General features: G+C 42.6%; 3 protein-coding genes and 1 non-coding gene across 4 annotated transcripts in view; 1 reads left to right on the top strand and 3 right to left on the bottom strand.

Moving 5' to 3' along the window:
* The window catches only part of Aldh9a1 (aldehyde dehydrogenase 9 family member A1), a 28,879-nt gene extending 9,770 nt beyond the window's left edge, over positions 1–19,109 (bottom strand). Inside the window, exons 1-6 of the mRNA XM_042677325.1 lie at positions 18,908–19,109; positions 14,504–14,649; positions 8,867–8,996; positions 7,803–7,937; positions 6,076–6,272; positions 4,279–4,419 (exon numbers count right to left, since the gene is read on the bottom strand). Of these exons, the coding sequence (XP_042533259.1) occupies positions 4,279–4,419; positions 6,076–6,272; positions 7,803–7,937; positions 8,867–8,996; positions 14,504–14,649; positions 18,908–19,079 (921 nt within the window). The 5' untranslated portion in view covers positions 19,080–19,109. The remainder of the gene's footprint in view (positions 1–4,278; positions 4,420–6,075; positions 6,273–7,802; positions 7,938–8,866; positions 8,997–14,503; positions 14,650–18,907) is intronic.
* On the top strand, positions 2,499–2,579 carry Trnaa-ugc. The gene has a single exon. It is a non-coding gene; the product is annotated as a tRNA-Ala (tRNA).
* A 20,229-nt stretch (positions 19,110–39,338) lies between the features above and the next one.
* Tmco1 (transmembrane and coiled-coil domains 1) lies at positions 39,339–70,571 on the bottom strand. Its single transcript, XM_042677372.1, has 7 exons — positions 70,385–70,571; positions 69,935–70,012; positions 62,607–62,666; positions 61,291–61,337; positions 58,255–58,322; positions 53,964–54,108; positions 39,339–39,909 (listed from the first exon to the last, which is right to left on the bottom strand). The coding sequence occupies exons 1-7, from the start codon at positions 70,452–70,454 to the stop codon at positions 39,811–39,813; spliced, it is 567 nt and encodes a 188-aa protein (XP_042533306.1). The 5' UTR covers positions 70,455–70,571; the 3' UTR covers positions 39,339–39,810.
* Positions 69,070–69,264, bottom strand: LOC122106095 (cytochrome c oxidase subunit 7C, mitochondrial-like). Its single transcript, XM_042677373.1, has one exon. It carries the CDS (start codon positions 69,262–69,264, stop codon positions 69,070–69,072), a length of 195 nt encoding a protein of 64 aa, XP_042533307.1.
* Positions 70,572–71,289: the final 718 nt, after the last annotated feature.

The raw sequence follows: 71,289 nt of genomic DNA, 5'->3' as shown, positions 1-71,289 counted from the left end.
ACGGACAGAAAGAAAAAAAAAAAACAGTTAAGTGTTTTATCCAATCAAAATAGATTTTTTAAATCTCTTTGTCAGTCATGGCACTTTAACGCAGGGCTCAGGCACTATCTCTGAGCTCTTTCACCCAAGGATAGCACTCTACCACTTTGAGCCACACCACCACCTCCAGTTTTCTGGTGGTTAATTTCAGATAAGAGTCTCTCAAAGCCAGGCACTGGTGGCTCTTGCCTATAATCCTAGCTAGTCAGGAGGCTGAGATCTGAGGAACACCTTTTGAAGCCAGCCCAGGCAGAAAAGTCCAGGAGACTCTTATCTCCAATTAACCAGAAAACCGGAAGTGGCACTGTGGCTCAAGTGGTAGAGTGCTCCTCTTGAGCAGAAGAGATGAGTGACAACTCCCAGGCCCAGAGTTAAGGCCCATAACTGACAGGTTGGCTTTGAACCATGATCCTAAGATCTCAGCCTCCTGAGCAGCCAGGATTACAGGCGTGAGCCACCAGCACCCAGCTAGAGTTTTTAATATTTAAGGATGGGAAAGATCAACTCACAATGAAACAGAAACAAAAAATAAAATCTATCATTCTAAATTAGTATCCTAACCATACTGAAGGCAAGGAAAGATGGACTGACCAAAGTAGCTTTTGTTTTTGCAGTCCTGGGGTTTTTCTTATGCTAGACATTCTCTCTACCCCTGAGCTACCTCCCCCTCCCCCAAGGAACTCTTAAACATAGTATTATGCCCATACTTAGAATTACTTTTCACGGTGGTATAGATTCATCAATTTTATACTACTGCAGTACATTCAAGGACTGAGCAATTACCTAAATATACTGTGGATAACAAGAATCAAATTTCTTACTGCCAGAAAAGGAAATTACAACAGGGAGAATTTCAAACAGGAAAACAGCCAAACTGTATCCTATGATGTGGAACTATAATTGGAATGATCTGCAATAACTTGTGGCTGTTAATAGAGGCACACACAAGCATAGGAGTGTGTATGTGTACTCATACACATTAAATGTGTATTTCTTAGCACTGGCCTCTTAAGAGAATATAGAATCCCTTATACCTTGGCTTTTATTTTGGTGTTTGTTTGGGGGGGGGGGGAGGTTGTTTGTTTTTTGGGGGGTTTTTTGACCATGGCAGGGGCAAGGGAGGTATGAGCAGGGCTGGGGAACAAACCAAGGGCCTGAACACATGCTAAACAAACACTCTTGCTACTGAGCTACCTCCCAAGCCCACCATCTTGATCTCTAAATACCTTTTGACTCAATGAAACCAGGGGTGCCTAGACGAACTGACTGTAATGTTCAGCCCAAGAAAGGAGTCTTTCCTAGAGATTAGAACACCTGGAAAATAATGAAGTACTCCAAGAAAGAAAGTATATCAAAAAAGTTGTAGAGGCTGGGAATATTAGTAGTAGACTGCTTGCCTAACATGCATGAAGCTCTGGATTTAATGCCTCAGTACCACAAAAACAGAAGAAGAAGAAAAAAAAAGCTGGAAGTGGTACTGTGGCTCAAATGGTAGAGTGCTAGCGTTGAGCAAAAGCTCAGAGACAGTGCCCAGGCCCTGAGTTGAAACCTCAAGACTGGCCAAAAAAAAAAAAGAAAGTTGTAGAAAGGGCTCCTACTAGCCAAACCTGCAGTTATCTGACTATCAAAATAAATAATGGGGCTGGGAATGTGGCTTCGCAGTAGAGTGCTTGCCTAGTATGCATGAAGCCATGGGTTCAATTCCTCAGTACCATATGAAGAGAAAAAGCCAGAATTGGAACTGTGGCTCAAGTGGTAGAATGTTAGCCTTGAGCAAAAAGAAGCTCAGGGACAGTGCCCGGGCTCTGAGTTCAAGCCTCATGACTGGTAAAAAAAAATAAATAAAAATTAAAGTAAATAAAAGTTACATAATAAATAATGATTGTAAAATAAATAATGGATTACAACCCATAAAATAAAATTAAAAATGTTAGTAAATAAAAAACAGGAGAAGGTGAAATTCCTTCTTGGAGTAGAAGATGGACTGACACACAGAGAAGGTAGAAAACCACCTCAAAAACTGTTCTTAGGCCGGGCACTAGTGGCTCATGCCTGTAATCCTAGCTACTCAGGAGGCTGAGATCTGAGGATCACGGTTCAAAGCCAACCCGGGCAGGAACATCTGTAAGACTCATCTCCAATAAACCACTAGAAAACTGGAAGTGGCACTGTGGCTCAAGTGGTAGAGCGCTCACCTTGAGCTGAAGAGCGGAGGGACAGCGCCCAATCCCAGAGTTCAAGCCCCACAAAAAAAAAAAAAAAACTGTTCTTAGCAGGAATCCTCACGAAGAAACTAAGCTATTGAGGAAAACATTTGATGAGGAAGGAAACAGTCTCAACATATCATATAGAAGATAATTCTTAATCATAAAGGAAAAAATGTAAGGTCACAAAATGGATCTTGAACAAAATCTTTGGCTAAGAAGACATGGGCCAGCTGTTAAGAAAAATCTATCAGGGCTGGGAAGGTAGCTCAGTGGTAGAGTGCATGCCTTGCAAGCATGAGGCCCTGAGTTCGATTCCTCAGTACCACATAAGCAAAAAGGAAAAAAAAAAGCCGGAAGTGGTGCTGTGGCTCAAGTGGTAGAGTGCTAGCCTTGAGCTGAAGAGCTGAGGGACAGCGCCCAGGCCCAGAGTTCAGGCCCCATGACCGGACCCAAAAAACAAAAGAAAAGAAAAATCTATCAATGTATCAATGTTAATTTATTCTTTTTTTTTTTTTTTTTTTTGGCCAACCCTGGGGCTTGAACTCAGGTCCTTGGTGCTGTCCCAGAGCTTCTTTTTGCTCAAAGCTAGTACTCTACTATTTGAGCCACAGCACCACTTCTGGCTTTTTCTGTGTATGTGGTACTGAAGAATCAACCCACGGCTTTATGCATGATAGGCAAACACTCTACCACTAAGCCACATTCCCAGTCCAACAGGATTTTGGGGGGGAATTTTGTTTTGTTTTGTTTTTTGTCAGTCCTGGGGCCTGAACTCTGGGCCTGGACACGGCTAGTGCTCTACCAGTGGAGCCACAGTGCCACTTCCAGTTTTGTGTGTGTGTGTGTGCGGTGTGTGTGTGTGTGTGGTGTGTGTGTGTGTGTGTGTGTGTGTGTGTGTGTTTTTCCTGGGGCTTGAACTCTGGGCCTGAGTGCTGTCCCTCAGCTCTTCATCTCAAGGCAAGCACTCTACCAACTGAGCTACAGCGCCATTTCTGGTGGTTTATTGGAGATAAGAGTCTCACAGACTTTCCTGCCCTGGCTGGCTTTGAACTGCGATCCTCAGATCTCAGCCTCCTGACTAGCTAGGATTACAGGCATGAGCCACTGGCGCCTGGCCAACTTCTAGCTTTTTCTGCTTATGTGGTGCTGAGGAATCCAACCCAGGGCCTCATGCATGCAAGGTAAGCACTCTACCACTGAGCCACCTTCCCAGCCCCCCAACAGGATCTTTTCTAATGGGGATTATAGTAGTTCCTAATAAAAATGCATCTTAACTCACACAAATATTTTTTCCTAAGAGAGATTTAGGATGTTACAGTTTTGACTATCATAAGTAATAGGGTGACTAATATCTTTGTACATAAATTTTAACTACTAAGCCACATTCCCAGTCCCAATTTATTTAATTTTTTTTTTTTTTTTGTCAGTCATGGGGCTTGAACTCTGGGCCTGAACGCTGTCCCTCAGCTCTTCAGCTCAAGGTTAGCGCTCTACCACTTGAGCCACTGCCACTTCCTGTTTTCTGAGTGGGTTATTGGAGATAAGAGTCTCAGGGATTTTCCTGCCCAAGCTGGGCTGGCCTTAAATGACGATCCTTAGATCTCAGCCTCCTGAGTAGCCTCCTGGTAGCATGAGCCACCATTGCCCAGCTCCAATTTATTCTTTTACTAATTGTACTGAGCCAAGTTGGGAGCTGGTTACTCACACTTACAAATCCTAGCTACTTGGGAGGCTGAGATCTGAGGATCATGATTAGAAACCAGCCCACTCATGAAAGTCTGAGTCTCTTACCTCCAATTAACTAACTACCAAAACAGCTTGCAGTGGAGCTGTGGCTCAAGTGGTAGAGTGCTAGCCTCGAGCAAAGAAGCTCAGGGACAGTGCCAGGCCCCTGAGTTCAAGGCCTAGTACTGGTATGCACTCACACACATATATACAAAGAATACTGAACTGGTACAACAGAAAGCAAGAGGACATGCTGTTAGGTCACCAGTAAACACTCCTTCTAAGCCTCTCCCATACAGGTCCATACCTGGCCTTGTGTGAGGAAGTTAGCCATCAGTGCCCCTTTCACAGCATTCTCCATGTTACAGTCAGAGAAGATGATGAGAGGAGATTTGCCTCCGAGCTCCAAGGTAACATGTTTGATTCCTTTAGCTGACATCTCCATGATCTTACAGAATAAAACAAAGTATGCAGGAGGGTGAACACCAGTTAGTCTGCATGCTAACCCACCTAAACCTAAACCCAGTCACCCTGAACTAGATTATGACCCACAGCCTTACCCATTAATACACTGTGCCCTTTGTCTACTTAAAATACTCTTTTCCAAAAATCTGAAGTACATCCACAGAACTATACTTCAAAATCTAAAGAGGAAGTCAGGTACTGGTGGCTCATGCCTGTAATCCTAACTACTCAGAAAGCTGAGTTCTGAGGATCAAGGTTTGAAGCCAGCTGAGGCAGAAAACTCTATGAAACATTTATCTCCAATTAGCCAGCAGAAAGCTGGAGGACACAGAACTAGAGGAAGTCAGAGAAAAACATACAACAGTGGGACCCATCAGCTGCACTGGCCATTGATCAAAATAAACAAAGCAACTCAATGGCAGCGATGGGAGGGAGGGAATGAGTGGGAAAGAGGGAACAACTAATTCTACGCAAAAAAAAGAAAGGAATGTGCACATCACCCGATGTGGAAGAAATAACTGTATTGTCAAAGCTCATAGAACTCATAAACTTTATAGACCACCATAGACAATTTGCCCCATGAAAGTTAGAATGTGTTTGTAAATTTAACAAAGCAACGCTATCCCACAATACTGTAAAATTTGTGAAATTATGTAATCACTTAATCACAATAAAGAATTTAAAAAGGGGGGGGGAGATGGGAAGGGATAGGAAGGGGAAACAAAGAAGGAGGCAACAATGCTTGATAAGAAATGCACTCATTATCTTGCCCATGTAATTGTAACCCCTCTGTATAGTATTTTTACAATAAAAAAAAAAGCAGGTACTCAAACAGGACACGCAGGGACCACTGTGGAAAAAAAAAAGAATTTAAAAAATAAAGCTAGAAGTAGAGGCATGGCTCAAGTTGTAGAGTGCCAGCCTTGAGTGAAAAGGCTGAGGTACAGTGCCCAGGTTCCAAGTTCAAATCCCACTGCCAGCACAAATTAATTAATTAATTATTAAAAATAAAATCTAAAGAAGGAGTTCATTTAAAACCCTGGCAAATTCCCAGGATTATCAAGCCAGGAATTCTTGTGTTACTGTGTATCAGGCTAACAGAGCTCAGAACACAAACTAAAAACAAATGAATGTGGGCTGGGAAGGTGGCTCAGTGGTAGAGTGCTTGCCTTGCATGCCTGAGGCCCTGGGTTCGATTCCTCAGCACCACATAAGCAAAAAGAAAAAAGCCAGAAGTGGCGCTGTTGCTCAAGTGGTAGAGCGCTCGCTTTAAGCTGAAGAGCTGAGGGACAGCGCTCAGGCCCAGAGTTCAGGCCCACGACTGGACCCAAAATAAAAAAAAAAACAAATGAATGTGAAATAACCTGACAAAATTGCCTCCGACACAGGCCCCCACTCTCCCCACTGTCCCCTCAGGCAGGGGAGGGACCTTCTCCACACTAGGCCCAGGCTTGTTCCCTCCCTGCCTCCCACTTCCACGTCAGGCTCTGGCCCCATATCATCTAGGTAAAATCCAAAGACATATAAAACACATCCTGGAGAAAGGAGTATGGATCCATCAACATGACAGTAGTGTAGCATATCTGGCACTACCAGATCCGGAATCATGTGAGTTCACCAAGGCTGGTTTCTTCTATACCTTCACTCCAGTAGGCACACTTCCGGTGAAGGAAACCTTGGCCACATCGCGATGCTGACAGAGAAACTGGCCTGTGGCAGCACCTCCCTGCACCACATTGAAGAGCCCAGGAGGCACACCAGCCTCGGTATAGATTTCAGCCAGGAGCAAAACAGAAACAGGCGTGAAGGGAGAAGGTTTAAAGACCATGGCATTTCCTGCATAAATGCAAGACACACACACACACTCAAAAGTGGTGATCCTTTAAGAACAAGCCCAGACACTTCCAACTGTTTCCCATCCTCCCATCAAATTCCACACCCAAAATGTTCTTAACAGACCATCTTGTCCTTCCTATCTTGCTTTCTCTCATTAAAGGCAGCTCACACCATACACTTGCTCAGTCTCAAATAGTATTTCCTTACGCATAGCAAGGCCATTGTACATAAATCACCTCATTTAAAGCTTACATTAGGAAGTGGAACTGTGGCTCAAGTGGTAGAGCACGAGCCTTGATCTGAAGAGCTGAGGGACAGCACCCAGGCCCAGTGTTCAAGCTCCACAACCAACAAGAAAAACAAACAAACAAATATAAATAAATATATATATTGGGCTGGGAAGGTGGCTCAGTGGTAGAGCACTTGCCTTGCATGCCTAAAGCCCTGGGTTCGATTCCTCAGCACCACATAAGCAAAAAGAAAAAAGCCGGAAGTGGCGCTGTGGCTCAAGTGGTAGAGCGCTAGCCTTGAGCTGAAGAGCTGAGGAACAGCGCCCAGGCCCAGCGTTCAGGCCCCATGACCGGACCCAAAAAAAAAAAAAAAAAAAGCTTACATTAGCATTTGAGGTGCAATCAGTCCCATTACATATCAGTTAAAACCAAATACCTAAAGGTCCCAAAAGCTAATGGCTTACCTCTGAACCTATTCCTCCTCTATACACTGCCCCTCAGAAAAAAAAAAAAAAGTGCAAAAACAAAACACTCAAGACAACAGGACAGAACCACATTTCAGTGTCCTAACTGCAGTGTTCCCTCAAAATCCTTTAAAGATACACTGTCTTGCTCCCAGAAGTCTCTGTTTTTCAACCAGCAGAGCTGCTCTGATGGTAGCTTTATCATTTCTCTTAGGACACCAATGAAAGTGATAGCTTATCTTCTACTTCTGGAAATTCTTGTCCAAGAAAGCCAAGTTCTAATGCAATTTAGCAGGGAAAAAAGTTACCTCCTCTCCTCATACTAAAGTAGAGAGCTGAGGCCAGGTTCAAGAGGTAGAGGACCTCCCTAGCAAGCATGGTGACCTGCCAAGTTCAATCCTCACTACTGCCCAAAACTAAATAAACAAATGGCAGACATAATATTTTTTTTCCTGCCAGTCCTGGGGCTTGAACACTGTCCCTGAGCTTCTTTTTGCTCAGGGCTAGCACTCTACCACTTGAGACACAGCTCCATTCTGGCTTTTTCTGTTTATGTGGAATCCAACCCAGGGCCTCATGCATGCTAGGCAAGCACTCTACCACTAAGCTACATTCCCAGCCCTAGGCATAATTTTTTTTAAGGAATATATAGACATGACTAGTGTGTATAACTTAAGTAATATGAGGGACAAGCTGGGCAGGAATGGACCTCCCTCCTCTGAGGTATGAATATCCCAAACAAGCCCTTTCTGCTTCCAAGTGTGTGTTTATAGAGAGGTGAAGAGCAGAGAATAGGAGAGACCAGCAGCTCACAGTGCAGAGTAATTCATTCTTACCGCAGGCCAAAGCTGGAGCTGACTTCCAACAGGCAATCTGGAAGGGGTAGTTCCATGCTCCTATCCCCACACAGACCCCCAGAGGTTCTCTTCTGGTATAACCAAAGGATCCACCTTGGAGCTGAATGTGTTCACCTAAGGGGAAAACAAAGGAGAAAGTAGGATATAGTTTGCTGAAGGATGGTAGTGCATGCCTGTAATCCCAGCACTAAGGTAGATTTGGGAGAATCTCAACTCCAAGGGGCATCCTGAGCTACCAAAAATCTTGTCTCAAAAAATAAATAAATATTTATACAACAGCAACAACAAAAAGAACAGAGATCCATGCTTCCCCAAGATTTTTACCAGCACATGTTCATCCTACTTAAATTAATATTTTTTTCCTCCAGGTACTAGGACTTGAACTCAGGGCTTGAGTAGAGTAGTGTCCCTTACTTTTTTGCTCAAGGCTGGATGTCTACCACTTGATCTATAGCTCCACTTCCAGCTTTTTGTTGGTTAATTAGAGATAAGAGTCTCAGACTTTTCTGTCAAAGTTGGCTTCAAATTGCAATCCTCAGATCTCAGCCTGTTTAGTAGCTAGGTATAAACCACTGGCACCTTGCTCAATTCCCAAAAAAAAGTTTCCAGAGCCTCTTTTGGATAACTCAAATGAAATAAAAATGAGGGGAAGACTCAGTAGCAAAGAAGTGTGGGGACTATAAAACCTTGGACTTCTGGCCCAGCTGAGTCCTACTAACCATCAAATATGAACTGCTGCAGGCTTTCTAAATTGTTAGTCTTTTGCTAAATCCATCAAACAAACACATGATGTGCTCCTGCCAGAACACGTACATGCTGGGTGATTTACATGTAGTAGCTCATTTAATCTTTAAAACAATCCAAGAGGTACAGGGCATTATCTCCAGCTTAGATAAGACAAGATAAAGTAAATCCTGTGCACTCAAATAGAAAGCAGTGACCCCAAAATTTAAACCAGGCCTGTGTTAACTCAAAGATGTTTTCTCTTCATCACTAGGCTCTGCTCCTCTAGATCTTGTGAGCAGAGAAAGGAAAAGGCTTACCAGCCATGGATCCAGCCAAGCCTGCAAAATATTCCAGGGTCTGCCAGCAATTTTCAATGTCTAAGCGGGCTTCGAAGATGGACTTCCCATTGTTGATGGTCTCCACATTGGCAATTTCATTTGTCCGCTCCTTTGAGTAAAACAGAAGACTAGATATAAGACACATTACCTTGCACACATAGAGGCTCAGGGACAGCACCCAGGCCCTGAGTTCAAGACCCAGGATGGGGAAAAAAAAATCATGCCACCTTGTCAAGCACTGGTGGCTAACATCTTCAATCCTAGCTACTCCGGAAGCTGAGACCTGAGGATCAAAGTTCAAAACCTAGCCCAAGCAATAAAGTCAGTGAGACTATCTCCAAATTAACAACCAAAAAAAAAAGCAGAAGTAGGGCCATGGATCAAGCAGTGGAGTGCTAGCCATGAACAGAAACACTGAAATAGCACTCAAGTTCAAGATCCAGGACTGGCAAAAAACAAACATGCCACCTTTCAGCAAATCTAAAATGGTCATTTTCCCATATTCACTTGACCTTGCTTAGGGGGCATCATGTGGTTCCTGGAAGCAAATTAAGGCAGCCAAAGTCTCAGCAGATCACACAACAATTTCAACACATCTGACAATCACAGAGGGCTGAGAGTTTTTCTCTATCACTTAGGCTGCATAATACATGTGGGAATTTCAAAGATTCATGAAATTGGGGGGGGGGGGTGATTCCTGGGATTTGAACTCAAAACTTTACACTTACTAGTGCTTGAGCCACATCTCCAGCCCTTTTTGTTTTTTGTTTTGTGTTTTTGGTGGGGCGTATATTGACGTTCCTGGGACTTGAACTCAGGACCTAGGTGCTGTCTCTGAGTCTTTTTGAGCTTAAGGCTAATGCTCTACCACTTGAGTCACAGCACTTCCGGCTTTTTCTGAGTAGTTTATTGGAAATAAGTCTCACAGACTTTCCTTCCCCAGCTAGCTTCAAACTGCAATCTTCAGATCTCTGCCTCCTTAGGATTACAGGAATGAACCACTGGTGCACAGCTAGCTTGTTTTTCTTTTTGTGCTAGTCCTGGGCTTTAACTCAGGGCCTGGGCACTATCCTAGAGGTTTCTGCTTTTTAGCTCAAGCCAGCGCCCTACCACTTGAACCACAGCTCACTTCCAGTTTCTTTTCTTTTCTGGTAATTAATTGGAGATGAAAGTTTCATGGATTTTCCAGCCCAAGATGGCTTTGAACTGCAATGCTCAGATCTGAACTTCCTGGTACTGAGTGGTTAGGATTACAGGTTTGAGCACTGGTGCCCAGGGGTGTGTGTGTGTGTGTGTGTGTGTGTGTGTGTGTGTGTGTGTGTGTGTGTGTGTGTGTGTGTGTGTGTGTGTGTGTGTGTGTGTGTGTGTGTGTGTGTGTGTGTGTGTGTGTGTGTGTGTGTGTGTGTGTGTGTTTGAGCACTGGTGCCCAGGGGTGTGTGTGTGTGTGTGTGTGTGTGTGTGTGTGTGTGTGTGTGTTTGAGCACTGGTGCCCAGGGTGTGTGTGTGTGTGTGTGTGTGTGTGTGTGTGTGTGTGTGTGTGTGTGTGTGTGTGGTTAGGATCACAGGTTTGAGCACTGGTGCCCAGGGTGTGTGTGTGTGTGTGTGTGTGTGTGTGTGTGTGTGTGTGTGTGTGTGTGTGTGTGTGTGTGTAACTCAAGGCCTGGATGCTCTCCCTGATGCTCTCACTGGTGCGTGCATGTGTGTGTGTGTGTGTTGCAATGCTCAGATCTGAACTTCCCAGTACTGAGTGGTTAGGATTACAGGTTTGAGCCACTGGTGCCCAGCTCTGTGTGTGTGTGTGTGTGTGTGTGTGTGTGTGTGTGTGTGTGTGATCTTAAACTCAAGGCCTGGAACCACTGGTGCTCAGGTGTGTGTGTGTGTGTGTGTGTGTGTGTGTGTGTGTGTGTAACTCAAGGCCTGGATGCTCTCCCTGAGTATTTTCACTTAAAGGTGGTATTCTACCACTTGAGCTACAGCTCTACTTTTTGCTGGTTAACTGGAGATTATGAGTATCACAGACTTTACTGCACCAGCTGGCTTCAAACTGCAATCCTTAGATCTCAGCTTCCTAAGGATTACAGACATGAGCCACCAGTACCAGGCTTTGCTGTGGTTATTTTTTAAATATGGTCTTGCTTTCTGCCCAGGCTGGCTTGAACTATGAGATAACAGGTACATACTACTGTGCCTAGTTTTCCTGTTGAGATAGGGTCTCGTGAAATTTTTGGCTACCTGTTTTCTAACTGTGACCCTTTTGATCCCAGCCTCTTGTGAGTTGGAATAACAGGCATGTATCACCATATCCAACTTGCAAACTTTGGCCCTAACCTTGAACCACAATCCTCCCAAATCTACCTCCTAAATAGGATACAATAAGCCACTGGCACTCAGATGATTGATTACAATGCTACTACTACTAATTACTATTATCATATAATTATTAATATTATTTCTACTGAACTTGGTCAAAACTGTAAATATTTACAGATTTATTTTATTATATAATAAAGCCTTTTTAATTTATCAAAAAGACTTTTTTTCCTTGGAAATTTTTTTTCTTTGTCAATCCTGGGGCTTGAACTCAGGGCCTGGGCTCTGTCCTGAGCAATTTTGCTCAAGGCTGGCACTCTACCACTTTGAGTCTCAGCTCCACTTCCAGTTTTTGAGGGGTTAATTGGCGATAAGAGTCTCATGGGGACTTTTCTGCCTGGTCTGGCTTCCAACCGTGATCCTCAGATCTCAGCCTTCTGAGTAGCTAGGATTACAGGTATGAGCCAGTGGTGCCCGGCTTGGAAATTCTTTTTTTACAGACCTTATACATTCTGGACAAACAAGCTTCATCTTTTTATTTAGCTTCAAACTCTGTGCTTGTGCCTTTATTATTTTCACAGCAATTTTCTTCTCAATAAAGGAAGCACACTTGATCCTGTAGTGGACACATCTGGTACACATATAGGCCCTACTGACATGTGTTTTTTTCATTTTAGATAATTGCGTGAGGACTTTTGGTTTTACATGAACCCCTCAAAGTCATGTGGACACGCCATATGCAGATTTTGGTGTTTTCACAACTTTCTTGGTACAAAAATAAACAATTCTATGGGCTGGGAATGTGGCTTAGTGGTAGAGTGCTTGCCTACAATACATGAAGCCCTGGGTTCAAATCTCCAGTACCACATACACAGAAAAAGCCAAAAGTGACACTGTGGCTCAAGTGGTAAAGTGCTAGTAAGGAAAAGAAGCTCAGAGACAGCACCCAGACCCTGAGTTCAAGCCCCAAGACTGACAAAAAAAAAAAGTAAACAATACTATTGCCAGGGGTTCAAAACAGCCTAGTTTTGTAACTGGCTATATTGGAGAAAGCCTATAATTGCATGTCAAAGGCAACCATTCTGGTGTCTCTAGACACTGTCCCCAAAAGAGTGGCTTATTGTATTTAGAGATCCCTAAAAAAATCACCACTATCTTCCACTCTGAGATATCAATGGTTGCTATTTTGGTGTATATTCTTTGTAATTTTCTAACTTTTTTTAATGAGTATAGTCTATCATCACTACACCACACACACACACACACACACACACACACACACACACACACAGAGCTTAAACTCAGACCTTTGTGCTCTCACCTTTTTCAATCATGGCTGACAAACTACCACTTAAACTCCACCTCTAGTTAAGGCTTTTTGCAGCTTAACTGCAGATAAGTGTCTCTTATATTTATCTGCCACCAAGCCCAGATTAGTACTTACATTTTTTTTTTTTTTTCCCAGCCCATTTTGCTCTGGCTATTTTTGACGCAGGGTCTTGCTTTTTGCCTGGGTCAGACTAGACCATGATCTAGTGCCACAAGGGAAAAAAGAGAGAGAAAGAGACAATTCAAAACAAATGAGGAGAAGAAAACCTGCCAAGGAAGATATCCAAGAGCCAAGATGTAGACCAGAATAACTGAGTAAAAGCCTACTTGAGATCTAAAGGTACTAATATGGAAACTTTTTTTTCCATTTCATAAAAACATTAAAGCCTAATGTTGGTTTAAAACCTTAGCTACAACTTGTAGAAAACTAAAGCTAGATCCTTATATATCACCCTGCACCAGAATCAACTCCAAATGGATCAAAGACCTCGAAGTCAAAGCAGACACTCTGAAAACATTACAGGATGGAATAGGAGAAACCCTAGGTCTCCTTGGCTCAGGCCGAAATTTTCTGAATAGAGACCCGGAAACACAACAAATCAAAGAAAGGTTGGACAAATGGGATTGCATGAAGTTGCAGAGCTTCTGCATGGCAAAGGACATAGCTAGTAAGATCAATAGAAAGCCCACGGACTGGGAGAAGATCTTCACTAGCCATACAACAGACAAGGGTCTCATATCTAAAATATACTTGGAACTCAAAAAATTAAATCCCCCAACAACAAATCCTCAAAGAAACAACTGCCCAATAAATAAGTGGGCTAAAGACTTAAAGAGAAACTTCTCTGAAGAAGAAAGAAGGATGGCCAATAGACACATGAAGAAATGCTCAACATCCCTAGCCATAAAAGAAATGCAAATCAAAACAACATTGAGATACCACCTCACCCCAGTTAGAATGGCAAAAATCAAGAACTCTAACAACAACAGATGCTGGAGGGGATGTGGACAGAAGGGAACCTTACTTCATTGTTGGTGGGAATGTAAACTTGTTCAACCACTTTGGAAAGCAGTATGGAGGTTCCTCAAAAGACTTCACATAGAACTCCCCTATGACCCAGCAATCCCACTTTTGGGCATTTACCCTAATGTTTACAAAAAAGACCACACTAAAGCTACCAGCACAACTATGTTTATTGCAGCATTATTTCCCATAGCTAAGATATGGAACCAACCCAAATGCCCCTCAGTAGATGAATGGATCAAGAAAATGTGGTATATATACACAATGGAATTCTATGCCTCCATCAGAAAGAATGACATTGCCCCATTTGTTAGGAAATGGAAAGGCTTGGAAAAAATTATATTAAGTGAAGTAAGCCAGGCCCAAAAAAACATAGGTCCCATGGTTTCCCTTATTTGCAATATCTAGTATATGTATGAGTCAAGCGGAAAAGGTCAGATAATGTGATGTTAGGAAAATGAACCCTTAGATATGTATTTTAATGTTTTTTTTCTTTCATGCATTTGTTTCTAATGCATTTATAAGATTATCTCTTTGTTGCTTTGTATGTCCCTCCCCCACAGTATAACCCCTGTTTTCACTATATTTGATGTCAATATAACTTGTGGAGGAGATGGGGAAAAACAAGTCGTTTAAGGATACAGGTGGACCTGTTGCAATAATGAGAAGTACAAGTTGTCATGTCGAAAATGAGCTTTACAACGTTGGGGGGGGGGGAGGATTGGGTGGGAGAGTGGGGGGGAGGCTGGGAAGGGATATGAAGGGTAAACAAAGGAGAAGGCAACAATGCTTGATAAGAAATGTACGCATTATCCTGCCCATGAAATTGTAACCCCTCTGTACAGTATGTTCACAAAAATAAAATAAAATTAAAAAAAAAAAACCTTAGCTACAAAAAAAAAAACCTCAAAACAATGTAAGATGAGTTTTCTCCAAGTACAATATAGACATACCCTTATTATCCGGGCAGCTTCCAAAAGGACTCGGGACCGCTCCATACCAGATTTTTTACTCCATATTTTAAAAGCAGCCTTTGCATTTTCAACAGCTAAATTGACTTCCTTTTCTCCAGAACATGTAAAAGTAGCTATCACTCTACCTACAAAAGAAAAAAAGAGAGAGTCAGTTTCAAATTATTGCAACTCATTTAATTGAAATCATTATAAATCAACATTCTCTTAGCATTTCTTTCCTCTTTCCTTTTTTTTTTTTGCCAGTCCCAGAGCCTGAGCACTGTCCCTGAGCTTTTGTGTTCAAAGCAAGCACTCTACCACTTGAGCCACAGCTCCACTTCTGGCTTTTTGTGGTTAATTGGAAATTAGAGTCTCATGGACTTTTCCATCCCAGGCTGGCTTCTAACTGTAATCCTCAGATCTCAGCCACCTGAGTAGCTAGGATTATAAGCATGAACCACTGGTGCTTGAGTTCTTTCCTCTTTTTTTAAGTATAGTTGGATTGGGGGCGGGGGTGGAGGGGTGCTCCCATGAGTTAAAGTCCCAGTTTCAATTCACACAATAAAAGTATGGTCTGGGGCTGGGAAGGTGGCTCAGTGGTAGAGCGCTTGCCTTGCATGCATGAGGCCCTGGGTTTGATTCCTCAGCACCACATAAGCAAAAAGAAAAAAGCCAGAAGTGATGCTGTGTCTCAAGTGGTAGAGCACTAGCCTTGAGCTGAAGAACCGAGGGACAGTGCCCAGGTCCAGAGTTCAGGCCCCACAACTGGACCAAAAAAAAAAAAGTATGGTCTGATTTAGTGACCATTTTATATCAGAAGTTCCTAACTTGTGTATGTACGTGTGTTCACTGATCCCTTTAGAGGCTGATAAAGGTTGCAGACCTCTTTCAGAAAAAAGTATTTAACCATATCATGGAATAAAATGAGGTATCATCCCCTGCTCTAAACTCAGCATGGATTTGGGAAAGATTAATTCTTCTTTGCTGTATAATCGAGTCCACTAGCATTGAGTTGCTGTAAGTCATTTTGTGACTCCCTAAATACTGTCCCCAAACTTCAGGGATCTGGCAGGTCCAAAGCAGTCGGTTATGAACTCTTGATTTTTTTTTTTTTTTTTTTGGTCGGTCCTGAGGCTTGTCAGGGCCTGGGCGCTTCTTCACTCAGGGCCATTGCTCTACCACTTAGAACTACAGCTCTACTTCTGGTTTTCTGGAGATGAGAGTCTCACGACCAGCCAGGGGCTGGTGGCTCACGCCTATAATCCTAGTTACTCAGGAGGCTGGGATCTGAGGATCTCTGTTCAAAGCCAATCCTGGAGGAAAGTCCCTGAGATTCTTATCTCCAATTAACTACCTAGAAACTGGAAGTGGCCCTATGGCTCAAGTGGTAGAGCACTCACCTTGAGCTGAAGAGCTCAAGAACAGTGCCCAGGCCCAGAGTTCAAGTCCTATAAACCACAAAAAAAAAAAAAAAAAAAAAAAGTTTTATGATTTTTGTTGCCCAGGCTGGCTTTGAACCATGATCCTCAAATCTCAGCCTCCCTAAGTAGCTAGGACTACAGACATGAGCCATGGATCCCAGCTCTGAACTCTTGATTTTAAATCCTTTTTCTATGTTGTAAGTGAAGGGTTAAAGTTTTGAGGCAGTGACAGTGATTTGTTGCTTGTTTCTAGCAGAGCAACACTAATCCAAACACTTGGTTGGTTGTGTGCCTTTATAACCCCTGCAAATGTTTAGCTCGGGGCTCTCCTCCGAGCTGCAGCCTGTTTATTTATTTATTTTTCGGTCCAGTCATGGGGCCTGAACTCTGGGCCTGGGTGCTGTCCCTCAGCTCTTCAGCCCAAGGCTAGCACTCTACCACTTGAACCACAGCGCCACTTCCGGCTTTTTTCTTTTTGCTTATGTGGTGCTGGGGAATCGAACCCAGGGCCTCATGCATGCAAGGCAAGCGCTCTACCACTGAGCCACCTTCCCAGCCCGCTGCAGCCTGTTTAAATAAAACCTTAAAACAGCTGTAAAGTCTGAGTCTCAGTGGTCTTCTTGGTGGGGGTCCTGCAACCTGGGCACAACAATAAGTTATTCCATACTGCTGATACTAGAAGGATATGGGCAATAAGCAATAACAACAGGAAAAAAGAGGGTTCTAAAAGCAAGAAATCCTTTTCTCAAATAAAAAGAGAAAAAGTTGTTTCTTCAACTTTATGCCCTATTTCCACTGTGAGGCAAAATATAAAAAGATGTTTTTCTAGACCCATATCCCAAGGATTGTAAACAAAACCAACTCTATCAACAGAACTGCAACACTTAAAAAAGAATATTTATCCTTAAGTAGTTGTATAAACTGTAGGAATTCTGAAGCTAAACTGTGAACTCAGAAAAGGGTTAAGAGAATGGAAAGCCGATTCAAACAGCCCTCAGGAGGCTGAAAGCTGTGGCCTGCAAAGATCAAACAGTCAAGGCAAGACAAGGTATAAGTTACCACCCTAAAGTGTGTGTGCTTTAGGGCTGTTTGGACACTAAAAACTTAAGACTGCCCAGTGCCAGTGGCTCCTGCCTATAATCCTAGCTACTCAAGAGGCTGAGATCTGAGGATGGTTCAAAGCCAACTCAGGCAGGAAACTCCATGATACTCTTTTTTTTTTGGGGGGGGGGGGGGGCGGGCGGTCCGGTTGTGGGGCCTGAACTCGGCCTGGGCACTGTCCCTCAGCTCTTCAGCTCAAGGCTAGCACTCTACCACTTGAGCCACAGCGCCACTTCCGGTTTTTTTTCTTTTTGCTTATATGGTGCTGAGGAATCAAACCCAGGGCTTCATATATGCAAGGCAAGCGCTCTACCACTGAGCCACCTTTCCAGCCCCTCCATGATACTCTTATCTCCAATTAATCACAGAAAAAGCCAGACGTTGCTCTGTGGCTCAAGTGGTAGAGTGCTAGCCTTGAGCAAAAGGAGCTCAGGGACAGAACCCAGGCCCAGAGTTCAAGCCCCAGGGCTGGTAAAAATAAATTAATGAATTAAAGTTAAAAAAAGCTTAAGACCTGTGTTATGGTTGGAATGTTTATTGCTTCCTTCTTCCTTAAGAATTAGGGAGTTAATTATTGCTATGTATACAAACTATACCTCCTGTTAATGGATGTAACCACAAGATGATTGATATCCTAGTTTGTGAACACTCCTACAGCTACACACACATATTAAACTGAATAAAAAGCTTGTTAAGCGGGATCTCAGGACTCAGAAGCTGGCAATGATCTTCTGAGTTCCCTGGTGCCCTCTGTATATTTCCGTTCTTTGGCCCGATATTCCTGTGGTTGTATTGTTCCCAGTTGCGTTTAGTGACAACAAAAGGGTTTGATTCAAAAAATCAGTTTATAAGTACAATGTATCTTGACCCTTGTACCATCCTCCCATCTTTCCCAACCACACTTCCTTTTTACAAGAATTCCTGGGTCATTGCTTTTCCCAGAGAAATTTCACAAAACTAGCATTCCTGTTACTAAATGGACTAGGTACTTGGTAAAGACAATGAACAAACAAAGACCACATAGACTGTAGGTCATTAAAACAAAAAGCAACTTTTCTGAGTGAAGTTTCTGTCACTTGGCTTTCTGCCTCTTGAGCAGAGTTCATTGGTTTACTGGAGGTAAGCGTCTTGCCTGGACTGGCTACAAATGGTAATTCTCAGATTTTAGTCTCCTGAATGGCTAGAATTATATGCGTGAGCCACCTATGCACCCTGCCATGTTTCCTTTCGGATCCATACGGGAAGGAAGGCGGAGAAGTGTGCTCCTCAAAGGCAAATAAACAACTCCTCAGTTCAGCACACATTATGCTCGGAGTACAAAGGTGTCCGTTATACAGAACTGCCAACTGCGCAGATCTAGTTCACAGATGTAATCACTGTACCATCTGCTCACACGCTCAAAGCTTAACTCTTCAAAGTTCTCACTACCAAAAGCCGGTAACCGTGGGGAGGTTAACGGGCACGGTGATCGCTCCGATCGTCGTGGAAACTGTGCAAACGCTTGCATGGAAACACTCCCCTCCACAGTGTCGGTGTTACCAGTCAGGCTTGGGGCGGGAGGGGGCGCGCTAAAGTTCGGGGGGTTCTTCTTTTTTGGGTTTTTTTTTTTTTCCACTTCTCTTCCCAATTCTAGTCTAGGTAGAGAAATAGATGGGCTACACCAGAGATGCGGGATTAGTGCCCGCCAGGGGCCACCCCGGAGCGATACCCCCGCCCCGGAGAACCGCCTCCCGGGTCTGCCGACGTCAAGGCGGGCCCCGCACCCCGACTCTGGGCTCCGTCCAGACCGCGGGGCACCGCGCATCCACCAGGATCCCCGGGCCCCGGTGACGCACGACACGGAGGGGCCGGAAGTAACTCCCCACCGACTCCATCCGCTCACCCGTGGCCGGTTCGAACGCCTTCTCGGTGCCGGAGGAGTCCGCCGGCTCCACGCGAGCTCCGCCGCGGTAGTTGAGCGGCTGCGACACGACGAAGCTGCCAGTGCTCATGGCGGAAGCGAGAAGCGTGCGGAGGAGACGCGGGGCGGGCGCCGCCAACGCGCGAAGGCTCATCTGGGCTGTACCGGGCAGGCGCGGGGCCGGGAGCTGGCTGACCGCGGGGGCCGGGCCGTGACGTTCGGGAGGCGGGGAGAAGCCGGGGAGAGAGCCGAGGATTGGTGGGCCGCGAGCTACGGGTGTCGGAAGGAGAGATCCAGGCCGGGGTCCGATGTCCAGGCCGGGGCCTTTGGGGCTCTGGGTGCGGGTCAGAGTGGCTTCGAAAGGGTGCAGCTGCCTCCCAGGGTCCTGAACACACACAAAGACCCCCACGGAATGGAAGGAATGGAGAACAGGTCCTGCCCCGAGTGGGGGATACTACTGGAGAATGGAGATAGTGAAAAACAGCAAATAGAGTCAAAGTACTTCGTGTACAAGTGAGAAAATAGAGCGAAGCGTGTGGAGGTTCGTTTGGGAAGACAGGGTAGGGTTGGAGCGCGTGATCAAGGCTGTGCGAAGTTCTTTGCATGTGTATATGAGCATGTGAAGATTTAACCCCTCACGCAACTGATACGAATTTGGAATTTTTTTTTAAGATAAATGGAATCAAATGGTACCAACAAAAGAGGGAGGGCATGTCTCCACCAGGAAGGATTTTTGTTTTTTCTTTTTGGGTCGCGTTGTGGGGCCTGAACTCTGGGCCTGGGCGCTGTCCCTCAGCTCTTCAGCTCAAGGCTAGCACTCTACCACTAAGCCACCTTCCTAGCCCTTGGTAGAAGGATTTTAAAGGTAGAAGGAATTCAAAGCCTGATAGGGCCTTCCGTTAATTATACGAATGATTTCCCCTAGGACCAGGTCAGACTGGACTAGCAGACAGTGTCCACACCAGGGTCCTCAACACCCGCACTCCCCCATCTCCTAGGAGTTGGTAGGAGAAGGATGAGACTTCCTTCTTTTTGGTCAGTATTTGAATAATACTTCCTTTCCTCCCCCAGAGTCTGGGGGACTAAAAATCTTCCAATTGTCAGGCAACTTGCCTACCACTGAGCTACATCTCAACGGTGCATAATACTTTAAAACTGTTTGCAGGGATGCATTATTGTATCCAATCATGCTAGGATCCCACTCTAAATCTTACCGCCTATACAAAGCCCAAGGTCAGATTAACAAATCAATGTTACTTAGGTTGTTACTCAACTTTCAAACTACAGTATTTTAAAAAAAAAACAAAAACTGTAGCAAGGAGCTGGTGGCTTACGCCTGTAATCCTAGCTACATAGGAGGCTGAGATCTGAGAATCATGGTTCGAAGCCAGCCTGGGAAGAAAAGTCAGTGAGACTCATCTCCACTAAACAAGGGGGGGAGGGGTACCCGGAAGTGGAACCGTGTCTCAAGTGGTAGAGCACTAGTCTTGAGCAAAAGAAGCTCAGGAACAGGGGCTGGGAAGGTGCCTGGGTAGTAGAGCGCTTGCCTTGCATGCATGAGGCTTTGGGTTCGATTCCTCAGCACCACATAAGCAGAAAAAAAATGCTGGAAGTGGCGCTGTGGCTCAAGTGGTAGAGCGCTAGCCTTGAGCTGAAGAGCTGAGGGAGAGCGCCCAGGGCCCACGACCAGACCCCCCCCCCCCCCCAAAAAAAAAAGCTCAGGAACAGTGCTCAGCCCTGAGTTCAAGCCCTAGGATGGGCATACACATAAATCTGTATAAAGCAGCACTGTGGAAATCTGTCAAGGAAATATGAGTTGTATCTTAAATTCTCAAAGAGCAGTGTAAATGACATTAATGTCAAACTGGTGAGGACAGAAGCCTTACTGCTATACAGGGTACAAAGAGCAAAGAGCACAGGAACAGTATGGGGTGGGAAGCCTCCATGACATAAAGCTGCCACCCAAGAAGTCTGGAAACAGTTGGTCTTGTTCATTCTTCCTCAACTCCCACGCAACTGCCATAGTGAAGTTTATGACTACAAATTAATCTTCAGTTTGGATATTTACCACAGCTTGTTTCTTCTCAGGTGACTGAACTGGCCACTCCCTTTCTCGACCAGCCAAACCTGAACCATAGTAGGCAGTGTGATATTCAGGTTTAAAGGAGAAGAAAACTGTCCTAGTCAATATTTTCTGTTCTTCATACTAATTCCTTAGGCCTCTTCAATGCTACTAAGGTGTATAGATTCTGATCCTCAAATGGAAACAATGTCCAAATTCAGAATACCCATGGCCAAACTCAGAGAACTACTTTTGTTATTATTGTTTTTCACAAACAAGATTGAAGCTTCATGAGTTGGCAGTTGAGCACTGTTGATCTCCAGGACTGCTAGAGCAAGAAGTGTCATTTCTATAAACAAAGTCTCTAGAGCTCCAGTTTGATGGGACATTCCCTACTTAAAACATTCTGCTTTTTAATCTAACTAGACAGTTTATGTCACTTAATTGAAGAGTTAAGTCTGTTAATGTTGAGAGTTAAGACTGAGAGGTGTTTGGGAGTTCTTGCCCTGTTATCCACCTTCTTGGGGGCTGCAGCAACTGGGTTCTTCCTATATTTCTTGGATTTTCAGTTTCAGTGCAGTTTCTTGGCCTTTATTGTGGTCTAGTTGGATAGATCCTTCTATCTGCTGCCTTCAGGAGTCACACCTTGCCCATAAACACATTTTGAAAGTGAAAGGCTGGAATAAAATCTACCAAGCAAACAGCTCCCATAAACAGGCGAGAGTTGCAGTCCTAATATCAAATAACATAGACTTCAAATTAAAATTAGTGAGAAGAGATAAAGAAGGTCACTACATACTAATTAAGGGATCTCTCCTTCAGGAGGATATTACAATTCTAAATATCTATTCACCAAACAATGGAGCACCCAAATTTATCCAAGAAACACTACTTTCCCTCAAATCCCACATAGATCCAAAGACATTAATTGTTGAGGACTTTAACACACCACTATCCCCACTACATAGATCAAGTTGGCAAAAACTCAACAGAGAAACCTCAGATCTAAACAACTGCATAGAACAACTAGAGTTAACAGACATCTACCAAATATTTCACCCAGCAGCATCAGAATACACACATGGAACATTTTCCAAAATAGACCACATTTTAGGTCACAAAGCCAACTTGTCCAAATTCAGAAACATTGAAGTTATACCTTGCATTCTCTCAGATCACAAGGGGATAAAATTAGAACTCAACACCAAAAGCCACCAAAGAAAATCCTGTAATACATGGAGGCTGAACAACACACTGTTGAATCACCAGTGGGTCATGGAAGATATTAGAAACGAAATTCAAATGTTCATGATATTCAACAAAAATGAACACACAAATTACCAGCTCCTCTGGGACACAACAAAGGCAGTACTCAGAGGCAAGTTTATAGCTCTGAGTTCCTACATCAACAAATTGGAGAGATCTGAAACCAACAATTTAATGAGACATCTGAACCTCCTTGAAAAAGAGCAGCAAGATAAACCCCAATCCAGTAGACAGAAAGAAATAATTAAAATTAAATCAGAATTAAACAAATTAGAATCCAAAAAAAAATAGAAAGAATCAACAAAACAAAGAGTTGGTTCTTTGAAAAAATTAACAAAGGAGCTGGGAAGGTGGCTCAGTGATAGAGTGCTTGCCTAGCATGCATGAAACCCTGGATTCTATTCCTCAGCACCACATAAACAAAAAAAAAGCCGAAATGGTCCTGTGGCTCAAGTGGTAGAGCTCTAACCTGGAGCTGAAGAGCTCAGGGAAAGCACCCAGGCTTAGAGTTCAAGACCTACAACCAACAACAACAAAAAAAACATTGACAGACCCTTAGCAAATCTTATCAGAAAAAGAAGAGAACACACCCAAATAAATAAACTCAGAGATGAGAATGGAAACATCACCACAGATTCAGAACATTATAAGGGAATACTTCTCAAACCTTTATGCTAAGTTTAAGAACTTGGCAGAAATGGACCTTTTCCTAGCAAATATCGACATGCCAAAACTAAACCAAGATGAGTTAAACCATCTTTTTTTTTTTTTTTTTTGTAGGTTGTGGGACTTTGAACTGTAGTCTTGGGCGCTGTCCCTGCACTCTTCAGCTCAAGGTGAGCACTCTACCACTTGAGCCACAGTGCCACTTCCGTTTTTCTAGTGGTTTATTGGAGATAAGAGTTTCACAGATTTTCGTGCCCAGGCTGGCTTTGTACCGAGTTCCTCAGATCTCAGCCTCCTGAGTAGCTTGGATTACAGAAGTGAGACACCAGCGCCCGGCTGAGTTAAACCATCTTAACAGGCCCATATCAAGCACTGAAATAGAAACAGCAATAAGAGACCTCCCATCCAAGAAAGGCCCAGGACCAGATGTGTTTATAGTGGAATTCTACAAGGCCTTCAAAGCAGAACTCACACCAATACTCCTCCAACTCTTCAATGAAATTGAAAGAGAAAGTTCATTACCGAACTCATTCTATGAAGCCATCATAACCCTCATCCCAAAACCAGGCAGGGATTCATCAAAGAAAGAGAACTATAGATCCATTTCTTTGATGAACATTGATGCAAAACTTCTCAACAAAATTTTGGCCAATCTACTTCAACAATTCATCCAAAAAATCAAACACCACAATCAAACAGGATTCACTTCAGGGATGCAAAGCTGGTTCAATATATGCAAATCAATATAATTCATCACATCAACAAGAGCAAGGATAAGAACCACATGGTTATCTCAATAGATGCAGAAAAAGCATTTGACAAGATCCAACACCCCTTTATGATGGAAAAATTAGGAATCCAGGGAACATTCCTCAATACAATAAAGGCTGTATATGACAAACCTACAGCCAACATTATAAATAATAATAATAAAATATTCTGCCTTGGGCTGGGAATAGTGAAAGAGTGCTTGCCTCACATGCATGAAGCCCTTAGTTCAATTCCTCAGTACCACATACACAGAAAAAGCCAGAAATGGCACTGTGGCTCAAGTGGTGGAGTGCTAGCCTTGAGCAAAAAGAAGCTCAGGGACAGTGCCCAGGCCCTGAGTTCAAGCCCTAGGACTGGTAAAAGAGAGAAGAGAGGGGGTGGGATCAGGAGAAGCTAGAGGACCCAGAGGGCAGGTATTGGGGGAGGAGGAAAATGGGAAAAGGCATTACTTAAAGGGAGAGAAGATGGGGCTGGGAAGGTGGCTCAGTGGTAGAGCGCTTGCCTTGCATGTCTGAGGCCCTGGATTCGATTCCTCAGCACCACATAAGCAAAAAGAAATAAGCCAGAAGTGGCACTGTGGCTCAAGTGGTAGAGCGCTAGCCTTGAGCTGAAGAGCTGAGGGACAGCACCCAGCTGTCCCTCAAAAAAAAAAAAAAAAAAGCCGGGGGAGAAGAGTTCAGGAAAAACTGTTCCACTCACAGTTTCCTTAAAGCCCCCCATTTCCACAATTCTTGGCAACTTGAAATGGAGAGGAAGAGTAACTAGAGTCCCTTTCCTGTCTCTAAGCTTCCCAAAGGAGGGACTCCTTATGACCCCATCCTGATCTAAGGCCATCCTCCAGGAATTAGTTTCACTATAAATTGAATTTTTCCAAAAATAGCCTAGAGTTTTCTCTAGATCTATATTAAAAGCACACACACACAGAGAGACATTTTTATTTCCTGAATAATAATGTGTATCATCCTTATAATTCCTTTAATATAAAGCTAGAAAATCATTCACAGAAAGAAAGTGGGTAAGAAAAACTACTTAGAATCCTCCTCCTGACCTTTATTTTTTATTCTGGTACTCAGTTTAGAATTCAAAGCCTCTCACTCTATCTATTTTTACCCTTCCTGAGTGGTGCCCTACTACTTGAGCCAGTTAAGTGGCATCCTACCACTTAAGCCTCCAGTTCCACAGTTTTTTGCTAGTTAACTAGAGCTGAGTCTCTCAGATTTCCCTCTCTCACCGGCTTTAAATCATGATCTCCATATCTCAGTTTTGTAAGTAGCTAGTTATTGGTATGAGCCACCAGTGTCCAGTTTCCATTTCTCTTTTTTTTATTGTGAAAATACTGTACATAGTGGTTACAATTACATGAGCAAGGTAATGAGTACATTTCTTATCAAGCATTGTTGTTTTCCTGACTATTTTAATGGCCCTTTCCCATATAAAGGTGAGTATCCTTTTGTTGTTGTTGTTGTTGTTTTTGGGGGAGTCCGGTCGTGGGGCCTGAACTCTGAGCCTGGGTGCTGTCCCTCAGCTCTTCAGCTCAAGGCTAGCGCTCTACCACTTGAGCCACAGCGCCACTTCTGGCTTTTTTCTTTTTGCTTATGTGGTACTGAAGAATGGAACCCAGGGCCTCAGGCATGCAAGGCAAGTGCTCTACCACTGAGCCACCTTCCCAGCCCATTAAAGGTGAGTATCCTTTCTATCTTTTTAATTTTAATTTTATTTTGTTATAAAATTGATGTACAGAAGGGTAACAGTTACATAAGTAAGTTAGTGAGTACATTTCTGGTCGAACATTGTTTATCTCTTCCTTGTTTTTCTTCTGCTATCCCTCCCTCTAACTCTCTCTCCCCATCTAGTTGTAAAGTTCATGTCCAACCTAGTGTCTTGTGAGTATTGAAGGTACATTGGTTTACCCTTTGTCCTGGCTTCACCATTTTGTTATTCCCCTTCCCTCCCAAATCAGCTAAACGTATATTCAAGACACTGGCTACCAGAATCAAAAATGGTGACTACAGGGGATAAACCAAAGGAAAAAGAAAAAGAAGACAAAAGAAAGAACTTCATACAGTACATTAAAAACAAGAACATCATTAACAATAACAAAAAACCCTCTTGTATCAATATCTTGGAGTTCATTTTGATTGGCATCATTTTATATGGTCATATATACATAGCTAGTGAGCTATGGTAATCCTCTACTAGGACTATCCTAGACATACAGTAATTGTTACAAATGAAGGAAACCATGGAGTCTGTTTCTTTGGGTCTGGCTTACTTCATTTCCATTTTAAACTTCAGTGTCCTTAGCTTTTTCAGACATATAGAATATCATTTTTCTTACTCAAAACCTAACAGGCTTCCTGATGTAAACTACCTACCTCAAAGGTTGTGTTTCACAGGTATTTGTTGAGTAGACAAATGAATAGTTATCAGAATTGGAGGTTATAAACCCTGGACTTTGAAATCTCCGCTGATACAGATGTTCTCTGAAGCTGGCCAGAAATTTCTAGTAGAAGAATCTAGTCTTTAATTTCAACAGATTTTTCAGACTATAATAGTCATATATGCAAAAGTAGGTTTAATTTTTTAAACTTAAGAGGAAACAGAGTATGTCAAAGTGTTTAAAAAGGGAAAAATATTATAGAGTGACAAATATATTTACAAGTAATTTGCTTGGAACTGATAGTCCACTGACATTAACTACAGAAATATTCAGAACATACCTGTTATCAGAAAGGGCAGTTCCATAGGAATTGTTTCACCTCTTTCAAATGTATAGGATACATTACTGGTTGTTTCAGTGTTTATTCTAGAACCCAGCAGAACTTTAATTGCACATATGTATGTATTAGGTTATGTAGTCAATTATATATTATATAGTTGCATATATATAGTCAAAAACTTAAAGTCCTCTCTGTACTATTTTTGAGCTTCCTGAGAGTTTATATAGTATTTCAAAATAAGTAATAAAAATTAAACTAGGAGGCTGGGCACTGGTGGCTCACGCCTGTAATCCTAGCTACTCAGGAGGCTGAGATCTGAGGATCGCAGTTCAAAGCCAGCCCGGGCAGGAAAGACTGTGAGACTCCTATCTCCAATAAACCACCAGAAAACCAGAACTGGTGCTGTGGCTCAAGTGGTAGAGCGCTCGCCTTGAGCTGAAGAGCTGAGGGACAGCACCCAGGCCGACAGGTTCAAGTCCCATGGCCGACAAAAAAAAAAAATTAAACTAGGGACTGGGAAGGTAATTTAGTGGTAGAGTGCTTGTGTAGCATGCATGAAGCCTCAGTACCACATACACAGAAAAAGCCAGAGGTAGTGCTACAGCTCAAGTGATAGAGTGCTAGTCTTGAGCAAAAGAAGCTCAGGAACAAGCCCCAGGACTGGCAAAAAAAAAAAAAAAAAATTAAACTAGCCATTGCTTATATCTGTAATCCTAGCTACTCAGGAGGTGGGTATTAGGGAGATTGGAAGGATCAAAGTTCAAGGCCAACCCAGGCCAAACATTATTAAAAAAAAAAAAATCAAGCAATAAAATCTGGGTGTGATAGCTGGACCACAGTCCTGAGTGTAAAGCCTAGGGGTATGGCTCAAGTGTTAGAATATTTGCCAAGCAAGTACAAGTTCCCAGATTCAATCTCCAGTACAACAAAACAAAATAATTTTATTGTTCTCTCTCTCCTCTCTTTTCTCTCTTCTCTTTTTCTCCCCTTCTCCCATTCTCCCTCTCCCTAGCCTCCCTCTCTCTTTCTCTGCAGGAAGGCTATAGAAATCATTCTTATTTGAGGGCTCGGTTTCCATTAGCAATAAGCATGTATAGCCAGAAGGCAGGCTCTAGACAACAAGAATTTCACAGGCCTCCCAATTCAAGAGTTCCTGCAGCCCTAGCCTCAGGCTATACGTAATTCTTCCCTGGGTCGGGGTGTCAGATCCACAGAAAATTGCCATGTCCCCACAGTTAGAGTTCTAGCAGCCTGTTATGGCACTTCGGCTCAATGGCTTCTATGGATCGGTAGGAAGCTCTTCTACTGATCTTCACTGCTACACATCTGGAACAGCTGCCCTTTGGAGGCCTCAGATGCCTCTAAAGGTGACTTCTGCTAGGTATTATGAGTCACTACAAACCAGATGCTGGTGGCTCAGTCCTGTAATACTAGCTACTCAGGAGACTGAGATCTGAGGATCACAGTTTGAAATCAACCAAGGCTGGAAAGTCTATGAGATTCTTATCTCATTCTTACCTTATTATGATGATAATCTATTCTACTCAAAGTTATTGATTACGAACAATTCTCATATCTAAAAAAATGCCTGCCCATCAACATCTACACCATTTGCCCAGATGACTTGCCCTAACCAATCTGACACATCAAATGAAGCATCACCGATACCCAAGTATTAACAGTGGCACGCACCTTTTAGAATAGGAAGACAGGAAAAGGTCAGGATAGCATGAGGGAGAGAATCATAGATTTCTAAATTTTATACCTAAATATTTGTATTTTTACTGTGTGTATATATTACTTTCTTCAAAAATAAAACACTTTTTTATTTTTGTGCTGATCCTGGGGCTTGAACCCAGGGCCTGGGTGCTATTCTGAGCTTTTGTGCCTAAGGCTAGCACTCTACCATTTGAGCTACTTCCAGCTTTTTTGGTAATTGGAGACAAAAGTCTCACAGACTTTCCTGACCAGGCTAGCTTGGATCCACGATTCTTTGGTTTCAGCTTGAGTAACTAGGCTTACATGTGTGAGCCACTGACACTCAGCTAAAGCACTGTTATTTTTAGGAAAGGGCTAAAATATAACATACTGACAATGTCAGCCTGAAAAGAAGACAGGCTTCTAAAAAACAAAAATAGAAGACAGGTCAATGAGAAGCTAAGAGCATGTCAGTCAGTCCTGCCACTTGAGTTTGCTCAAGAGGACTATGACTGCCAGGTATCAGTGACACATAACTGTGATCCTAGCGTCTCTGGAGGCTGAGATTTGAGGATTGTAGTTCAAAGACAGAACTGATAGGAAAATCTATAGACTCTTATCTCTATAACCACTAAAAGCCAGAAGTGGAGTTGTGGTTCAAGTGGTAGAGTGCTAGCCTTGAACAAAACCCCTCAAGAATAGCACTAAGAAGTTGGGTGCCGGTGGCTAATGCCTATAATCCTAGCTACTCAGGAGGCTGAAATCTGAGGATCGCAATTCAAAGCCAGCCCGGGCAGGAAAGTCCATGAGACTCTTATCTCCAATAAACCACCAGAAAACCTGAAGTGGTGCTGTGGCTCAAGTGGTAGAGCACTTGCCTTGAGCTGAAGAGCTGAGGGACAGCGCCCAGGCCCAGAGTTTAAGCCCCACAACCGACAAAAGAAAAACAAAATAACACTCAGGCCCTGAGTTCAAGTCCCAGGACACACACACACACACACACACACACACACACACACACACACACACACCACATACCAACACATATAAAGACATGGGGACGTGGGGGTTGAGGAGTATGCCAAAGAGAGTGTTCCCAGGTCTACTTATTCTTTTTCATGTGGGGTGTGTATATGTGTGTGTGTGTTTGTGTGGGGGTGTGTGTGTGCACGTGTGCCTTCCATTCTCACTGGGCTTTCTGCTCACAGCTGGAGTTCTACCACTTGAGTCAGTCTTCATTCTAACATTTTGCTGGTTAATTGGAGATAACAGACTTGCAGATATTTTTTGCAAGCAGATTTTTCTGCCTGGGCTGGCTTTGAATTTTTTTTTATGGTCTTGATTGTATTGTGTTCACTGGATAATTTAAGCTACATCATTTAATTTTTTTTCCTGTCCATTGTGGGGCTTGGACTCTGGGCTTGGGCGCTGTCCCTCAGCTCTTCAGCTCAAGGTGAGTGCTCTACCACTTGAGCCACAGCACCACTTCCCATTTTCTGGTGGTTATTGGAGATGAGTTTCACAGACTTTGCTGCCCAGGCTAGCTTTGAACCATGATCCTCAGATCTCAGCCTCCTTAGTAGCTAGGATTACAGGCGTGAGCCACTGGCGCCCAGCTTGGCTTTGAATCTTAAATCCTCCAGGTTTCAGCATCCTGAGAAGCTAAGATTATAGGCATGAGCCACTGGTACTACCCAGCTTTACTCCTATTTTTAGGAGTAATTACTTATCAGGTGCTGGTGGCTTGTACCTGTAATTCTGCTACTCAGGAGGCTGGGATCTGAGGATTGAGTTTCGAAGCCAGCCTGGGCAGGAAAGACCATGAGACTCTTATCTCCAATTAACTACCAGAAAACTGGAACTGGTACAGTGGCTCAGGGATAGCAACCAGTTTAAGCCTTGTGACAACAAAAACAAGAAAAAAGAAAGAAAGAAAGAAAAAGCAGGCCTATATAACAAGAAAAGAATTGAGGCTGGTCCATGGTAGTGGCAAAAAGAAATATCCCTGCACCAGGTGGCAGCAAATGGCAAGATACAGTGAAAGAGAAGTTGACAAATTATAGGAGCCACAGGCCTAATTACCCTTCAAGCAGCCTACTTCCATCTGGAATGGCCTACACCAATTACCCATACCCTTCAATATGTGTATTCTACCTTAAAGTAATTTCTACCTTTCCCCAGGACCACAGAACCCCAATATCTAATGCATTTGAGGAGGGTAGTCAATGAACTAAACTAATTAGGGCTGTTTTTATTTCCCTTGACATGGCCAGGGTTACATCTGTGATTCAGACATAGCCAAATGAGCCATGAAAAAGCTGGACATCTTTTAGGAATAGATTTCTTAGCTCTTAAAAAAGTTCTAGGGCTAACCAGGTGCCAGTAGCACATGACTATACAGTAATCCTAGCTACTCAGAAGGCTCTGATCTGAGGATCATGGTTTGAAGCCAGTTTGGGCAGGTAAGTCTATGAGATTTATCTCTAACTAACCAGCAAAAAGCTGGAAATGAAATGATGGGGCTGGGAATATGGCTTAGCAGCAGAGTGCTTGACTAGCACGCATGAAGCCCTGGTTTTGATTCCTTAGCCCTATATAAACAGAAAAGGCCAGATGTGGCAATGTGGCTCAAGTGGTAGAGTGTTAGCCTTGAGCAAAAAGAAGCTCAGGGACAATGCTCAGGTCCTGAGTTCAAGCCCCAGGACTGGCAAACAAACAAACAAAAAATAAAAAACAACAACAACCAAGCTGGAAGTAAGGTAATAATGCAAGTGTTCAAGTGCCAACCTTGGGTGAAAAAGCTAAGAGACAGCACACAGACCCTGAGTTCAAGCCACAGTGCCAGCACACACACACATACACACACACACACACACACACTCCTAAGGCTAGACATACAGCTCAGTGGCATCACTCATACTACACAAGCACTAGGACCTAGGTTTAATCCCCTAATACCACAACTACAACAGCAGAAATTTCATTTCTATTTATTTATTTATTGTTGGTCCTGGGGCTTGAACTCTGGGCCTGGACACTGACCCTGAGCTCCTTTTTGCTCAAGGCTAGCACTCTACCACTTGAGCCAAAGCACCACTTTCAGCTTTTTCTGAGTTATTTATTTGAGATAAAAGTCACAGAGACCTTCCTGTCTGTGCTGGCTTCAAACTGCTGTCCAGACCTCAGCCTCCTGAGTAGCTAGAATTATAGGTATGAGCCACAATCGCCCCAGTCCTTTTGTCTTTGTTTTTTTTTTTGTTTTGTTTTTTTTTAACATTATACACCTGGTTATTTAACTTAGGCTAGAATTGAACTGAGATTTTCCTGCCTCTGCTTTCCAAATGCTAGGATTATAGACATGTATACCTACATCCTGTGACTATGTGTTAGTACTCCTTTCTTAGAGCTGTTGAGTTGTTCTGACATGGCTGATAAAGAATCACAGTGTGGAAGTGACATTGCTGAAACATTCCAGGATTAAGTCAGACCAGAATCATGTAATTGCAATCTCCAAATCATGTTTTTTTTTAAAAAAAAATATGATAGTATTCCTGTTATTTGAAGTCTTCTAGTTATTTTAATCTTTCTTGTTCACTAGTAAATGCTATCTACTAAGATAACAGGAATGGATTTTATTATTTTTCATTGGAGGAAAAGATAAGGTCTTCAAATTAAATGTTGTGGCCAGGCGCTGGTAGCTCATACCTGTAATCCTCGCTGCGCAGGAGGCTGAGTTATGAGGATTGCGGTTCAAAGCCAGCCCAGTCCATGAGACTCTTTTATCTCCAATTACCCACCAGAAAACCAGAAGTAGCGCTGTGGCTCAAGTGATAGAGCACTGGCCTTGAACTGAAGAGCTGAGGGACAGCACCCAGGCCCAAAGTTCAAGCCCCACAACTGACACACACACACAAAATTAAATGATGTACCTTAAATTATCCAGTGAACACAATACAATCAAGACCAGAAAGAAGTGGAATTAGTTTATCCACAAGCCTTAACACCTTCTCAATAATATCTTACAAGATTAAAGCTTTCAAAAAATAAATTTTAAATTTTAGAAAGATAATCTTTATCCAACCCAGATTTTGTTTTCAAAAGGTTTCACATGATTATTGAACCAACCCAAAGAACTAGAAATATCAGATTTTCAATAAAACATGTCCAACTCTTAATAGTGCTGACAGGAACCTGGAATAGAGTAAGAAGACAGTGACCTGAAATGGCAAATGCCATTTCCAGGGCAATTCCATTTCAATTCAGAATGAATTCCTTCAGTGTCTCTTCATGGAGTTATCAGTGCCCATCTGAATCCACAGGGCAACAAAACAATTTTGCCTTTGTTCCTTGACCAGGAATCACTTGATTCTGTGTCTTTGTGAAAAGTCATGGCAAGAGGTGATAGAGAAAAACTCTTGGCAGGTTTTTAAATATGTGGGTCACTCCAGGAACTATTGCCCCTGCTTGTTAAATAAGAAAAGATTTTTTCTTAGTATATATTTTTTATTGTAAAGATACTGTACAGAGGGGTTACAGTTACATGAGCAAGGTAATGAGTCCATTTCCTATCAAGCATTGTTACCCATTCCTTAATTTTTCCCCTACCATCCCTTTCCTCCCACTTCCCCAACTCCTCCCTCCCCCCTCCAAGTTGTAAAGTTCATTTTCAACATAGTGTCTTGTACACATTGTTACAATGGGTCAACCTGTATCCCTATTTAAGCATTTTGTTATTTCCTTTCCTCTCCCCAAATTAGAAAAAAGTATATACAAGATGCAGGACACTGGAATCAAATACAGTGACAACAGGAGTTGTACCATGGGGGAAGAACATACAAAGAAACAAAAAAAATCACATAGTACATTATAAGTACATTAAAAAGAACAGCAACAAAGATCAAATCTTTTGTGTCTTATCTTGGGGTTCATTTTGCTTAGCATCAGGTTATATGGTCATATGTTCATAGCTTTTGATCTCTTCTGCTTGTCCTTGACATATAGTAGTTCTTGCAGATAAGGGAAACCATGGGACCTATGTTTCTTTGGGCCTGTCTTACTTCACATAATATGATTTTTTCGAAGTCTTTCCATTTCCTAACAAATGGGGCAACGTCATTCTTTTTGATAGAGTCATAGAATTCCATTGTGTGTATGTGTGTGTGTATACACATATCTATATATGTATTCACATGTATATACACATCTCTCTCTCTCTCTCTCTCTCTAAATATATATATATATATATATTATATATATATATATCACATTTTCTTGATCCATTCATCTACTGAGAGGCATCTGGGTTGGTTCCATATCTTAGCTATGGTGAATAATGCTGCGATAAACATAGTTGTGCTGATAGGTTTAGTATGGCCTTGTTTGTGATCATTTGTGTAAGAGAAAAGTTTTTTTTCACTTAAAAATTTTTTTTTGCCAATACTAGGGCTTGAACTCAGGGCCTGGGCACTGTCCCTGAGCTTCTTTTGCTTAAGGCTTTTACTCTACCACTTGAGCCACGTTACCACTTCCAGCTTTTTCTGAGGAATCAAACCCAGGGCTCATGCATTCTAGGCAAGAACTCTACCACTAAGCCACATTCCCAGCCTTGAGAAAAGATTTTTGAGCACAGATTACTACTCAATTCACTTTTGTGTCCATAGTGACCCAAGGGCTTGGCACAAAGATGGTATTAAGTGTGCTTGTTACATGGGTGACTGAGTGTATGCAATTATACGGTGATACCATGTCAAGTGCTTAGAATATTCTGGTCTTCTAGAAAATATATTCCAAGCTGGACGCTGGTGGCTCAGACCTCTAATCCTAGCTATTCAGAAAGCTGAGATCTGAGGATTGTAGTTCAAAGACAGCCTGGTCAGGAAAGCCCGCCAGACTCTTATCTCCAATAAACCACTCAGAAAATCTGAAGTGGTGCTGTGGCTCTAGTGGTAGAGCACTAGCCTTGAGCTGAAGAGCTGAGAGACAGCACCCAGGCCTAGAGTTCAAGCCAGGAAAGTTCCGGAAAAGTTCATGAGACTCTTATCTTCATAAACCACCAAGAAAAAGCCCAGAAGTACTGGGCACTGGTGGCTCAAGCCTGTAATCCTAGCTACTCAGGAGGCTGAGATCTGAGGATCTCGGTTGAAAGCCAGCCCGGGCAGGAAAGACCGCGAGACTCCTATCTCCAATAAATCACTAGAAAACTGGAAGTGGCGCTGTAGCTCAAGTGGTAGAGCGCTAGCCTTGAGCTGAGGAGCTGAGGGACAGCGCCCAGATCCAGAGTTCAAGCCCCATGACCGACCAAAAAAAAGAAAAAAGTCTTAAGTCTACCATATCTAATTTCAGCCCTGATGTCCAAATGACTTCAAATACTTTCTTTTCCCTCCCTTCTTTTTCCTTCTTTCTCCCCCCTGCACCCCATCTTTCTCTATCCCTTCTCTCTTTCTTTCTGATCTAGAGTCTAGTTGTGTTATTCAGGTTGGTCTCTACCTCTTGGGCTTAAGTAATTTTTCCAGCTTAGTCTCGGATAACTGTGACAGCTACTAGGATGTATCACCATGCCTGGCTAATTTTCTAATTGAGTTCCAGAGAGAAAGAAAACACTTATTCGACTTCTCTAGTCCCTCTACCCTCTTATCAACCAGGATTTAATGGGTGGTAACCTTAGCAGATTGCTACCACATTTTTCAAAAAGCAAGTTAGAATGAAATATCCAAATATATATAAGAAGAAAATATATCACAAAACCTGTGTATGTAGGGCTGGGAAGGTGGCTCAGTGGTAGAGCACTTGCCTTGCATGCTCCAGGCCCTGGGTTCGATTCCTTAGCACCACATAAGCAGAAAAAAAAAGCTGGAAGTAGTGCGGTGGCTTAAGTGGTAGAGCACTAGCCTTGAGCTGAAGAGCTGAAGGACAGCGCCCAGGCCCAGAGTTCAGGGCCCACGACTGGACCCCCCCCCCAAAAAAAAAAAAAAAAACCTGTGTATGTGGGTTGAATAAATGCATTATACCCTGGCCCACTGAGGTGGTAAACAAAAATGTGAAAACCACTGCACTGAAATAAGATCAAAATGTAATTTTTTCCTAGAATGGAACCTTACATGAGATCAAGCAGGTTGCAGTTTCTTTTCAACTTTCTTCTTATTATTATTTTGCTGGTCCTTTGGTTTGAACTCTGGGCCAGAGAGCTGTCCCTTGAGCTCGAGCTCCTTTTGCTCAAGGCTAATACTTTACCACTTGAGATATAGTGCCACTTCTGGCTTTTTCTGTGGTTAAATGGAGATAAGAATTTCACAGACTTTTCTGCCTGGGATGGCTTTGAACTGTCATCCTCAAAAATCAGCCACTAGCACCCGGCTTTTTCAACTTTCTCGATATGACATCTGCTTAAGATTAAATTGGCTGTTCAGAAAATGGTTGGAATAATTATAAATTTTTTTTAAAAAAAATCACAGGCTGTTAATGTGGCTTATTGGTAGAGTGCTTGCCTAGCATTCATGAAGCTGTGGGTTTGATTCTTCGGTACAACATAAACAGAAAAAGCCAGAAATGGCACTGTGGCTCAAGTGGTAGAGTGCTAGCCTTGAGGAAAAGAAGCTCAGGAGCTGGGCACTAGTGGCTCATGCCTATAGTCCTAGCTATTCAGGAGGCTGAGATCTGAGAATCATGGTTATAAGTCAGCCTGAGCAGGAAAGTCCGCCAGACTCTTATCTCTAATAAACCAGTCAGAAAATCTGAAGTGGTGCTGTGGCTCTAGTGGTAGAGCACTAGCCTTGAGCTGAAGAGCTGAGGGACAGCACCCAGGACTGCCCCCCCCCCAAAAAAATCACTTGTATATTTTTAAAAATAAGGCCTTTGATTATTACATTGAAGTTCTTGAGTTGCCAGATGCACCTTGGATCCAAATATAAGTTTTGAGATTTAAAAGCATGAGTTTAGTACAGAAGACAGCATTTGAAATATCATGTTAGTAGACCTTTGTTTACCCTCTTCCTTCCCCATCTGGTGACAGCTGAGTCTTAAATTTCTTCTAAGGTTTGAAATGTCTTCTTAATATAAACTTAGTGATACAGAAATGAGGGTTTTAAAAAATGGAATAGAGAATGTGATCATCATTTAGTCTTTATAGACTAGAATTTATCTTAGATAAAGACATTTTACATATGGGCTAATGGGTCCCATTAGGATCCAAATTAAAGTTTTACATTGTAGGCCCCATGGAGTCAAACTTCTTTGGAAAGGTCTGCTTTCAAATCAGGCAGGAAATGTAAAAGATAATGCCGGACTCACCTTATAGTACTTAGCAAGGATAATATCAAGACAGCTAAGGCGATTCAAATGAATTTAGGAGCCAAATTAAACCACTATGCCCAGCTATTGTCAATACTGTAAAATGGTATTGAGCAGAATCTTGCACAGGCCTTTGTTCCGGAATGCCATCATCTGCCTGCCACCTTGGGCTCCATCTCCAGGCTCAATCTCTTTTGCTTAGTGGCCCAGGTTGCTCTGTCACCTGTGACATGGTGCCATGGCAGCCACAGGGAGGCATCTTCTAGGATGACACCCTAGAAGCCAAAAGGTTTAAAAATATATATATATTCTTGTGTGTGTGTGTGTGTGTGTGGTTTCACCTGCTTTTTTAAAGCTCATATCAAAAAGACAAAACAGTTGGAAGTGTGGTTCGGTTGATAAAATAAGCAGAAGGCCCTGAGTTTAATCTTCAGTATCATCAAAAAGCAAAATAAGAGAGAGAAAAAAACAAAACAAAACCAGCTGGGCATCAGTGGCTTATGCCTGTAATCCTAGCTACTCAGGAGGCTGAGATCTGAGAGCAGCGGTTCAAAGCTAGTCCAGACAGTAAAGTCAGTGAGATTCTTTTTTTTTTTTTTGTCGGTCATGGGGCTTGAACTCTGGGCCTGGGCGCTGTCCCTCAGCTCTTCAGCTCAAGGCTAGCGCTCTACCACTTGAGCCACAGTGACACCTCCGGCTTTTTTCTTTTTGCTTATGTGGTACTGAGGAATCGAACCCAGGGCCCCAGGCAAGCACTCTACCACTGAGCCACCTTCCCAGCCCCAGTCAGTGAGATTCTTATCTACAACAAACTACCAGAAGTGCCAGAAGTGGAACGTGGCTGAAGTGAGAATGCGCTGGCTTTAAGCAAACTCAGGGACAATGCCCAGGCCCTGACTTCAAGCCCCAGGACCAGGAGATGATGGGAAGAGAAGCATGGGGAGGCCATAAAATAACAGAGCTTCTCTGACTACACGGCTTTACTACTTGGGTTCAAATCCTGATTCTGCCAACCTGTTTTTGTGATGTTCTATCAGTTATTCAACCTCTCCAACCTAGCTGCTTCATCTATTAGATAGGTCCAAGAACAGTAATTACAAAATCCTCAAGGCTCTTTTATCTCCAATTAATCAGCAAAAATGCAGAAACTGGAAGCATGACTAAAGTGGTAGAGCACCAGCCTTGAGAGAAAAGGCCAAGTAAGAGTGCAGGGCCCTTTGTTCAAGCACAGTGCTGGGGCTTGTGAATACACACACACACACACACACACACACACACACGCACACACACACACACACACACACACACACACACACACACCCATCCATATATTTCATCAGTTTCTGTATTGACCATGGGTTTTTTTTTTTTTGCAATTTTTTTTTTTTAAATTTCACAAATTTCACAGTATTCTGGAATAGTGATACTTAGTTAAAGTCACAAACACATCCTAAAGGCAAATTGCCTTTATCGTAGTCTATAAAGTTTATGAGTTCTATGAGCTTTGACAATACAGTTATTTCTTCCACATCAGGTGATATGTAATTTCTTTCCTTTTGCTTCGTGTCAGCTGTTCCCTCTTTCCCACTCATTCCCTCCCTCCCATCGCTGCCATTGAGTTGCTTAGTTCATTTTGATCAATGTCAAGTGCAGCTGATGGGTTCCACTGTTGTATGTTTCCCCGTTTCCTTCAGTTTCTGTGTCCTCCTAGTTTCCCTCCAATGTAGTCAGCAGCATGGGGTCACTTAGTAATGATTTGACCAGATGAGTAGAGGTCCTTTGATTCTCTAGTCTTGTTTACTTTGTCATAATACCTTACATTCTGGATTTAACATCCACTTAATCAGGGAGACCATGTGCCGTTTGTCTCTTTGCTCTTTTGACCATGGTTTCTTGTATTCCACACTTTCCCTTGAAGTGGGTCTTCTTTTCCATCACTGAAATGTGCCTTTAGATTTTGTATGCCTGAAAATGTCTTTATTTTATCCTTAACATTTTGGGTTGAGGGATTGGGTAGGGTTCAAACAGATTGGGGAGAATAATGAAAGGAATGATCAAGACGCATTATACTCATAAACCGCTATGTTTAACTGAAGCCCCTTTGGGCAACTACTTATAGATTACTTCTTTTTTTGGTGCCAGTCCTGGGGCTTGAATTCAGGGACTGGACACTGTCCCTGAACTTTTGTGCTCAAGGCCAGCAGTCTACAACTCTACTACCAGCATTTGTGGTGCTTAATTGGAGATAAGAGCCTCTAAGTCTGGGCTGGCTTCAAAGCTCAGTCCTCAGATTTCAGCTTCTTGAGTAGCCAGGATTATAGGCATGAGCCACCAGCACCCAGCTTTAAAGATAAAACTTATGGTTTAGCTGTACACAAAATCCTAAGTTGATATTTATGTTCCTGAGCACATTGAAGATTGTATTTAACTATCTTCTAGACTTTATGGTTGCTGATGAAGTGTTGTTTAACAGTAATTATCTTGCAAATTGTTCTTTATCACCTAATACCCTCATCTAGTGAGAATATTGTTGAGTATTTATATTTGTTGATAGAATTATTAATCCACAATGGGCTTCTAATTCCATTGATTATAGGAGGAGTATCAATCATATACCTCACAATGGAGCAAGGCAAGAACTACAGGACTTTGTGACTAAAAGGAAGCTCTGTCAGATTAACTGCATATAACTACAATCTCAGAACACTCACAGGACGCAGCAGATTATAGAGAATGAAAGGAACTACTGAGGATTTCATTTTTTAACTCCTGAATCATCACTTTCCTCTGCACTCTTGACTTCCAACTTGTACACTATTCTATGATTTGTGCGCATGAGAATGTATTAGTAAAAGAGTCCACTGAATGTTTCAACTCTTCTTGGTTCTTACCCTGATATTCAGATTAATAAAAATATGTACTTTAAAACAATATAAATATGAAATAGCTAAAAATTTGGCTCTTTATTGATCTCAATTGATATATTTAGCTTTTAAAAAACACAATGAATAGTTCTAATTAAGTTTAGTTATACAAACTAAATTGTTCTTCAAGCTCTCATAATTGCGTGTAAGAGTCAGCTTCCTTGGCACATAGCATATACACACAGCCTTGAGCGTCAGTCCCACAGAAAACATGTATGTAAGCGAAATAAGAAAGATATTTGTTTTTGATTATGTAAAAAAAAAAAAATCAACAGAACTTAAGTAATCAATCCACCTACAAAAGAAAAAGCACCATCTTATTTGTTGGTGCCATTCTCATTACCATTATATCCAAAAAACTGAGAAGTAATTCAAAACTAAAAAATGGCTCAAATACTATGGCTGCCCATGGTTCTTGCTACGAAATAGTTGCCAGTCTGAATTGAGGGACTAAACAGAATGAAAAGAATTAAAGGGTTCTTCTGCATGAGGTCAAGAGAACTTCCCAGAAGGCGGTGGTGGGCCAAGAAATCCACCTGCCTGCTTGGTGGCAGCTCGTGAAGGGGCAAGGCCGAGAATCTTCTGAATGTTCTGTGAAGAAAACATAGTAAGAATTGTATTTTTAAATGAGATGAAAAATTAAGTGTTTTACACAGTTCTTAGGCAAAGAGAATGTGTACAAGTTAAAAGTACTACTAAGATCTACAATAGGATGATTGTTTTGTTATGTTTTTAAAAAGCCCTACAGGGGCTGGGAAGGTGGCTCAGTGGTAGAGCGCTTGCCTTGCAGGCATGAGGCCCTGGGTTCGATTCCTCAGCACCACATAAGCAAAAAGAAAAAAGCCGGAAGTGGTGCTGTGGCTCAAGTGGTAGAGCACTAGCCTTGAGCTGAAGAGCTGAGGGACAGCGCCCAGGCCCAGAGTTCAGGCCCCATGACCGGACCCAAAAAAACAAACAAAACAAAACAAAAAGTCCCACAATATAATGAAGACCCTAGAACAAAAAAGCCCTCTTTACTTGATGGGACCTTAAGCCTACTAATCAAAACTGATTTGTTAAAGTGGTGAATCATATTTTTTTTAATTTATTTTTTTATTTTTCTTTTTGTGCAGTACTGAGGATATAGACAGAACCTAGGGCCTTGTTCATGGTAGGCAAACATTCTACCACTGAGCTATAACTTCAGACTCTAACTTAAACTTTAAAAACAGAAAGAAAAAAAGGAAAGCTAGGCACCAGTAGCTCCTGCCTGTGAGCCTAGGATCACAGTTTGAAGCCAGCCCAGGCAGGAAAGTCTGTGAGTCTTAACTCCAATTAACCACCAGAAAACTGGAAGTGGAATTGTGGCTCAAAGTGGTAGAGAACTAGTCTTGAGCAAAAGAGCTCAGGAATAGCACACAGGCCCTGCGTTCAAGCCCCACGACCAATTATTTCAAAAAAAGGAACAAAACCCATAAAGCATATTCATTCAGTATATTCTTTTTTTTTGTCAGTCGTGGGGCTTGGCCTGGGCACCGTCTTTGAGCTCTTCAGCTCAAGGCTAGCGCTCTACCATTTGACTCACAGCACCACTTACTGCTTTTTCTGCTTATGTGGTGGAATCAAACCCAGGGCCTCATGCATGCAAGGCAAACACTCTACCACTGAGCCACCTTCCCAGCCCTCATTTGTTATTTCTTATAGTATGTGCCTTCTGGACAGCTTTAGTCCACAATGCTCAGGCTCAACTTATTTAAAGTGGTAAAAGAACTTGGAGACTTTCAAAGCAACTAGGTCTAAAATCCTTATAGATTTTTTTTGGGGGGGTCTGGTCATGGGGCCTAAACTCTGGGCCTGGGCACAGTCCCTCAGCTCTTCAGCTCAAGGCTAGATCTCTATCACTTGAGCCATAGTGCCACTTCCGGCTTCTTTCTTTTTGCATATGTGGCGCTGAGGAGTTGAACCCAGGGTCTCAGGCATGCAAGGCAAGCGCTCTACCACTTCCCAGCTACCTTCCTAGCCCCTTACAGATTTTTAAGATACTCCCATCCCCTTTTCTTTTTTGGGGGGAGAGGGGGATTTTTCTGCATTTCTTTATTGTAAAGCTACTGTACAGAGGGGTTACAGTTACTTGAGCAAGGTAATGAGTCCATTTCCTATCAAGCATTATTACCCCCTCCTTTGTTTTTTTCCCTACCACCCTTTTCCCCCACCAAAGTTGTAAAATTCGTTTTCAACATAGTGTCTTGTACATCTCATTGTTACAACAGGTCATCCTGTAACCTTATTTCAGCATTTTGTTATTTCCCTTCCCCTCCCCAAATTAGAAAAAAGTATATACAAGATGTAGGACACCAGAATCAAATACAATGACAACTGGGGATTGCTGGGTCATAGCGGAGCTCAATCAAAGAAAGGCTGGACAAATGGGATTGCATGAAACTGCAGAGCTTCTGCATGGCAAAGGACATAGGTAGCAAGATCAATAGAAAGCCCAAGGATTGGGAGAAGGTCTTCACTAGCCATACAATGGACAAGGGTCTCATATCTAAAATATATTTAGAATTCAAAAAAAACTTAAATCCCCCACCAACAAATCCTCAAAGAAACAACCGCCCAATTAACAATTGGGCTAAAGACTTAGAGGGCTGGGAAGGTGGCTCAGTGGTAGAGTGCTTGCCTTGCATGCATGAGGCCCTGGGTTCGATTCCTCAGCACCACATAAGCAAAAAGAAAACAGCCAGAAGTGGCGCTGTGGTTCAAGTGGTAGAGTGCTAGCCTTGAGCTGAAGAGCTGAGGGACAGCGTCCAGGCCCAGAGTTCAGGCCCCACAACTGGACCAAAAAAAAATTAAAAAAAAAAAAAAAAAGACTTAAAGAGAGACTTCTCTGAAGAGGAAATAAGAATGGTCAATAGACATAAAAGAAATGTAAATCAGGGCTGGGAAGGTGGCTCAGTGGTAGAGCGCTTGCCTTGTATGCATGAGGCCCTGGGATCGATTCCTCAGTATCACATAAGAAGAAAAAAAAAGCCAGAAGTGGTGCTGTGGCTCAAGGGGTAGAGTGCTAGCCTTGAGCTGAAAAGCTGAGGGACAGCGCCCAGGCCCAGAGTTCAGGCCCCACGACCAGACCCAAAAAAATAATAATAATTTTTTAAAAAAGAAAGAAACCTAATTCTGATGCTGGAAGGGATATGGCCAAAAAGGAACCCTACTACATTGTTGGTGGGAGTGTAGACTTGTTCAACCACTCTGGAAAGCAGTGTGGAGGTTCCTCAAAAGACTACGTGTAGAGTTCCCCTATCTTTTTATCTAATTCAATAATATACTTTTTCCAGAAAACTTGTCTTTTTTTTTTTTAAACCAATCCTAAGGCTTGAACTCACTCAGTGCCTGGGTGCTGTCCCTGAGCTCCTTTTGCTCAAGGTTAGTAGTCTACTACTTGAGCCACAGCAGCACTTCTGGCTTTTTCTGTGATTTAATTAGAGATAAGAATTTCTGGGCTGGGGGGGCTGGGAAGGTGGCTCAGTGGCAGAGCGCTTGCCTTGCATGCATGAGGCCCTGGGTTCGATTCCTCAGTACCACATAAGCAAAAAGAAAAAAGCCAGAAGTGGCGCTGTGGCTCAAGTGGTAGAGTGCTAGCCTTGAGCTGAAGAGCACAGGGACAGCGCCCAGGCCCTGAGTTCAGGCCCCACGACCGGACCCAAAAAAAAAAAAAAGAATTTCTGGGCTGGGAGGCTGGGAAGGTGGCTCAGTGATAGAGAGCTTGCCTTGTATGCATGAGGCCCTGGGTTCAATTCCTCAGCACCACATAAGCAGAAAAAAAAAGCCAGAAGTGGCGTTATAGCTCAAATGATAGAGTGTTAGCCTTGAGCTGAAGAGCTGAGGGACAGTGCCCAGGCCCAGAGTTCAGGCCCATGACCGGACCCCCCCCCCCCCCAAAAAAAAAAAAGACTGGCACTCTGCCATAAAAAAAAAAAAAAAAAGAATTTCTGGGCTGGGAAGGTGGCTCAGTGGTAGAGTATTTGTCTTGCATGCCTGAGGCCCTGGGGTGGATTCCTCAGCACCATTTAAGCAAAAAGAAAAAAGCCAGAAGTGGCGCTGTGGCTCAAGTGGTAGAGCGCTAGCCTTGAGCTGAGGGACAGCGCCCAGGCCCAGAGTTCAGGCCCCACGACTGAACCCAAAAAAAAAAAAAAAAAAAAAAAAGAATTTCCTGCCAGGATTGGCTTTGAACCACGATCCTCAGATCTCAGTCTCCTGAGTAGAGAGGATGCATAAGACACTGGTGCCTGGCTATTTTTTTTGCGGGGAGGCTGGTCCTGAAGTTTGAACTCTAGGCCCAGGTACTACCCCTGAGCTCCTTCTGATCAAGGCTAGCACTCTACCACTTGAGCCATAGCTCTACTTCCATCTTTTTCTATGATTTAATTGGAAAAGAGTTTTACAGACTTTCCTGCCTGGGCTGGCTTCCAACCACGATCCTCAGATCTCATCTTCCTGAGTAGCTAAAATTACAGATGTGAGCCACAGTACCCAGCTAGAAAACTTATCTTTATTCAGTTCTTTTTAAATTTATGTAGTTTTCATAATTTTTGTCCTCTGATTTCCATAGTTAATGTAACATTTAATTAAATTACACAATTACAATGACTAGGAAAACCAACATAAATAGTTTTAGACAAACACAATGACTGGGATGGTAATGACACTGGTGGGAGCAGACAGGCGTGGGTATACTAAAGAGCACTCATGTAAACACTGTGATGTGGCATCCAGGGACACAAGCTTTAAAGAGTATGGAGTGGGTTCAGGAATGTGCAAAGGTTAAGTAAAGGCCAATTCTTAAAATTTACTTGGTATTTTAGAATAAAAACCTTGCTGGGCACCAGTGGCTCACGCCTGTAATCCTAGCTACTCAGGAGGCTGGGATCTGAGGATCATGGTTCAAAGCCAGCTGGGCAGGAAAGTCCATAAGATTCTTATCTCCAATTAACCACCAGAAAACCGGAAGTGGTACTGTGGCTCGAGTGGTAGAGTGCTAGCCTGGTAGCCTTGGGCTGAAGAGCTGAGGGGGACAGTGCCCAGGTCCAGAGTTCAAGCCCCATGACTGACAAAAAAAAAAAAAAAATAGAATAAAAACCTTTGAGATTATCTGAGTACTCTTACTCTAGTCCCTAATTTTCTATTTGAGAAAACTAAAACTGAGAAATAATCTAATGGGGACTGGGAATGTGGCTTAGTGGTAGAGTGCTTGCCTAGCATTTATGAAGCCCTGGTTTCCATTCCTCAGTACCACATAAACAGAAAGGGCCAGAGGTGGTGCTGTGGCTCAAGTGGCAGAGTGGTAGCCTTGAGCAAAACGAGCTCAGGGACAGTGTCCAGACCCTGTGTTCAAACCCCAAGACTGACAAAAAAGAAAAAAAAGAAATAATGGTTTCTCCAAAAAAAAAAGAAAAGGTAAATTAAGAACAGAGGCTAGGCACTGGTGGCTCATGCCTAGCTACTTAGGAGACTGAGATTTGAGGATCACAGTTCAAAGCCAGGTCGGGTAGGAAAGTCCATGAAACTCTTTTCCAGTTAACAAACAGAAAATCAGAAGTGGTGCTGGGGCTCAAGTGGTAGAGCACTTGCCTTGAGCTGAAGAGCTGAGGGACAGCGCCAGGCCCAGAGTTCAAGCCCCATGACAAACAAAAACAAAAACAAAAAAGAACAGACATAGATTAAACCTACATGCTTTGGGTTTTAGATTAGTAGGCTTCCTTACACCATACTTTGGTAAAATTTTGGTCTTCAGCTAAAACTGTGATACATAGATTTGCATGCATTAAACTCAATAATTAAAGACTATTTGTTGGACATAAGACACTGAACCTATCCAATCTATGCTTCTCTAGAAGCATATACTCCTCAATCCTTTGTCTGAAAAATGACAAACTACTATGTAATGAACATTTACATTCCTGGGACAACAATGTTACAATAATATGGAATATTGAACTATAAAAAATACAAGTAGGGGCTGGTAAGGTGGCTCAGTGGTAGAGTGCTCGCCTTGCATGAATGAGGCCCTGGGTTCAATTCCTCAGCACCACATAAGCAGAAAAAGCTGGAAGTGCCGCCGTGGCTGAAGTGGTAGAGAGATAGCCTTAAGCTGAAGAGCTGAGGACAGCGTGTAGGCCCAGATTTCAGGCCCCACGACCAACAAAAACAAAACAAAACAAAATACAACTAAGATGGGCTGAGAATGTGGCTCAGTGGTAAAGTGCTTGCCTAGCATATATGAAGCCCCAGGTTCAATTCCTCAGAACCCAGAAACAGAAAAAAGCCTAAAGTGGTGCTGTGGCTCAAGTTGTATAGCACTAACCTTGAGACAAAGAAGTTCAGAGACAATGCCCAGGCCCTGAGTTCAAGCCTCATGACAGGCAAAAAAAAAAAAAAAAACCAACTAAGAAAAAATTCATTTAAATTATATTTACCACTAATTTATTGGTTGGTTGTGGAGCTTGAGATCAGAGCCTGGGTGCTGTCCCTGAGTTCTTTTGCTCAAGACTAGCACTCTACCACTTGGAGCCACAGCTCTACTTCTGGTTTTTGAGTAGTTATGGAGGTAAGAGTCTCACAGGGACTTTTCTGCTGGCTTGAATTGTAATCCTTAAATCTCAGCCTCTGGAGTAGTCTAGGATTACAAGTGAGGGTCTCCAACAACTGGCTTCCAATATATGTAATAGTACTTTAGCTCATGCCTAAAGGAGAACTGCTCTTTTGCTCAAGGCTAGCACTTTACCACTAGCGCCCAAGCTCCACTTCCAGCTTTTCTGGTGGTTAACTGGAGACAAGAGTATTACAGACTTTCCTGTTCAGGATGGCTTCAAACCATGATCCTCACAGCTCTCAGCCTCCTGAGTAGCTAGGATTACAGGTGTGAGTCACTGGCTCTTGGTGTGAGATATCACACCAAGGGCTCTTTCTTGTCCATCTCTAAAAAATCTCATTGCACAGAGTGCTTACCTAGCATGCATGAAGCCCTGGGTTTGATTCCTCAGTACCACATAAACAGAAAAGGCCAGAAGTGGCACTGTGGCTCAAGTGGTAGAGTGCTAGCCTTGAGGAAAAGAAGTTCAAGGATGGTGCCCAGGCCCTGAGTTCAGACCCCAGGACTGGCAAAAAAAAAAAAAAAAAGCTACTTCTAATCTTTAAAATTTGACCAATAATATAACATGTGAACACTGTTATATATTACAGACTGTGGTAGACAATTTGCTCCAGGGAAGTTAGAATGAACTTGTGACTTTGAAATTATGTAATCACTTCATCACAATCAAAAAAAAAAAAAAAAAAAGAACCTCGGGGAAGGGAGGGAGGGAGGGGATGGTAGGGGGAAAACAATGGAGGGGGTAACAATGTTCAAGAGGAAGTGTACTCATTACCTCACTCATGTAACTGTAACCCTCTGTATAGTATCTTTACAATAAAAAAAAAAAAATTTGACCAATAAGTATTTCCTGAGCACCTTGCAGTATATTTAGCATTAAGTTGATGATTATGGAAAACAAGAATAAAGCCTGAGGGGCTGGGAAGGTAGCTCAGTGGTAGAGCACTTGCCTTGCATATATGAGGCCCTGGGTTCGATTCCTCAGCACCACATAAGCAAAAAGAAAAAAGCCGGAAGTGGCGCTGTGGCTCAAGTGGTAGAGTGCTAGCCTTGAGCTGAAGAGCTGAGGGACAGTGCCCAGGCCCAGAGTTCAGGCCCCACGACCTGACCCAAAAATAAATAAATAAATAAAGTCTGAAATAAGACATTACCAAATGTATGATGATAAACCTATTTGTCCACTTAGCAAATATATAATCTGGACAAAATATGAAAGGGATTACTGCTTAACTATTCTGCAGAGAGAAGTGTCAATTATATGAGTACCCTTTTAGAAATTTAAAATCAGTTTAAAAATCTCTGATGTCTTTTTAAATTGTAGATTTTCTATACTTTAAACTAGGAAAGTAAAAGGAAAATAAAAATAGTTTTGAAGACAAAAGACACTGAACTATTGAAAGTTTCATATTAACTTGACTATTGCATGTAATCCACAGCCTAGCCTGAAATAACTCAAACAGCAACAACAAAAAGTATTAAAACTGAAGTCAGTTGCCAGTTGCCCTAGCTACTCTGGATGCTGAGATCTGAAGATCACAGTTGTAAGCCAGCCTGGGGAGAAAAGTACATGAGACTTATTATCTCCAATTAACCAGCAAAAGAGCTGGAAGCGGAAACAAAAGAATAACAGCATATTGACAGTACCTTTAAAAAACAACAACAAAGGGCTGGGAAGGTGGCTCAGCGGTAGAGTGCTTGCCTTGTATGCATGAGGCCCTGGGTTTGATTCCTCAGCACCACATAAGCAGAAAAAGCCAGAAGTGGCGCAGTGGCTCAAGTGGTAGAGAGCTAGCCTTGAGCTGAAGAGCTGAGGGACAGCACCCAGGCCCAGAGTTCAGGCCCCACAACTGACCACACACACACACACAGACAAAATCAACACTCATAAACAGTAAGACAATCCAGATTCTCTACAACAACTGCCCAAGATATATAATAATTTTTTTAAAAACTAGATATATCAAGAAACAGGAGTAAAGTTGTATGTAGTTATATAAATCTGTAATCCCACTACTCAGGAGTCAGAGACAGGAGGATTTTGACCTCAAGGCAAGCCTAGGCTAAATTACCAGACTGTTTCAAAAAACAAACAATTCTCTCCCACCTCTACCCTGTAAACACAATGCATACTTAGAATAGGATACAGTCCAAATTCCAAATTTAGAATTAGCACACTCTGTATTTAAAACATCTAAATAACTATGTCTGAATACATAAAAGAAAGTATAATAAACAAGAATTCTCAATAGAGGAAAGAAACACACACACAAGCTTGAAAAAAATCTCAGAACTGGAAAATATAAGGTCTGAAATTTAAAACTCATTTCATGGGTTTAGGGTTAGCAGAGACTGCAGAGAATTCTCACACAATATAAAGACTAAAAAGAATCTTCAACAATGACAGAGAATCAGTCTCCAGTGCCTTGAATCCTAGGCATTGGAGCAATACACATAGAAATCAGAACAAGATGCTGCCAGATGAATGCTCTTCTGGGTTAGTAGCATCACTTTCTGAGCCACATATATCCTCCAAGTAGTATGCAGCTTGTAACTACAAACAAAATACATGCTTGTACACTACAGATACTGGTACTGCTTTTTTTTTCTTTCAAACTTTCTTAAGAGTCCACAAAGCTCTTCGCTCTAGGAAGGCCATAAGTATAGGATAAAATTACTTTTGGGGGTGCACCAGTGGTTCATGCCTGTGATCCTAGCTGTTCTGGAGGTTGAGATGTGAGAATTGCAGTTCAAAGCCAGCCTGTGCAGGAAAATTCATGAGACTCTTTTCTCTAATTAGTTACCAAAAAAGCTAGAAATGCCCAGGCACCAGTGGCTGTAATTCTAACTGCTCAGGAGGCTGAGATCTAAGGATTTAAGACAGCCAGGGCAGGAAAGTCAGTGAAACTCTTATCTTCAATAAACTACTCAGAAAAAGCTGGAAGTGGTGCTGGGGGGTCAAGTGGCAGAGTGCTAGCCTTGAGCACAAAGAGGCTCTGGGACAGCACCCAGGCCCTGAATTCAAGCCCGATGACAAGCAAAAAAAAAAGCCAGAAGTGAAGCTGTGGCTCAAGTAATACACTATCCTTGAGGAAAAGAGCTCAAAGACAGTGCCTTGGCTCTGAGTTCTAGCACACTCAAGAGACAGCATGCACGCACCCACATTCCTTTTTTCACTGCCCTGAGCACATATAACCTCCAGAAGACAGTGACATTTTCAGATTATAAACATGTATATTAAAAAGTATGACAGAGCTTGGTAAGAAATGTATGCATTATCCTGCCCATGTAATTGTAACCCCTCTGTACAGTATGTTCTCAAATAAAATAAAATTAAATTAAAAAAAAAAAAAAAAAGTATGACAGAGCTAGGCCCTGGTGGTTCATGCCTATAATCCTAGCTCCTCAGAAGGTTGACATCTGAGGATCAAGGTTCAAAGCCAGCCTGGGAAGGAAAGTCTGTGAGACTCTTATCCCCAATTAGCCACCAGAAAACTAGAAGTGGCGCCATGGCTCTAGTGGTAGAGCACTAGCCTTGAGCTGAAGAGCTGAGGGACAGTGCCCAGGCCCAGAGTTCAAAAAAAAAAAAAAAAAAAAGTGTGATAAATAAGATAAACTCTTTCTCTGATTCTCCCTTAGAACCATTTACTAATAAGCCTTTTTACTTTTAACCAGTTTTACTTGAGACCCTTTTAACCAGTTTTAATAGACCAGTTTTCCTTAGGTGTTCACCTGGTAAATTGGCTTGGTTTACTAAAGTTTAGATCACTCCTATAGAGTAGGCTACCATTTATTCGATCTACTATTGATTCAAAATAAAGGGGAATTTTTTTTTTTTAGATAGTTTTGCTCTATAGCCTAGGCCAACCTCAAACTCAGAGGATATTCCTTCCTGAGGGCTGGGATTACAGGCATGGATCATGACAGGCTTCTTTGTATTCTTTAATTCCACCGCTACCTTGGTCTAATTTAACACTTCTGGAGGAAGCTGCTATAAAATTACATGGAGGAAACAGCTGTGATGTGAAGGTCAAGGTAGCTAATTACTAAACATTAAGGAAGTAAACAAAAGTTAAGGAGAAAGATAAGAGATAATTACACTTATTTTTAGTTGATAAAACATGTTTTTAATCTTAAAAAGAAATTTAATCCTATCTGGGGGATGGAAGACTGTTCTAATATTAAAATTACTCCAAAGTCTGTTTTCAGTCATTGTTAATCTCATAATAATAGCATGATGAGATTTTACACCAATCCTTTTTTCAGACTTAATTATAAAATTAAGGCAAAGAGACGTTGTCTGGCATTCTGAAGGATACTCAGTCAAGAGGGAATTGGTAGCTCATGCCTGGAATCCTACTTTAGTTCTCAGGAAGCTGAGATTTGAAGGATGGAAATTAAAAGTCAACCCAAAGCTGGGCATAGGTGGCTCACACTTGTAATCCTAGCTACTCAGGAGGCTGAGATCTGAGGATCGAGGTTCAAAGCCAGACTGGGCAGGAAAGTCTGTGAGACACATCTCTAATAAACCACAGAAAAAGCCAGAAAGGGCTCTGTGGCTCAGTGGTAGAGATCTAGCCTTGAGAAAAAAGAAGCTGAGGGACAGCACTCAGGCCCAGAGTTTGAGCCCCAAGACCAGCAAAACAAACAAACAAACAAATGCCCCCAAAAGGCCTCAAGACTCCATCTTCAATTTACTCGCAAATTGAAGATTTGGAGGTGTAGCTCAAGTGATAAAGTGCCAGCTGTGAGCAAAGCAGGTCAGTGAGAGCTAGATGTCCTGAGTTCAAGCCCCAGTACTGACAGGAAAAAAAAAATGAAGACAAGGTGATAGCTAGGATTTTTTTTTTTTTTTAACAGTCCTAGGGCTTGAACTCAGGGTCTGGGTACTGTTTCGGAGCTTCTTTTGCTCAAGGATATCACTCTATCACTTGAGCCACAGTGTCACTTTTGTTTTTTTCTGTTTATGTGCTACTGAGGAATGGAACCCAGGGCTTCATGAATACTAGGCAAACACTCTACCACTAAGCCACATCTCCAGCCCTTTTTATTATCTTTAGTTGATTGTATAAAGGAGTTACCATTCAACAAATCAGTTTATGAATACAATGCATCTTGAGCCATGTCACCTCTATCTCCTCCAGCCCTTCCAGCTCTACACTTCTCAATTTTCCTAGAATATTATGACTGCATTCTCCCCACTTCCTCTATTCATTTACCACCCTTCCCTTGACTTCCCCTGCACTTTTCAAATATCTGTTAGTGGAATATTATTTCTGCTTTTCCTTGAAAGCTCTTAAGTCAACGGCATACATATAATCACAGAATTGGAAAAACATAAAAGAAGAAACGCATAATAATGCCAGGTGTCAGTGGCTCACACCTGTAATCCTAGCTACTTGGAAGGTTGAGATCTGGTTTTTAGGCAGTCTAGGCAGGGAAGACTATGAGGCTTCTTTTTGGGTCCGGTTGTGGGGCCTGAACTCTGGGCCTGGGCACTATCTCTCAGCTCTTTAGCTCAAGGCTAGCACTCTACCACTTGAGCCACAGCGCGACTTCTGGCTTTTTCTTTTTTCTGCTATGTGGTGCTGAGGAATGGAACCCAGGGCCTCATGCATGCAAGGCAAGTGCTCTACCACTGAGCCACCTTCCCAGCCCACTATGAGGCTTTTATCTGCAATTAACTACCAAAATAACCAAAGTGGAGTTGCAAGCTCAAGTGGTAGAGTACTACCATTGAGAGGGGGAAAAAAAAAGCTCAGGTTCAATACCCAGGCCAAGTTCAAGCCTGAGGATAGACACACAAAGAAACACATAATAGATGATAACCAGACTCAAATGTTTATATGAATTAGTAATACTTACAATGGTTATATGAATTAGTAATATATCACAAAATTGCTTTAGTTTAGGGTTAAAGTTTTTTTTGTGTTTTTTTTTTGGGTCCGGTCGTGGGCCTGAACTCTGGGCCTGGGCGCTGTCCCTCAGCTCTTCAGCTCAAGGTTAGCACTCTACCACTTGAGCCACAGCGCCACTTCCAGCTTTTTTCTTTTTGCTTATGTGGTGCTGAGGAATCGAACCCAGGGCCTCATGAACACAAAGCAAGCGCTCTACCACTGAGCCCAGGCTAGAAATGTGGCTTAGTGGTAGAATGTTTGCCTAGTATTCATGAAGCCCTGGGTTCCATTCCTCAGTAGCACATAAACAGAAAAAAACAGAAGTGACACTGTGGCTCAAGTGATAGAGTGATATCCTTGAGCAAAAGAAGCTCAGAAACAGTACCCAGACCCTGAGATTAAAGTTTAATCTCAAAAAAAATTTTTTTCAGTATTAGAATTTAAACCTAGGACTTAATGATTGCTAAGCAAACACTCTAACACCGAGCCATACTTCTAGTCCTTTTTAGCGTGGGTTATTTTGAAATGGGTGAAATTCATCATAGCTAGGATGACAGTCATATGCTACCACACACAGCTTCTCTTGGATTTTTCTGCCTGGACTAGCCAAAAACTGTAATCCTTCTGATATCAACCTCCCCAACTGCTAGGATTAAAAGCATGAGTCACCAGGCCTTCATTTAATCTTAGCCAGGTAAAGTAATACATGCCTATAGTCCCTACTGCTGAAGAAGTTGAGGTGAGAGGATTGCTGGAGCCCCAAAATTTGAGACCAGCCCAGGCAATACATAATGAGATTCTTGTCTCAAAAATAAAATAGCAAACATTCATCTCAAAGGCTAGTTAGTTCTATAAACCTCTGCCTACTAACTGAATGTTTGGTATTTCTTCTAGGTTCTCATCACCTTTCCAATTCGCTTGGCTTTTCACTATTAATGCCCAGGACTCATCTCAATTGTAAATAACCTAAAAAAATAAAATAAAAATCACAAAATCATTGGTGTTCCTGAATTGTCAAAGGGCTCTGGTATATAGTGAAAAACATGGCTCTGGGCTGGGAATGTGGCTTAGTGGTAGAGTGCTTGCCTAGCATACATGAAACCCTGGGTTCGATTCCTCAGTACTACATAAACAGAAAAAGCTGGAAGTGACACTGTGGCACAAGTGGTAGAGTGCTAGCCTTGAGCACAAAAAGGCTCAGGGACAGAGTCCAGGCCATCAGTTCAAGCCCCACCCAGGACTGGCAAAAAAAGAAAGAAAGAAAGAAAGAGAGAGAGAGAGAAAGAAAGGAAGAAAGAAAGAAAGAGAAAGGAAGGAAGGAAGGAAGAAAGAAAGAAAGAAAGACAGACAGATATGATTCTGGGAAATCCAAATTCACTCTACTTTTGTAACTTTAAATAGATGCAGTGAAGAAGGAACCTGGGAGCTCTAAGAACAGAGTATGAAAATCATATTTGGGCTGGGTGCCAGTGGTTCACACCTAATTAGGAGGCTGAGATCTGAAGATTGTTGTTTGAAGCTAGCCAGGACAGAAAAGACCCAATGAGGGCTGGGAAGGTGGCTCAGTGGTAGAGCGCTTGCCTTGCATGCCTGAGGCCCTGGGTTCGATTCCTCAGCACCACATAAGCAAAAAGAAAAAAGCTGGAAGTGGCGCTATGGCTCAAGTGGTAGAGCGCTAGCCTTGAGCTGAAGAGCTGAGGGGCCCAGGGTTCAGGCCCCACGACCGGAACCAAAAAAAAAGCAAAGAAAAGACCCCATGAGACTCTTATCTCCAATAAACTACTCAAAAAAGCCAGAAGTGACACTGTGGCACAAGTGGCAGAGTGCTAGCCTTGGGCACAAATAGACTGAGGGACAGTGCCCAGGCCCAGAGTTCAAACCCCAGGATCGGCAGGGGAAAAAAAATCGTATTTGGCTTTATATCTCTTCTCTTCATAGGCAAGATGAGACTTGCCTATGTTTAAAATAGTTTTAGGATAATCCCTGGAATTCTAAAAGCAACTGAAAGATCTCAGTAGCAACAGATAAACATTTCCAGTATTAGGGAAGGAAAAGCTAATATTAGGTATGAAAACAGGAAGTTTACACATATTAAATATTAAATAATAGATGCAGTCACTCACTTGCCGAATTGACATAGTGCACAGAATATACAGGAATATGAAGGAGCAGTCTGTGGTGTCATCTCCCAGAAGGTTTCGGTGAGACAGTCCTTGGATGTAGGACAGCGGGGTAAAAGGGAGCTTTGCCACCACTCTACCATCAAATCTAAGAAGGCAAAGCAGAATGAAACGAAGAATTGTTATTTTTTGGAAGAGTATCAAACCTCGTACTTTTAGAGAAGAACCTGGGACAGAAATAGAACTTTAATACTCTTGATCTTGGAAAAACAAAGGAGGCTGATAAGCTATACAGTTATGAACCTGAAGGACAGTGACACACTAATGGGCCTAGATTAACCCCACTAGTCTCTTAACTCCTTTTTTTTTTGTCGATCGTGGGGCTTGAATTCTGGGCCTGGGCACTGTCCCTGAGTTCTTCAGCTCAAGGCCAGAGCTTTACCACTTGAGCCAAAGCATCACTTCCAGTTTTTTGGTAGTTAATTGAAGATAAGAGTCTTACGGATTTTTCTGCCTGAGCTGGTTTTGAACTGTGATCCTCAGATCTCAGCCTCCTGAGAAGCTAGGATTAGAGGCATGAGCCACCAGCACCTGGCTTTTAACTCTTTTTGATATAAAAACTTCACATACTGACAAATTATTGAGAATCTTCTCTAAAAGCTTTTGTTAGTGCAGTTATAGCTATTAATATACATAACATTAGAAGTGAAGGCAAATAACACCTCAGAATTATTAGAATGGTTTTGCACTTCAAAGACTTCCTGAAAAGATTTGCAGAAAAACCCAAACTATATTTTGAGAACCACTGTTCTAAACTGTAACACCAGATACTTTATGGCAGTTTTGGCATTTGAACTCAGGGCTGTGGGCTTGCTTGACAGGTACTCATCCACTTAAGCCATTTTTGTAACCCATTTTTGCTTTGTTTTTTAGACAGGAGTCTTATGCTTTTTCTCTCAGGCCAGACTCCCACTACAGTCCCTCTACCTTTGTCTCCTGCTTATCAGGAATCACAGATATGCACAACCACACCAAGCTTGTTGATGATATCTTCCCAATCTCCACCTACATAGCAACTAGGATTATAGCTGTATATCACTATTGCTGGGCCAATATGATTTTATGAACCTTCTTTTCCAAGCCTGAAAGACCTCCTATGCCTACACTAAACAGATACAAGTCACTGAATAGGAATTTATGGGATATATAAATGGTAAAGCAAAAAAAAAAAAAAAAAAAACAAGGGGCTGGGAATGTGACTTAGTGGTAAAATGCTTGCCTAGCATGCATGAAGCCCTGGGTTGGATTCCTCAGGACTACATAAACAGAAAAAGCCAGAAGTGGCGCTGTGGATCAAGTGGTAGAATGCTAGTCTTGAGCACAGAGATGCTCAAGGATAGGCCCAGGTCATTTGTTCAAGCCCCACGACCAGAAAAAAAACAAAAACAAAAACAACCTAAATCATATACACAATATTCTGAAATATTATTTTGGGGGGAAGAGTGGGTGCTGGTATTGGAGCTTGAACTCATCATCTGGGCATTATTCCTTAGCTTTTTCACTCAAGGCTAGAGTACTACCATTTGAGCTACATCTCCACTTCTGGCTTTTTGGTGGAGCTTTTAACTGGAGGAAAGAGTTTCGTGGACTTTCCTGTCTGGGCTGGCTTCAAACCACAATCCTCAGATCAAGTAGCTAGAATTACAGGCATGTGACACCAGTAACTGGCTTTGGTTTAAAACTATTAAAACAGAAATAAATAGGACTTCTAGATACCTTGCCCAAGTCATTTATGTACTTGACTATTAAGTCAAAATTTTACATTAAAATTTTACATTTTGAGTGGGGCACTGGTGGCTCATGCCTGTAATCCTAACTACTCAGGAGGCTGAGATTTGTGGATCATGGTTCAAAGCCAGCCTGGGCAGGAACATCCATGAGACTCTTATCTCCAATTAACCACCTGAAAACCAGAAATGGCATTGTGGCTCCAGTGTTAGAGCACTTGCTCCGAGCTGAAGAGCTCAGAGAAAGTGCCCAGGCCCAGAGTTCAAGCCCCACGATGTAAAAAAAAAAAAATCATTTTGAGTAATCTAAATCTCTCACCAAAACAAAACTTCCTTCTTTCTCCCCTATTATACCTTACACTACTAAGGTAATGCATACCTATACCCCCATCACCTGAGAGGCTGAGGAAGGAAGAGCTTAATTCTAGCCTGAGCTAAATAAAAAGACCCTTCCTCAAAATATTAAAAAAAAAACAACTAAAAAAATTTTACACGATGGGCTGGGAAGGTGGCTCAGTGGTAGAGCACTTGCCTTGCATGCATGAGGCCCTGGGTTCGATTCCTCAGCACCACATAAGCAAAAAGAAAAAAGCCAGAAGTGGTGCTGTGGCTCAAGTGGTAGAGCGCTAGCCTTGAGCTGAAGAGCTGAGGGACAGCGCCCAGGCCCAGAGTTCAGGCCCCACGACTGGACACACACACACACAAAAAAATTTTACATGACTGAGGGCAGGGGTCACATCTTCTTTATTATTTTCTGGTGTCTGGTATAAAGTCTACAATAAGTAAACAGGAAGGGAAGCCTGCACTTGGGAAGGCAAGTCAGGGAAAGATGGACAGACAAAGAGGAAGCAGGGAAAGAATAAGTGAAAGAGAAGGAAAAGAGAAAGTAAAGGAAATGCTAATGTATGTGATATAGTTCAGATGATCTCTGAAAAGGTAATAAATGGTGTTATTTTTGGACATTTTCCTAACTTCTGTCAAAAGCTGCTCAACAGTTACTTGGGTCTGCACTGTGGTTTAGTCAACAGTAACTGACCTTGTCGTTAAACAAAATTATAGTTGTTAAGGCTATTTTAAGAGTCAAAGAATCTTTTTTTTTTTTTTTTGGAGTGGGGGGCGGTCATGGGGCCTGAACTCTGGGCCTGGGCGCTGTCCCTCAGCTCTTCAGCTCAAGGCTAGCATTCTACCACTTGAGCCACAGGGCCACTTCCGGCTTTTATTTTTTTCTGCTTATGTGGTGCTGAGGAATCGAACCCAGGGCCTCAGGCACGCAAGGCAAGTGCTCTACCACTGAGCCAAATTATCTTTATGTGAATTTCAACTTAAAGAAACACACTAGTAGTTAATTTACAACCAGAGGAAACAGCCTGGAGCTAGTGGCTCATACCTGTAATTGTAGCTAAGCATTAAGAGGCTGAGATCTAGAGAATCATGGCTCGGGCTGGGAAAGTGGCTCAGTGATACAGTGCTTGCTTGCCTTGCATGCATAAAGCCCTGGGTTAGATTCCTCAGCAACTCACAAGCAGAAAAAGCTGGAAGTGGTGCTGTGGCTCAAGTGGTAGAGCACTAGCCTTGAGCTGAAAAGCTGATAGACAGTGCCCAGGCACAGAGTTCAGGCTCCACGACCAATAAATAAATAAATAAATAAATAAAGACTCATGGCTCAAAGACAGCACAAAAGTTTGGTAGACTTCATCTCCAAAATAATCAGCAAAAGCCAGGCGCCAGTGGCTCATGCCTGTAATCCTAATTACTCAGGAGGCTGAGATCTGAGGATCATGGTTCAAAGCCAGCCCAGAGAGGAACATCCATGAGACTCTTATCTCCAATTAACCACTACTAGAAAACTGGAAGTGGCCCTGTGGCTGACATGGTAGAGTGCTTGCTTTGACTGCAGAACTCAGGGACAGTGCCTAGGCCCCCAGAGTTCAAGACCCACGACTGACAAAAATAAATAAATAAATAAGAATAAATAATCAGCAAAGAAGCTGGGCTTCTGGAATGGCTCAGGTAGTAGAGTAGCACTATTCAAGCAAGAGAACTAAGTGAGCATAAAATCTTTAGTTCAGTGGTAGAGTGCTTGCCTTGAATGCCTGAGGCTCTGGGTTCAATTTCCCAGCACCACATAAGCAAAAAGAAAAAAGCCAGAAGTGGCGCTGTGGCTCAAGTGGTAGAGCGCTAGCTTTGAGCTGAAGAGCTGAGGGACAGCGCCCAGGCCCAGAGTTCAGGCCCCATGACCAGACCCAAAAAAAAAAAAAAAATCTTTAGTTCATACTCCAGCATTGAAAAAGAAAAAAATATATATATGCATATATATACATACACATATATATGTATACACACACACACATATCAATGGAAAGATATCAGTTCTTTGTGTGCTTGTGCCTGAGTACTAGAATATAAATTTGAAATTAAATCAAAATAATATTACCAAAAAGTTTATGGCTCACATATGCAAATACAGAATATAGTTATTAGACAAGAACATATAAAAGTATACTCACATGGAATTGAACATTCCCATTAGGGCAGTAAAACAAAAACCAATTGCAAACATAGATTTCATTCGAACCTATAAGGAAATCAATAAATTATCATTTTACACTAAAGAAAACCATGAGCAAAATATACTGTGCTTATTACTTGATTACAAAATGCTAACAACCCCTCTATACAACACCTTAATAATAACAATAAAATTATATGTTTTTTTTAAAAGTTTTGCCAGGTGCCTATGGCTCACACCTGTAATCCTAGCTACTGAGGAAGCGGAGACCTGAGGATCATAGTTCAAACTAGCCTGGGCAGGAAAGTCTGTGTGAGACTCTTATCTCCAATAAACCACTCAGAAAACTGGAAGTGGCGCTGTGGCTCAAGTGATAGAGTGCTTGCCTTGGCTGAAAAGCTCAGGGATAGCATCGAGGCCCAGAGTTCAAGCCCTAAGACTGACCAAAAAAAAAAGTTTTGTCTGGGCTGGGAATGTGGCATAGTGGTAGAGTGCTTGTCTAGCATGTATGAAGCCCTGGATTCAATTCCTCAGTACCACATAAACAGAAAAATCTAATAGTAGCACTATGGCTCAAGTGGTAGAGTGCTAGCCTTGAGCAAAAGAAACTCAGAAATAGTGCCTAGGCCCTAGTTCAAGCTCCAAGACTGGCCAAAATTTTTTTTAAATGAGTCTCACAGACTTTCCTGCCAGGGCAACTGTGATACTCAGATCTCAGCCTCCTTGAGTAGCTAGAATTACAGGCATGAGCCACCAGCGCCCGGCTATTTATTTACTTTGGAGATGGGGGTCTCTCTATGTTGCCTCTGCTGACTTTGAACTCCTGGACTCAAGCAATTCTCTACCTCAGACTTGATTCTCTGATTTAGCCTCAGTGGACTAGGTAAGATTACAGGTCTGAGCAACCATAAATACAGCTCTGAAAGAGATTTTTAAATGACAAATTTGCATCCCCTTAGGCCTTTTGCCCATTGTTCTTGCCTAGAATAAAAATAAATAATATTGTCCCAAGCAAAGCAGCCATTAAACAACCAAATGCGGCTTTGCTAAGGACATGATGATAGTACCAAACTCTTACACTAATCTTGGACTATCAACCTCTAGACTTTCTGGAGCATCAACAGAAACCATTATCTGTTTTTAGGCTACTGCTAATTAGGTACTCATAAGTGGATAAATGAACAAAGATTTTAAAGTAACTTTACAATACATTGGACATTCAGAATAAAAGAACTCTTAAAATAAAACTATCTATACATTCTATCCCCTATACTGGAATTACATAAATCACCAAAAACCAGAGCACTAATCTAACGAAGGAAAAGAAAATGGCTACTTCACAAACTAGAAGGGAAGGGCTGGGGGCATGGCTGGCTATAGAACACCTGCGTAACAATCACAAGGTAAGTCAGGAAATAAAAACAGGAGAAGCTGGACAAGGTGACATATGCCTGAAATCCCAGGACTGGGAAGAGAGAGGCAGGAGGATCTCAAACTCAAGGCCAGTTTTGGCTACAGAGACAGATCCTTTCTCCAAAAAATAAAACTAATTTTTTTTTAAAGTAAGGAAACTAAGAAATGTAGAAATGTGCAAAGAGGACAAATTTTGACTTCCTCTGTGACAGCCTCTAAAAGCTAAGTAGAGGGACTGGGAATGTGTCTTAGTGGTAGAATGCTTGCCTAGTATGCATGAAGCCTTGGGTTGATTCCTCAGTATCACATAAACAAATAAAAAAAAGCTGGAAATGGCGCTGCGCCTCAAGTGGTAGAGTGTTAGTAGCCTTGAGCAAAAAGCTCAGGGACAGGGGCTGGGAAGGTGGCTCAGTGGTAGAGCGCTTGCCATGCATGCCTGAGGCCCTGGGTTCGATTCCTCAGCAGCACATAAGCAAAAAGAAAAAAGCCGGAAGTGGTGCTGTGACTCAAGTGGTAGAGCGCTAGCCTTGCGCTGAAGAGCTGAGCTGAGGGACAGCGCCCAAGCCCAGAGTTCAGGCCCCACGACCGGACCCAAAAAAAAAACAGAAAAAACAAAAACCCTCAGGGACAGTACGTAGGCCCTGAGGTCAAGTCCCAGCCCTGTCCAAAAAAAAAAAAAAAAAAGCTAAGTAGGCTAGGTGCCAGTGGCTCATGCTAGTGAGAAGGCTGAGATTTAAGGATCAAAATCCAGCTAGCTAGGGCAAAAGACTCATGAGACTCTTTATCTCCAATTAACCACCAGAAAACTACAAGTGACTCTGTGGCTCAAAGTGGTAGAGAACTAATGGCAAGCAGCAAAGCTCAGGGATGGTGCCCAGGCCCAGAGTTCAAGTCCCAAGACCTCCCCCCAAAAAAGAAAAAAAAAGTAATGGAGCACTAGCCTTGAGCTCAGGGGCAGTGCCTAGGCCTACAAAAAAATTAAAAAAATATAATGGGGTTTAAAATCAGCAGCTTCTGGGGCTGGGAAGGTGGCTCAGTGGTACAATTCTTGCCTTGCACGCATGAGGCCCTGGGTTCGATTCCTCAGCACCACATAAGCAGAAAAAGCCAGAAGTGGCACTGTGGCTGAAGTTGTAGAGCACTAGCCTTGAGCTGAAGAGCTGAGGGACAGTGTCCACAACTGGCAAAAAAATAAATAAATAAAATAAAATCAGCAGCTTCTGTTTGATCTAAGCATACCAATGTGTGTTGTTGTTTGATGCCAGTAGCCTGAACCCACAGCCCGGGGGCTCTCCCTCAGCTTCTGGCTCAAGGCCAGTGCTCTATTACTTGAACTATACCTTCATTTCTGGCTTTTTGCTAATTAACTGGGGAGAAGAGTCTTAGGGACTTTTTTGCCTAGGCTGGCTTAAAACCATGATCCTTAGATCTCAGCCTCATAAGTGGTTAACACTGCAGGCATATGCCAACAGCACTGAAGTATTATTTATATTTTTCTTAAGTGACAAATTTCAAATTTCTAGAAAGCCAAGTGCAAAGCAATTGATGCAAATCAGCTATTTGTAATACAAGGAAAAAAATCTTATATGGTTAATTATGATGTTATATTTAAGACTCTTACCATTGATAGATCTCTATTGTTATTCTTCAGTTTTTCTTCTTGTCTCTCTAAAAGAATTAATGAACTGGTTAATACAAAGTGCTGAGCACAGAACTTTTCTACAATAAATTAGCGCTGACTAGGGATTGTATATTATCTATCTTTTGGAAACCAATTTATATATATATATTTTTTTTTTGGGGGGGGGGGGGTCAGTTGTGGGGCCTGAACTCTGGGCCTGGGCACTGTCCCTCAGCGCTTCAACTCAAGGCTAGCACTCTACCACTTGAGCCACAATACTACTTCCAGCTTTTTCTGCTTATGTGGTGCTGAGGAATCAAACCCAGGGCCTCATGCATGCAAGGCAAGCACTCTACCACTGAGCCACCTTCCCAGCCACAGATCTTCTTCCCCGGATTGGCTTTGAACTATGATCCTCATATCTCAGCCTCCTGAGTAGCTAGGATTACAGGGATGAGCCACTATCCAGCACCAATTTATATTCTAAATTACACTGAAAAAATAAAAGTATATTATCATTATTTCTCACAATAAGCAAAAATTATTTGGCAGAAAATTTCCTGTCCCTACTTCTATTTCCATCAATAGTCAGGACTCAATAAGGATACCATGGCAACAATAAATACAAATGATTTAGACTGAAGTGTATATAATCACCTTAAATGTAAAGTATAAAACTTATATAAAAGCCGGGTGTCGGTGGCTCACGTCTGCAATCCTAGCTACTCAGGAGGCTGAGATCTGAGGATCACGGTTAAAAGCCAGCTCGGGCAGGAAAGTCTGCCAGACTCTTATCTCCAATAAACCACCAGAAAACTGGAAGTAGCGATGTGGTTCAAGTGGTAGAGCACTTGCCTTGAGCTGAAGAGCTGAAGGACAGCACTCAGGCCCAGAGTTCAAGCCCCAGGACCAGCACAAAAAAAAAAAAAAATGGTTTGAGACTCAATTGAGACGTCATACAAGTGTTTTATGATTACAAAACTATACCCAGATGACTTATCATTATTGTTTTACTACATTTTCATCATTTAAAAATTTACAATTGGGCTGGGAAGGTGGCTGTGGTAGAGTGCTTGCCTTGCATGCATGAGGCCCTGGGTTCGATTCCTCAGCACCACATAAGCAAAAAGAAAAAAAGCCGGAAGTGGCACTGTGGCTCAAGTGGTAGAGCGCCAGCCTTGAGCTGAAGAGCTGAGGAACAGCGTCCAGGCCCAGAGTTCAGGCCCCACGATCAGACCCCCCCTCCAAAAAAAAAAAAAAAAAAACTTACATTTTTTCCAAAAACATTTTAAATTTTATCTATAGTAATATCTCACCTATTTTCTTTTTTTGTTGTCGACCAGCTGACTCTGTTATTGTTTCCTTCTTCTTCTCCACTGTAAACAACATAGTAATACAGTAAACATTAATAATGCATTATGCTAAGGAAATAAAAGATGCTATCACAGCTGGATGAAGAAAAGAAGTTCTAGCCCAGCACTGGTGGCTCACACCTGTAATCCTAGCTACTCAGGGAATGGAGAAATGAGAATTGCAGTTGAAAGCCAGCCAGAGCAGAAAAGTCTGTGAGACTCATCTCCAATTAATCATAGAAAAAGCCAGAAGTGGCCCTGTGTCAAGTAGTACAGTTCTAGTTTGTGTGTGTGTGTTTTGCCAGTCCTGGGGCTTGAACTCAGGGCCTGGGCACTGTCCCTGAGCTTCTTTTGCTCAAGGTTAGTACTCTACTACTGAGCCACAGCACCACTTCCAGCTTTTTCTGTTTATGTGGTATTGAGGAATTGAACCCAGGGCTTCATGCATGCTAGGCAAGCACTCTGCCATACAGTGCTAGTTTTTTTGTTTGGTTTGGTTTTTTGTTGGTCATGGGGCTTAAACTCTGGGTGGACCTGGGTGTAGTCCCTCAGCTCTTCAGCTCAAGGCTAGCACTCTACCACTTGAGCCATAGCACTACTTCTGGTTTTCTGGTATTTTTATTGGAGATAAGAGTCTCATGTACTTTCCTGCCTGGGCTGGCTTTGAACTGTGATCCTCAGGTCTCAGCTTCCTGAGTAGCTAGGATTATAGGCATGAGCCACCAGTGCTAGTTTTGTGCAAGAGATGCTCAGGACAGCACTCCAGCCTTGGTATTCAATCCCCAGGATTGGCACAAAAAAAAAATTAAAGGAAGAAAGAAAGAGGGGCTGGGAAGGTGGCTCAGTGGTAGAGTGCTTGCCTTACGTGCATGAGGCCCTGGGTTCGATTTCTCAGCACCATCTAAGCAGAAAAAGTCGGAAGAGCTGAGGGACAGTACCCAGGTCCAGAGTCCAGGCAAAAAAAAAAAAGAAGAAGAAGAAGGAGGAAGGAGAGAGAGAGAGAAAAAAAAACTCTAAAAGTCATACTTACTGATGATAGCCAAAACTAGCCTGTTCCCACTACCGCTGAAAGTTAAAATTGAGAATAAATTCTAAGAATAATATAATAATCATTGGCTAGAGTTGGAGGTGCTTGAATGGCATGTTGCTAGGTTCATCATTAGCAGTATAAAAGTAATAGTAAACATCATTAACTGAAGTATTATATTGAAGCTAAGAATGTGGCTTAGTGGTGGAGTGCTTGCCTAGCATGCATGAAGTCCTGGGTTCAATTCCTCAGTACTATATAAACAGAAAAGAAAAAAAAAAACACAGAAGTGGCACTGTGGCTCAAGTGGGAGAATGCTAGCCTTGAACAAAAGCAGCTCAGGCCCAGGCCCTGAATTCAAGCCCCAGGACTAGAAAAAAAAAAAAAAACATATTGAAGTAATATCTAGTCAAACCTAAAGTGATGTTTCAAAACATAAGCTGAGGATAATTACTTTCACATCTCCACTTTTCTTTCTATGTGCACAGTATACATAAAGTGACTACAAAGATCAGGACCTAGGTGATGTTTTCATTGTAGAAAGTGGAAATAAACTATAGATAACAAGATAATAAGTACATCTTACACTGTATTACGAAGTGTAAGAGCCGTGTCAGGTAGGAGCAGAGAGGGTAAGAAGGAAATAGGAGCAAGATAAGGGAGATTAGTAGCAGTAAAGAGAAAACAAGTAGACAGACTAAAGTTTTAAATAGACTGGCCAAATTAAGACTCAGAAGTGATCTGTGGCCAACTGCTAGTGGCTCACATCTGTAATCCTAGCTACTCAAGAGGCTGAGATCTGGGCTGGGAATGTGGCTTAGTGGTAGAGTGCTAGCCTAGCATGCATGAGGCCCTGGGTTCAATTCCTCAACATCACATAAACAGAAGTGGTACTGTGGCTCAAAGTGGTAGAATGCTAGCCTTAAGCAAAAAGCTCAGGGACAGTGCCCAGGTCTTGAATTCAGGCCCTGGGACTGGCAAAAAAATAAAAATAAATAAAAAAAAAAAGAGGCTGAGATCCGAGAATAATGGTTTGAAGCGAGCCAAGGCAAGTAAGTCTGTGAGCCAGAAGTAGAACTGTGGCTTAAGTGATAGAGCACCAACCAACCTTGAGCAAAAAAAGCTAATCAATAGCACCCAGACCCTGAGTTCAAGTCCTAGTACTAATCCACAAAAAAAGAAGTAACCTATATATCATAACTAAAAAGCTGGGCTGGGAATGTGTCTTAGTAATAGAGTGGTTGCTTAGTATGCATGAAGCCCTGGGTTGGATTCTTCAGTGCCACATAAACAGAAAAAGCCAGAAGTGGTTCTGTGGCTCAAGTAGTAGAGCACTAACCTTGAGCATCAAAGGGGCTCAGGGACAGAGTCCAGGTGCTGAGTTCAAGCACCAGGACCAGCCAAAAAAACCCACAAAACTTAAATGCTAAGAGGCTTACCAAGCAGGTACTACAGAAAAGAATATTTCTGGGAGACAAAAGACCACCAGAAAGATCTCAGCACAGGAGTGTGGCTAGAGTGTGTGATGAATAGAAAGCAGGCCAGTGAGGGTAGAACAGAGAGAATGGGAAGGAGTGGGAAAAAGGTGAATATTCAGACCACTGTAAGAACTTTGGCTGTTCCTGAGTGAAAATGAGACACTACCACAGAGTTGTGAGCAAATGATGGGCATAATCTGAAAAGGTTTTAAAAGGATCGTTCGAGTTGTACTTTCAGTAATACTAGTTGGCAGCTGTTGCAATAATCCATACAAAGATTATGGTGCTTGGATGATGGTGGGTACCAGAGGAGGTAGTAAAAAGTAGTCAGATTCTGAATATATCTGAAGGCAGCCCAATAGTATTTGCTGATAGACTGGATGTGGACTGTGAGAGAAGAATCAAAGATAAGTACATGAGTTTTATGACCTGAGAAATTGAAAGAATAGAACTCAAATTGACCAAGCTCAAAAAGACTACAAATAAAATTAGAAGTAGGGAACAAGTAAAAAAAAAAAAAAAGGGGCTGGGAAGGTGGCTCAGTGGTAGAGCGCATGCCTTGCATGCCAGAGGCCCTGGGTTCAATTCCTCAGCACCACATAAGCAAAAAGAAAAAAGCCGGAAGTGGCGCTGTGGCTCAAGTGGTAGAGTGCTAGCCTTGAGCTGAAGAGCTGAGGGACAGTGCCCAGAAGTAGGGAACAAGTATGCAATTTTGGACATACTGGGTTTGAGCATTTGTCACATCAAGGTGGAAAATTTATAGTTGGAATACTAGATATTATATTAAGGGAGGGAGCTAGAGATACAAGTTGGGGGGAGGTGCTCTAACACATACAGCCCCAGAAATAAATTAATTGAGGCAGTGAATGTAAAACAAATAAATTAGGGTCTGGGCTGTAGTTTAGTGTTAAGAGTGCTTGCTTGGCATGAAAGAGGTCCTAGGTTCAATCCCTAGTACCATACACATATGTGAAAAAGAAAAGGAGAGTGTCACCCCCAACAATCAACCAGTTAGTCAAGAAAAGAAATCAACAAGAAAACTGCAGAATGCCCAATAAACAGCAGTGTCAAGAATATGGTGCTTAGAAGCCAAATAAAAAGTACCTCAACATTTCTGTCTTATATCACTGGATGCTAAAAGATTCCAGTCACCTAAGATAAAGACACTGCAAGAGGGTCACATTTCCAAAGGTAAAGATAATGAATTTAGTGACGTGTATTACCAAAACTGAATATGAAATGGTAAACTGTAATTTCATGACTTAGTTTGGTCTTTCTTTATTTACTCTGTGATGAAAGTATATCATTAACTTTGAGTAACAATCTTCTTTCCCATAATGTGGAGCTAACATTTATTCAACTGACCACAAATGGTTACTATGTGGATCAAATGAGAATTTTTTGTTTTGTTTTTGTTTTGTAATGCTGGGGATTAAGCCCAGGGCCTATGATTCTATAAAGAATCACTCACCAACCTAGTACTCAGGAGACCAAAGCAGGAGGATTGTGTTCAAGGCCAGCATGGATGACATAACAAGACGCTTTCTCAAAAATAATCAAACCTTACACACAATGGAATTCTATTCTTTCCATCAGAAAGAATGACATTGCCCCATTTGTTAGGAAATGGAAAGACTTGGAAAAAATTATATTAAGTGAAGTAAGCCAGGCCCAAAGAAACATAGGTCCCATGGCTTCCTTTATTTGCAATAACTAGTGTATGTCTGAGACAAGAAGAAAAGTTCAGATAAGATGATGTTAAGCGGGCTGGGAAGGTGGCTCAGTGGTAGAGCACTAGCCTTGAGCTAAAGAGCTGAGGGACAGTGCCCAGGCCCAGAGTTCAGGCCCCACGACCGGCCCACGACCGGACCCAAAAAAAAAAAAGATGATTTTAAGCGAAATGAACCCCAAGATAAGGACACAAGTGTTGTTTTTTTTTTTTTCTTGCTTGCTATCGTTTCTAACATATTTATAAGGCATCATGTGATTTTTTTGTTGCTTTGTATGTCCCTCCCCCACATTATAACCCATTTTCACTGTATTTGATGTTGGTTTAATTTGGGGAGTGGAAGGGAAAAAAACAAATTGTTTAAATAGGGATACAGGTTGATCCATTGCAACAATGAGATGTACAAGCCAATATGTAGAAAAGGGAACTTTACAATTTAGGGGGGGATGGGGGGGGTGCGGGAGGGGTGAGTGTAGTTGTAGAGATGGGAGGGAAGGGATGGTAAGGGGAAAAACAAAGGAGGAGGCAACAATACTTGATAAGAAATGTACTCATTACCTTGCTCATGTACAGTATTTTCACAATAAACTTATTTTAAAAAAATAAAAAATAATAATCAAAACTCTATTCATAGTCGGGTGACAGTGGCTCATGCCTGTAATCCTAGCTACTCAGGAGGCGGTTCAAAGTCAGCCTGGGCAGGAAACTCCATGAGACTCTTATCTCCAAGTAAACACCAAGAAAAGCCAGAAGTTGGGCTAGGAAGTTGGCTCAGTGGTAGAGTGCTTGCCTTGCAGACATGAGGCTCTGGGTTCAATTACTCAGCACCACATAAGCAGAAGAAGCCAGAAGTGGCACTGTGGCTCAAGTGGTACAGCATTTGCCTTGAACTGAAAAGCTGAGGGAGGGACAGTGCCCAGGCCGAGTTCAGGTCCCAGGACCCACAAAAAAAGAAAAAAGAAAAAGAAAAGCCAGAAGTGGAGTTGTGGCTCAAAGTGGTAGAGTATTGGGACTGAGAATGTGGCTTAGAGGTAGAGTGCTTGCCTAGCATGCACGAAGCCCTGGGTTCAATTCTTCAGTACCACATAAACAGAAAAAATGTGGTAGAGTACTAGCCTTAAGCAAAAAAAATTCAGGGATAGTGTTAAGACCCTGAGTTTAAGACCCAGGACATATTGTACCTTCAGTGATGTTCTGCTTTATTTCTTTTTTTTTTTTGGTTGGTCATGGGGCTTGAATTCGGGGCTATTCTGGGCTTGGGTGCTATCCCTGCGCTCTTCAGCTCAAGGCGAGTGCTCTACTGCTTGAGCCATAGCTCCACTTCCGTTTTCTGGTGGTTAATTGGAGATAAAAGTCTCACGGACTTTTTGGCCCAGGCTGGCTTTGAACCGTGATCCTCAGATCTCAGCCTCCTCAGTAGCTAGGATTACAGGTGTGAGCCACCGGTGCCTGGCTCTGCTTTATTTCTAAAGTTTTACCTATTCTTAAACATTTTCTCAAACTTTGCTAACCTGCTTACCCAATGAAAGCTGGCTTATTCCTAAAGACAACACTTTCCTTGATACTAGATATAATGATTTCTCATTATCCAAATACTTTACATAGTAAAATTTCCAAGACTTTTGCCTGTATGTTATTTCCTTTACTTGGAATTTTTTTCCTTCCCCTACCCATTCTCTATCCAAATTCTAATTATCTGTGGGGGACTTATGTCTAGACCATGTACTTCATCTGTTTCAGGAAGGCTTCTAAGGTCCCTATCAACATCTTCTTTAGAGCAATTATAGAATATAATATGTACCTGCTATGTCCTTCTTTCACTTTAGTTTTGTTTTTTTCATGTCAGGAGTTTATTTACAAACATACCTAGTATGCTGAGTTGGAGAGTTTAATCCATTTTCCAGAGTCTGTGCCTCTTCAAACATTCTAATCTGTTAAATGGGTGAATTAAGGGGATACCCTTCTTTCTTTTTCTTGGTGGGGTTGGGGGGGTCCAGTTGTGTTGCCTGAACTCTGGGCCTGGGCACTGTCCCTCAGCTCTTCAGCTCAAGGCTAGCGCTCTACCACTTGAGCCACAGCTCCACTTCTGGCTTTTTTTTCTTTTTGCTTATGTGGTACTGAGGAATTGAACCCAGGGCCTCAGGCATGCAAGGCAAGCGCTCTACCACTGAGCCACCTTCCCAGCCCCTACCTTTATTTCTTAAGCAGTTGGTATCTCGCTATTAAAAAAAAGGGTGCTACAAATCCAGATCCAAAGAATATAGTCATCATGGCCAGTAACCACCACTTGTTTTCCACTGGAAATGGCAGAGTCTTCCCCAAGCTGTGTTCACAGTGGACCTGACTGATCACAGAGGTTGTAAACCTCCAGATGTTTTGGCCCAACATGGTACCATGAGAAGTTCTGCCAGACGCGCAAAGACAACACGGGAGAAATGGCCAAGCAACCACAGTGCGGCTTCCCTCAGGACCTTGTTCGTGAATACCTCATTTTAGTTTTATTATACATGTTGCATAAACGTTTTCTATTTCTTGATGGGGGAGGGAGGGGCGCGGTGGCTCATGTCTGCTATCTTACTACTCAGAAGGTGAGATCTGAGTATCAAGGTTAGAAGCCAGCTCGGGCAGGAAAGTCAGACTCTTCCATTGCCAATTAACCACCACAAAACTGAAAGTATAGTTGTAGAAAGTGGTAGCCCACTAACCTTGAGACACAAAGCTCAGAGACAGTCTTGAGGCCCTGAGTTCAAACTCCAGAACTGACACACACACACACACACACACACACACACACACACACACACAGCTGTCCATTTGTTAGAAGATGTCAAGTTAATTTTTGTTATTGTTGTTGTTTGAAACAGATCTCAGGAGTCATCTTCCTATTTCTGCCTCCTGTGGATGCCAAGATTACAGGTGTGTATGTATTACCACGTCTGAAAAGCTAAATTACCTATAATGTTTTTTCTGACAGATGGTTCCCTCAAAATACTTACTTCGAACATGGTCTAAGTGAAGTTGAGATGTGGTAACTATGCTAACGGGTTACCATACTTACATTTTTTACTCTGTTTTTCCACTTCCGCCTTCAGTCTCTTGTACTTGTCTGTCCGGTAAACCAGGACCCAGGTTATGCCTACAACATTAAAAGCAAGATGGTAACGGAGAGACGATCGAGATGGTGACAACAAACTGTTATTAGTGGTCATAGTCGTAGGGATTTCAACATTTCCTCCGTATTTCCCATACTTAACTTTTCTCAAACGGAAACACAACTGACTTTTCAACCCAAACCAACTGTCAGGTGGCCCGTGTCTCTCCACAAGCACGCCGGTGGAATCCACCTTCCCCCAGGGACAGGGGACGGGGTCCACTCTACCCCCCGGCTTTCGCCCATGGGTAAGCTCGGGGATTTCCAGGAGTCCAAGTCTCCCTCCCCCCCACCCCACCAAGAAAGGCCCTCGAGCCTCTCGGAGACCCACAATCATCCGCGAAGAGCGGCTCTCACCCTCCGCGAGCAGCGCGGTGCACACGGAAATAAAGACGATGAGCAGGGTGTCCGCGAACATGGTGCTCATCCTGCACCTCCGTCCCCCGCGCCAGCTCCGCGGGAACGGGTGCAGAGCGCTGCGGAGCCGGCGAAAGAGACCACCGAGGAACACCCCGACTTTGACAGGCTGCAGGTCGCACTTCCGCTTCCGGAGCACGACTCCGGAAAAGCATGGTTTGGGAATAGTGTGGGTTTATGCAAATCAGAAAGAAACCCAGCCCCAAATCTCGGAGGGGGTGGGGCGGAAGGGCTCGGCGCGCTGGCCAAATCTCGCGAGAATTGGAACTGAGGCTCTGGGGAGAGCTGGCCAGTCTTGGCTCGCGCGGTTCCTCCACCAGCGCCTGCTGCTTTCTGGGCCATAGACTTGTTACTTTTTTCTCTTCTGTCGTCATCTAACTGTAGTCTAAGGTTGCCACGGACTCACAGCCGAGCCGAGGGGTCTGGCCAGGGGCGCGGAGAGCAGGATGCAAACTGGAGTCCTGGGCCGCGATGGGAAGCCGGGGTAGACGTGGTAAGATTAGGGCTCTCCTGGAGGTCCGGCCAGAACTGCAGTGCCACAGCTGACAGGATGCTCAGAAAAAGCGTTGATGGTAGAATTGCGCCTTTTCTCTCTTTTTTTTTTTGGCAAAGTGAAAGTCAAAGACAAGGATGCTGGAAAGGGCTGGGTTTGTGGACTTAGAGGAGTGGCTGGAGAATGGTCCAGCACTTGCCTAGCGCGCCAGGAGGTCCTGGCTTCAATTCCCGTTGGGATTAGGGAAAGGAGAGAAAATGAAATGTAAAAGAGCAGCGATTTAGTTACAAGTTCAAAGGCCTAAAAATGTGGTGAAAGGTATCTCTGCGGACAGCAGTGCTAGGCTTTGAAC

The sequence above is a fragment of the Dipodomys spectabilis genome, unplaced genomic scaffold, assembly GCF_019054845.1.
Source record: "Dipodomys spectabilis isolate Male_0828 unplaced genomic scaffold, ASM1905484v1 ptg000036l, whole genome shotgun sequence".
NCBI lineage: Eukaryota > Metazoa > Chordata > Mammalia > Rodentia > Heteromyidae > Dipodomys > Dipodomys spectabilis.
Note: the sequence above shows the minus strand (reverse complement) of the source record. Positions and strands in the feature narration are given on the sequence as shown.

Bases quoted from the DNA above. Each gene is read 5' to 3' on its own strand.
- LOC122106095 (XM_042677373.1), bottom strand. From the start codon at position 69,264: ATGTTGGGCCAAAACATCTGGAGGTTTACAACCTCTGTGATCAGTCAG.
- Tmco1 (XM_042677372.1), bottom strand. From the start codon at position 70,454: ATGAGCACCATGTTCGCGGACACCCTGCTCATCGTCTTTATTTCCGTG. The intron at 62,667-69,934 runs GTAAGTATGGTA...TGTTGTTTACAG, and splicing joins GGAAAAACAGAGTAAAAAAT to TGGAGAAGAAGAAGGAAACA. The intron at 39,910-53,963 runs GTGAGTGACTGC...TTTTCTTCACAG, and splicing joins GCACTATGTCAATTCGGCAA to AACATTCAGAAGATTCTCGG.